The 60,948-nt window shown below is 41.2% G+C and overlaps 1 protein-coding gene and 1 long non-coding RNA gene across 2 annotated transcripts; one reads left to right on the top strand and one right to left on the bottom strand.

Annotated features, from left to right (window-relative positions):
• Positions 1-15,097: 15,097 nt before the first annotated feature.
• Positions 15,098-24,745, bottom strand: LOC110505527 (synapse differentiation-inducing gene protein 1-like). The gene is made up of 4 exons (XM_021584804.3): positions 24,158-24,745; positions 21,793-22,288; positions 16,856-16,993; positions 15,098-16,003 (listed from the first exon to the last, which is right to left on the bottom strand). The coding sequence occupies exons 2-4, from the start codon at positions 22,222-22,224 to the stop codon at positions 15,842-15,844; spliced, it is 732 nt and encodes a 243-aa protein (XP_021440479.2). The 5' UTR covers positions 22,225-22,288; positions 24,158-24,745; the 3' UTR covers positions 15,098-15,841.
• Positions 24,615-43,135, top strand: LOC149972098 (uncharacterized). Its single transcript, XR_016491533.1, has 2 exons — positions 24,615-24,746; positions 39,834-43,135. It is a non-coding gene; the product is annotated as an uncharacterized LOC149972098 (long non-coding RNA).
• Positions 43,136-60,948: the final 17,813 nt, after the last annotated feature.

Here is a 60,948-nt window from a genome sequence, read left to right as displayed (position 1 = left end):
ATGCTGAGCTGTCTTACATTCATTGGTTCATATTAGGTCAACATGATTTCAGTTTAGAATAGATTTGGATGCAAGACAGAATCCCACAGATTGCATGTTGATTAAGATTCACTCCGAATGATCTATTAAATGATCTATTACTGTATACTATTCTAAACCAGAGGTTTGAATAATTCAAGCCTTTTTGTATCTCTTGGGTGGATCTTTTAATACTTCCTTTATGAAATGAACCATTCCAAGCCATTCATAGCAAATATAGAACATTTCCATTGAGCAACAGGCAGATGAGTAGGCTGTCAGTAGGCATCATGACATTTGCACACTGGATGCTTCCCATATGCCCCCCCCCCCCAATTATTAACAAAATAGCTGATTTGATTGGTCAAGACCAACTAGTTAAAAAATATCAGAATTGGCTGCCTAAATGCAGTCATCATGTCACAGGAGAGGGAAAATATGGTGTACCGTATATAGTGACACTGTCATTAAATTTACACTGTAAATTCAACCCTAATTTACATCAATTTACTTAGCATCAGTGTAATCAATTCAATGACATCTGGTGTGATAATGCCTGGATTGTGTTAACAAAAATATGTTTTAGGAAACATCCCTTTCATTCATATGTGTCACTCTTGATTCAGTGGATCAGTTTATTAGAAATGCCAGAAACTTCAGATCACATCCAACAAATGGTATTTTATACACATCTAAACCTTTGGAATATTTGGAATCGTAACATCCACTCTGGTTTCTGTTTGCTGGATCTAAATGAAAACACTCAGAGAGATTAACAAAATGAAGTTGGCATCCTGCATTTTAAAACTAGGCAAAAAAGTGAATGCATAAAAGTTTCATCACTTTGTTTGTACATCTGCTGTGGAGCTGAGATTTACCATTAGCTATTTGAGAGGATATTTGTCTGTCAGAAATGTTATGTGAACAGCTTGTTGTTGAGGGTCCAGTTCACTATTTGCTATAAGGCTCTTCCAACAGTATTACAGGATTCTGAGGATCCACAACGTGTCATTGCACTGTTTTGTCCCTCTAAACTGTAAAGACAGTTTACAAAATAGTGCAATGACACGTTGTGGATCCTCAGAATCCTATAATACTGTTGGAAGAGCCGTATAGCAAATAGTGAACTGGACCCTTAGCCAGGATACATAAACTCACAAATTAAATGACTTGGGCTAAGAGATACGCAGAGTGAAGATTATTAATAGTGCAAAGCTATTTAATCCTTTGAAAGTGCAATGGATGCTTATGAGGGATCATGTTTGTTGACGAGAAAACTGTTTATATTAGATATGTCATTTATCATATTTCTCCTGATGGAAAGATAAAACTCCAGTTCTTTAAACTGTAAGATAAGAGGTTTTATGTAAAAATAGTCTTCTTAACACAACATTAAAAACACAATTTCTTCTGAGTGATTGTCTTTGTCAAGTACAAGAAAAAAAGTTGAGTTAATCAATGAGAAAAGGCTCATAAACCATGTTACAAATGGCACATCAGGGTTGAATGGAGATGAAACCAACATCATTTCCTATGGCAACAGCTCTGCACATAGCAGCTCAGAACAGCAGCATGTGAAAGTGACTGTTACAAAATCATTATATATGTCAATAACCCATTTCCAGTCCACCATCTCATTCCATCAGTTTGTTCATTTAGGAGATAAACTGCACTGCAAAGAGAGGGTTAAACATTCTGGACCCCTGTTCATCACAAGAGCAATTCAGACTTCACTATCTGTCTATCACTAGCCTTATAGTCAGCAGCTGGAACTTCAGAAAGCCCTTTTATGGTTGGTTGAAGTGAATTGACTTCATAAACTAATGTAAACTTCATAAAAATCATTGCTATATCTGTGAATTATATTTATATTATATTATATTATATGCAGTTTCTTGTGAGTTGACATAATGTGACCGCAGCCCTATATGCCAATGGAATTAAATGTAATGTTATTCTGCCCCCTGTTGGGTACTTTGGGGAAGGCATGCATCTAAACAGTGTTTCACTGATGGTGAGATGAAGGGTTTGGAGGACTACAGTTCTTATACTCTTATAATATATGTCTGTTTGTGGTCAATATGCTCCAGAGGGAGCAAAATAATCAAGTCCAGCAAAACATTCAACCTCATGCATATGTCCGGCTAGGTATGAATTCTACCTAAGCTTGCTGTTCTTTGTTTGCTTGTTGTTTTCAACACTGTTGAGATTAATCACACTTTTTAATGTATGATTGTTTTCCTCATATGTTACAATGCGGGGTGGCAGGTAGCCTAGTAGTTAGAGCATTGGACTTGTAACCGAAAGGTTGCAAGATGGAATCCCTGAGCTGACAAGGTAAACATCTGTCCTTCTGCCCCTGAAAAAGGCAGTTAACCCACTGTTCCTAGGAAATCATTGAAATAAGAATTTGTTCTTTACTGACTTGCCTAGTTTTAAAAAATGCTGTCCATCAGGTGGAAAGAGAAGCTTGAGAAAATGGATCCTAGAAAGGAAGGGTTAAATATGTGGCATTGACCACAAGGTGGTCATCTTGAGCTAAATATGACATTCAAAAAGGAAAATGGAATTAATTACATAAAACAGTAAACATTTGAGAGCCTGTCTTTGGAAATTATTCATGTAAATTGCATAATACATAAAAAGTATTTTATACTGAACAAAAACACAACATGCAACAATTTCACAAATTTTACCGAGTTGTAGTTCATATATGGAAATCAGTCAATTTAAATAAATGCATTAGGCCCTAATCTATTGATTTCACATGACTGTGAATACAGATCTGTTGGAAAAAGATACCTGAAATAAAAGGTAGGGGCATGGATCAGAAAACCAGTCAGTATCTGGTGTGATCCTCATTTGCTTCATGCAGCGCAACACATTTCCTTTGCATAGAGTTGATGTTGATCTCTGGCTGTTGACTGTGGCCTGTGGAATGTTGTCCCACTCCTTTTCAAGTTGCTGGATATTGGCAGGAACTGGAACACGCTGTCGTACACGTTGAGCCAAACATTCCAAACATGCTCAATGTCTGGTGAGTATGCTGGCATGGAAGAACTGGGACATTTTCAGCTTCCAGGAATTGTGTGCAGATCCTTGCAACATGGGGCTGTGCATTATCATGCTGAAACATGAGGCGATGGTGGCGGATGAATGGCACGACAATGGGCCTTACGATCTCGTCACGGTACCTCTGTGCATTCAAATTGCCATTGATAAAATTAAAATGTCCATCGATAATTTTTTTTATTGTGTTTGTTGTCTGTAGCTCATGCCTACCCATTCCATAACCCCACCGGTCACCATGGGGTACTCTGTTCACAACGTTTGGCATCAGCAAACCGGTCTGCAGTTGTGAGGCTGGTTGGACTTACTGCCAAATTCTCTAAAACCATGCTAGATGTGGCTTATGGTAGAGAATGTAACATTAAATTATCTTACAACAGCTCTGCTGGACATTCCTATAGTCAGCATGCCAATTGCATGCTCCCTCAAAACTTGAGACATCTGTGGCATTGTGTTGTGTGACAAAACTGCACATTTTAGAGTGGCTTTTTATTGTCCCCAGCACAAAGTGCACCTGTGTAATGATCACCCTATTGAATCAGCTTCTTGATATGCCACACATGTCAGGTGGATGGATTGTCTTGGCAAAGGAAAGAAGTTCACTAACAGGGATGTAAACAAATTTGTGCACAACATTTTAGAGAATTAAGCTTTTTGTGTGTTTGGAACATTTCTGGGATATTTTATTTCAGCTCATGAAACATGGAACCAACACTTTACATGTTGTGTTTATATGTTTGTTCTGTTTATTTACTTTGCCACACTGTAGGGTAAGGGTTGAGCCATACATTGATACTCATGTTCTAATGAATTAATGAACCAGGTACTCCATGAAGCTAGGGTTAAGGTTAGGATTAGGTTTAGAGTTATGGCTAAATTGAGTTGAGCATGGGTATGGGTGTGGACATAAGACTAGGGTTAGGGTTATGCTAGGGTTAGGGTTAGGGCTGAGCAGAGGTTTGGACATGATGCTAAGGTTAGGGCTGAGCTGGGATGTGGACATGAAGCTAGGGTTAGGGCTAGGTTTGAGCTGGGGTTTAGACATGAATCTAGGGTTAGGGCTGAGCTGGGAATTGGACATGAATCTAGGGTTAGGGCTGAGCTGGGAATTGGACATGAAGCTAGGGTTAGGGTTAGGGCTGAGCTGGGAATTGGACATGAAGCTAGGGTTAGGGTTAGGGCTGAGCTGGGGTGGGGACATGAAGCTAGGGTTAGGTTTGAGCTGGGGTGTGGACATGAAGCTAGGGTTAGGTTTGAGCTGGGGTGTGGACATGAAGCTAGGGTTAGGGTTAGGGCTGAGCTGGGGATTGGACATGAAGCTAGGATTAGGGTTGAGGTGTGGTTTGGACATGGAGCTAAGGTTAGGGCTGAGCTGGGGTGTGGACATGAAGCTAGGGTTAGGCTTGAGGTGTGGTTTGGACATGGAGCTAAGGTTAGGGCTGAACTGGGGTGGGGACATGAAGCTAGGGTTAGGCTTGAGGTGTGGTTTGGACATGGAGCTAAGGTTAGGGCTGAGCTGGGGTGTGGACATTAAGCTAGGGTTAGGCTTGAGGTGTGGTTTGGGCATGGAGCTAGGGTTAGGGCTGAGCTGGGGTGTGGACATGAAGCTAGGGTTAGGTTTGAGCTGGGGTTTAGACATGAAGCTAGGGTTAGGTTTGAGCTGAGGTGTGGACATGGAGCTAAGGTTAGGGCTGAGCTGGGGTGTGGACAGCTAGGGTTAGGTTTGAGCTGGGGTGTGGACATGAAGTTAGGGTTAGTGTTCCTCATGTCATAGAAGTCCGTAGAGGTCAGAGATCAGGGGGATAACTATTGAGTTGTCTGAGATCATGTGGATAACTATTGAGTTGTCTGAGATCAGGGCTGTCTTAATTTCCAGGGGTTATTTTACCAAGACATGGAGACAGGATCAGACAATGATATCTGAATAAGGACACTTTTTGTATTACAATCCACATTTTCCATACACTGAATTTAATATTCAGAGTTTGTTGTCAGCTTTAACACTTTAATTATTTTTTATATATTTTTTTCAACATTTAGCCTTTCAGTACTTTCGATTAGAGTCTATGACAGAGGTGACTGTTTATAAAAGGGGAAGGAACAGGGACATACAGTAATCAAACAAGTGAGTAACCCTAACTAGTGTCAAGAGACAGAGTGAAGGTTCACTTTAGTCTACTTATGTAGCCATAAGCTTCCCAGGCAGTGGTACTTGATGTTACCTTCTAATTGTCACACTATGGATGTGAGAATATGGTGAATGGATAAGATGACAGTAATCTAATCATGTTTGAATTGAAAGTAGGGCTTCTGTCCATGGATAACTTCCACCTCCACTACACAGCTCAGCTGGACACAAGTATTTATAATTCTTGCCTGGGCTGGCCACTACTTGAATCATGAAAATATATTGTACAGTTAGCATTGACAGCATGGCCTAGAAAGATTTATGATGTGTGGCAAGACACCAGCAGCCCTCCTTTCCCTCCCCCAGCAAAAACCCTCTGAGCTGGGTATTTTCAGCAGGCCATCTGTGGGCAGTTCTGAGAGCCAGTTTGTGTCATCTGCCAGACTAAAAGAGTGTTAGTTCCAGTTCACTTCAATAATACCTTATAAGAATAAATCACCCAAAACCTGATCCACCATGCCAGCCTCATTTTGACATGATGTGTGCTGCTAACTCAAACATAGTAATAGTAGCAGGTAATCAGAAACCTTCCCATCCCTCTGTCCCTCTTATCTCTCGGCTGCGTTAGACTCGCATCACTCCACAGCTGGGATAAGACAGCAGTTTGGGGGGACGCTCAGAGCACAAAAGTGTCCAGTCTCTGCTTATCATGGAAAAGATAAAAAGCTAAAAGAGATAGACAGAGTTTCCTTGTTGCCTGGGAGAGATAAGTAAAGCCCAAGATGTGCTGCTAGCCTGTTATCTGCCCAGAGAGTGTCCCGGCTAATGCTGTCGCCATGGAGAGGAACATGTTGCTGTGCGACAAAGGTGTGAGGGCAGATAAGCATGCACGTGAACATGTTCAAAGACGCACTGGACTCTGAAGTGAAGCTGTGGCTCTCACAAGAAGCGGGCTTTATTAGAGACTGATGCTGATAGCTGGGCTGCTGAATCTGCATGTCTTTGTTTCCTTCTTTCTAAAGAGGATGGAGTGTTTGGGGAGTACTGATTGGCTTCAAAACCAAAGAGAATTCTTGAGTTGTGTGTCTCACAAAGATAAAGCAAATACTAGGGCCACAGTACAGTGCCATGCAAATTTCCATTTTATTTAGATTTCTGTCATTAGGAGGCCAGCAATAGGAGCTGCCAAGGAGTTTCCAAGACCTAAACTAATTGAATAAATCCAAATGTGACATTTTATGAATTTTAAATCGTAACGTAAGAAAGAGGGTTACTTTTTCTTTGAGTCTGGCTGGTTGAAAATAGTTGGTTGACAACTAAACGCATTGGGGTGGTAAGGGTGTCATGTTGCTGGATTTATTAAGTCATAATTAGATTGATGTGTAGAGAATAGGGCTGCAGTAGTTTCTATTTTCAATATGCTGTCTATCCACCCATTTGACAATAGAACCTTCATTGTATCCTCAATGATAACATTATTTAAATATAGTATGACTGCTCTCCAAACCATGAACATGGATGCATGCTTTAACATTGCATACAATGCTTTAACATTGTATTTGGTCTGCTCAGCCCAGTTTATCTGTGGACATAATATCATAAAACAGTTCAATAATAATGTTGAATGTGTGAAGAAAACATCATATAATTGAACATTTTAATTCCAAAAACGCTAAACATACATTTTCAGAAATTGTGGTCAATTAGCTTTTACAGTTTAAAGAACTTATGAAAGAAATTGGTGTGTTTTTTCACAATCTAATCATGACATGGGGTTGTTTATGCATTTGGTTCAAATCTATCACTTGATGGTTTCTTTTCAGAGAGACAAATAATCATGTTTTGTTGCAGAAGGCTATATATTCACCTCACTCTCAGAGATATAAGTAGTACTGCTAAGTTTTACACAGTCAAATGTGACAAATAACAACACTGTTTCATGACGCATCAGTGACATGGCAGGAGATGTTTTGAAACAATTACTGCTTCTCATACAAGCCAGTGAATTATATGCGTTACAGCTGGATGAGTCAACATACCTGGCACAGCTCCTGGTATATGTCCGTTATGTTTATGGGGGGTCAATTATGGAAGACATCCTCTTCTGCAAACCACTGGAAACCACGACAACAGGAGAGGATATTTTTAAAGTACTGGACAGCTTTGTGACATCAAATGGACTTTGCTGGTCAAGATGTGTAGGTATCTGTACTGATGGTGCAAAAACCAAGACAGGGAGACATAGTGGAGTGGTAAAGCGCGTGCAAGCAGTATAAAGAACGGTACAAATTATTAATTTGTTTTACATTTTATTTATCAATATGAGATAAAGAGCAATATGAGATCTTTATGTAATATATTAACATTTTAAATGTTTGGCATTTTGCAGAATGCCTTAATCCAAAGCGATTTACAGTCAGTGCATTTATCCTAAGACAGCTACGTGAGACAACCCCATATCACATTAAAATATATAGGATACGGACATTCCATTCCAGCTAAACAATTGATAGTCACTGAGTGTACTCTTTCCATGACATAGACCGACCAGGTGAATCCAGGTGAACGCTATGATCCCTTATTGATGTCACTTGTTAAATCCACTTCAATCAGTGTAGATCAGGTATTCCCAAACTGGGGTATGGTGTACCCCTGCACTGCCAACTAAAATTACAATTTCACAAAATGTGTTGAATTTCTTTTTTCTCACAATTTCAAACAGTCCATTTATATTTTCCAACGGGGCTATACATTTGGGTGAGATTTTTTTCTCACCTGAGAAGCCTCATTTCACTGCCAAAAATAAAAAATGAAACAATCTAGTGTTCAGCGAAATAACAACACAATGTCAAATACAGGTAGCCTTGTCAAATAATTAACATCCAATCACATTTACCGTTACTCTCTCAGCGGGAATTTCAATAAAGGTCCGTATGTAGCCAAACGTAGCTGCTGCTCATTCCGTTTGCTCGAAAATGTATAAAGGGTTAAAAAAGTAAGGCCCGCGGTCATAGAGACACATACCAGCTCTACTGGTAGTACTGCTACTACCAACAGTACTACACCTGCACCTGTCGACGACACAAGCTGTTCTGTTTCCACGAACACATCCAATGCTAGCATCAGTAATTCTACATTTGTTGTTAGCCCAGCTAGCATGGACACTGACAGTTGTGAGTCTGATGCAGCCGAAGAGCTACTGCCCCCTTATCCGGGAAAGCACTGAATAACAGACAGGGACATTGGACCATTGAAGAGGCGCAAATATGATGAGAACTACATTGATTTGGGGTTCCCCTATATTGGGAGTAGTGCCTTTCCTCAGCCACAGTGTGTTATATGTGCAAAAGTACTATCTCACAACTCAATGAAACCTTCACTCTTGCGCAGACATTTAGAAACAAAACATGACCATTTGAAAAATAAGCCAAGGGAGTTTTTTGAGCGATAATAAAGACAACATTCAAGTAGTAAGACATGTATAAAAGCAACAGATACCATTAATAAGAAGGGTCTAAAAGCGTTTTATATGGTGAGCTAGAGTGGCTAGGACAGGCAAGCCCCATACTATTGTGGAGGACTTCATTCTTCCTGCTGCTACGGATGTGGCTGGGACAATGCTGGGGGAAAAGGCCAAAAAAACTATAGACAATGTCTTCATCAAACAACACTGTTTCATGACGCATCAGTGAAATGGCAGGAGATGTTTTGAAACAATTACTGCTTCTCATACAAGCCAGTGAATTATATGCGTTACAGCTGGATGAGTCAACATACCTGGCACAGCTCCTGGTATATGTCCGTTATGTTTATGGGGGGTCAATTATGGAAGACATCCTCTTCTGCAAACCACTGGAAACCACGACAACAGGAGAGGATATTTTTAAAGTACTGGACAGCTTTGTGACATCAAATGGACTTTGCTGGTCAAGATGTGTTGGTATCTGTACTGATGGTGCAAAAACCAAGACAGGGAGACATAGTGGAGTGGTAAAGCGCGTGCAAGCAGTTGCTCCCTACGCCACTTGGGTACACTGCAGCATCCACTGAGAGGCTCTTGCTGCCAAGGGAATACCTGACAGCTTGAAAGACATTTTTGACACTACAGTGAAAATGGTTAACTTTGTTAAAGCAAGGCCCCTGAACCCTGCATTTTCTGCACTATGCAATGATATGGGCAGCGACCATGTAACACTTTTACAACATACAGCAGCAAGCTAGTTATCAAGGAGCAAAGTATTGACACATTTTTTTTTTGAGAGACGAGCTTAAAGTTTTCTTTACTGACCATAATTTTCACTTGTCTGATCGCTCGCATGATGACGAGTTTCTCACATGACTGGCCTATGTGGTTGATGTTTTTTCACACCTGAATGATCTGAATCTAGGATTACAGAGACTCTCCGAAATTATATTCAATGTGCGAGACAAAATGGGGGCTATGATTAAGAAGTTGGAGCTCTTCTCTGTCTGCATTTAACAAGGACAACACACAGGTCTTTCCATCATTGTATGATTTTTTGTGTGCAAATTAACTCAAACTTATGGACAATGTCAAATGTGATATAGCGAAGCACCTGAGTGAGTTGGGTGCGCAATTATGCAGGTACTTTCCCAAAACGGATGACACAAACAACTGGATTCGTTATCCCTTTCATGCCCTGCCTCCAGTCCACTTACCGATATCTGAACAAGAGAGCCTCATCGAAGTTGCAACAAGCAGTTCTGTGAAAATTGAATTTAATCAGAAGCCACTGGCAGATTTCTGAATTGGGCTGCGCTCAGAGTATCCTGCCTTGGAAAATCACGCTGTTAAGACACTGATGCCCTTTGCAACCACGTACCTATGTGAGAGTGGATTCTCGGCCCTCACTAGCATCAAAACTAAATACAGGCACAGACTGTGTGTGGAAAATGATTTAAGACTGAGACTCTCTCCAATACAACCCAACATTGCAGAGTTATGTGGACCATTTCAAGCACACTCTTCTCATTAACCTGTGGTGAGTTATTCATAATTTTTGATGAACAAATACGGTTTTATTTGTTAAATAAAGAGCAAAATTATTGATTATTATTATATTATTATTTGTGCCCTGGTCCTATACGAGCTCTTTATCACTTCCCACAAACTTATTCTTATGTTTAATAAATGTATTGCATAGTGTGTGTGTGGCAGGCTGACAATGATGGCAAAAAACAACATTTGAGAGTGAGCTGACCCTGGTGCTAGAGGGAGTACGCAGCAAGAAGAGGTTGAATGTTTGAAGGGGTACGGGACTATACAAAGTTTGGGAACCACTGGTGTAGATGAATTGGAGGTTAAAGAAGGATTTTTAAGCCTTGAGACAATTGAGACATGGATTGTGTGTGTGCCATTCAGAGGGTGAAAGACAAAATATTTAAGTGCCTTTGAACAGGGTATGGGAGTATGTGCCAGGTACACCGATTTGTGTCAAGAACTGCAAAGCTACTGAGTTTTTCACGCTCAACAGTTTCCCGGGTGTATCAAGAATGGGCCACCACCCAAAGAACATCCAGCCAACTTGACACAACTGTGGGAAACATTGGAGTCAAAATGGGCCATCATCCCTGGGGAACACTTTCGACACCTTGTGGAGTCCATGCCCCGACGATTTGAGTCTGTTCTGAGGGCAAAAGGGGTGGGTGCCACTCAATACCATGAAGGTGTTCCTAATGTTTGGTATACTCAGTGTGTAGCCTGAAGCCACAGGGCTCTTCTCATGGGCTCTATTTCCTTATGTGGGAGCAATGCAAACTCTAGGTTGGGATTTTTGGCCTGGTTACATGTGCATTGAACAACACAGCAGCTTTTCTGTATTTCTGTGTAACTCAGAATTGACAGTGAAGTTGGCTCAATGGGGGTCAATGGGAAAGATTGCTTGTTTTCCCCAATTTGTGGTCGTGGTCGAGGGGAATTCCTTATTATTACTTGAATATCGACATTGGAGTAGCAGACTAATGTTAGTGGTTGTGTTGCAATGCTTGCAGTTAGCCACGGATTCTTTCCAAAAGATTCATTGTTGAATTTGCCATTTCCAACTTGTTGTGTAATCTTTATGTCCAATGGAGCACCGATACGTTTTATCTATAATTTCTCTTCATTATTTCTCTTCATATGACAAGGATTAAAAAGGATTTGCCAGTAGATTGTCGACTTGATTCATGATGAAGACTGCTAGCTAAGACTTTGAAAGTAAGATGTTGACATGATCAGTCCAATCAAAGCTACTGTACATATAACGTGATTTGACGTAATTTTATTTGTGGCCAATGACCTTGAGCCTCCTTGGAAGGGCACTTGTAATATAACTCTATGGCAGGACCCAAAGGGCTGAAATTTGGGTGTCTACCCTTACTAAGCACTTAAACTTGGCGACGAAGTACTGTTCCCATGAGTGACAGAACACTGAGCCTATAACGGCGTAATGCTCCTTTTTTCTGCTGGATCGACCCACCACCACATAAAGCACTGAGCTAGGTAGAAAAACCTGCATTTTGGAGCTGCCTTACTCAAACAAAAAAAGAGTGTCAATCTGTTTCACCTGTCCTTGTGATTGAATAGAATAGAAAGAGGAGTGGGAGGCCCTGGTGCACAACTGAGCAAGAGGACAAGTACATTAGAGTGTCTAGTTTGAGGAGCAGATGCCTCACAAGTCCTCAACTGGCAGCTTCATTAAACAGTACCCACAAAACACCAGTCTCAACGTCAACATTGAAGAGGCGACTCCGGGATTCTGGCCTTCTAGGCAGAGTTGCAAAGAAAAAGCCATATCTCAGACTGGCCAAAAAAAAAATGAAGATGGGCAAAAGAACACAGACGGAAGGCCAGCATCCCGGAGTCGCCTCCTCACTGTTGACATTGATACCGGTGTTTTGCGGGTACTTTTTAATGAAGCTGCCAGTTAACGACTTGTGAGGCATCTGTTTCTCAAACTAGACACACTAATGTACTTGTCCTCTTGCTCAGTTGTGCACCGGGCCTCCCACTCCTCTTTCTATTCTGGTTAGAGCCAGTTTGCTCTGTTTTGTGACCCCAAACTTTTGAACGGTAGTTTATATATATTTTTTTATAAATTTGCTTTTGCTAAAAATGTGGGGCTCAAAACAGGTGGGGCTCTGCCCTGAATGACGGGTCGCCACTGCAATGGACCTTGAATGTATCACTGTGTAACATTAATGCAATAATTAAATATACGTTAAATGACACACTAGCATAAAATAATCATCTCTGGATAAACATCAAACAGCATTACAGTGTCTGTAATCTATACAACTACATTTTCACAGAATAGCTTGTTGTGAAGTTTGCAGTTATCACACTAATAAGACAGTATTTCACAATTCACCCTTTTTTAGGAGGATGTTTTCACAAGATATCTGTCGTTATACTGTTGCCACAGAGATGAAGAGTTAGCTGCTACAGTTTGTTAATGATGAGGCTCATTAGGTTTTCCCAATGTTGCTGAAACCATCCTTGGTAATGTAATATGCCTCAGGCAATAAAAAATTGTGTCTGAAGAAAGAATTCCACAGAATGACCTATGCTTCTGTAATAGCTGATAAAACAGACGTGAGAACATTGAATCTCTCAGCCAACATTGCGAAGGTCAAAACTGCAGAATTCAGAGCTATACATGGCAATTATATAATTTAGATGAAAAAAATTAGACTCTTCCGTGAACTCAAAACCAATTAGCTTCACTGCAGGTGATATTTTAAGGCTTTTAGCACTGTGAAGAATAATACATGGTCAATCATGTAAATACATAGTGAAATTCATGAACACAGCTAACTATTGTGAGAGTAACTGATATCAGGAACATGCTAGCAACAGAGGATGGCATTTGCAGGCCAATGTTGTCCGCATGCAGGCAATTATGACAGGTATTCAATCACAGTCATGATACACAGGGTCCCGGATGTATGAACGGTCAACTATTAATGTACATAGTGGCTTTCTAATGACCTTTTGTCATTCCACTCCTATACAGTTGCTTATCCATTTTGTTCTCTTCCATTTATCACTCTGATTTTCTTCCCTCAGTCACATGTGGATATGCCCCATTCAATTTCCTCCCTGTCATTTTCTAGAGGGAAATGAAAGGTCTTTGGATGTTACACACTCATTTTCATGGAATCAAACAGTTAAGCAGCAGTGATAGGATTCTGTCTGAATCAAACAACTTCACAATGCCTTGGCTTGACATGTTTTAGACTAAATATGCAAAACAAAGTGCATACAAATACAGACACATCTATGATTTTTGAATAAATATGAGTTATATTCTACATATTTATTCTCCTCAAAACAAAGGAATTGACAAAATACATAAATGATTTCCCACAGTTCAGATAGATCCTGCAGTAATTTACAAAGTTTTATTCCCAGGGTGGTGGATGACTAATATGACTCCAGTTTGCTTCGGGTGTTCTGAGCTCAGCTGCGGATGCTGAGAGCGTGGGTGAACTTTCCTCCCTATTGAACAGACACAGGGAACACATGCTGCACTCACTCATTCTCACACACTTCACTACCCTATACAGCTTTCATTGATGAGCTCTTTCGCCCCCATCCTCCCCACTGGACCATTCCATCCATTAGAGGCCTAAAATACTGAAAAGGGAGGGGAGCTGAAAAGGGAACAGATGAGGTCACTGTAATACCAGCAACCTTCCCTTCCCTTAACCATATACCAGATCTGTGTCTACTTCTGACCTTGAGTAAAAGGTATACTGTATGCACACGTCATTTATATTCATCCTTGAGTTCAAAGATTATATAATTTCCTATGGTTCATGTTGTTATTCAAAAACACACGAGGGAACTCAAGGACATTGGTGTTAAGAGCTCACCATGAAAAGGCATAAACCGCGTCAAAGCAAGGGATTTCTACATAAATATATCCATATTTCTTACTCCAAGTATAGGAGTAGTGTAATTGAGAGTCGTTTTTAAATGTAACAATGTTAACTGTCTCTGTCCCTCTCTCTCTTTCGCCCTCTCCATGTATTTTGTAACAAGCAGCCATATTGTTGTCGGTCCGCTAGGGATCTGTTTCTAATGTATTAAGTCTGTATGTTTATCTTGTGTTACCATTTATTTAAGCTAGTAAATAAATTATTAAACCAATTTGTGTAGTACTGAATCATAAGTAAGGCTGGGTTTTTTGCAGATGCAGGACGTTACGACTGTTCAGAATGATGATATGATACAAGGTTATGATTAATAGATGCAATAGGTAAAGAACTTTAGAGTTTCATTCAGGAAATGGTAACTCTTTAAAGAACCGCTCTCGTGGTGCCCCAGATCCTAATGAGTTCATTGTTACAGGAGTCATTGTTACGGGTAACAATTAAACATAGTTAGTAATTAGATAAATAACAGTCTTCAGATTAATGTTAAACGTCAAGTCACGACAAACGTCTCCCTGTGTATTTGAGTCATTCTGCTGGCTTTGAGTGGTGCTGATGAGATGCCAGACAAAGAAGGGGTAGAGAGGGGGAGGGAGGGAGAGAGCGAGAGATGGACTTGATGGCTCTACAGTCTCGAGGTGAATGAAAGACTGCACTCGTTTCGTTCTGCCATCCTGACTCCAAAATGTATGCTTTGTTCCTGAGCTTTCAGCTTGCTGGCAGTTAAAGTCACCTCAAGGCGAGACCATGAGTGATGCCAAACACAGAGAACAGAGAAGCAGTGCCAGTGAGGGGAGAAGCCAGGAGGTGAGCAAATTGTCAATATAACTCACAGTGGCCAACAATGCATTCTGACATCCCTCTATTATACGGTCAGAAATGCCCCTCTCCACACTCCTCAAGGAAACAATGAATAAGTGAGAAAGACAGGCAACAGGAAAATTATTCATGCCAAATGTATTTATTCTGACAGGATATACAGTGCACAATAAACACATGTTCCTCTTGATCACTGCTCACCAGTTTTATCTACATTCTCCGATAGGTTTCTGTGTTGAGAGTCGATTGACTGATGATGGCAGATTAATTTCCCAGAACCTGGACTGGCGAGCAGTTTGATGAATAATCAGTAAAGTAAGCCTTCTTGATGTAGCATTTCAGACACAATGACTGGCTCACTATGACTCCCTGTGGCATGGAAATCAATAAGAACAAAAACATCATTTGCACATGAAGTATTTACACAGAACCGCAAAAATGATGGATGGGGGCCTCCATGATAATGATGAAGATCAGTGGAGGAGGTTAGCTCTGGAATTAGTATCATCACTTTAATTTTACTAGGAGCAGAACAGTCATTGGGGGAAAATAGCATTTTTCTCTTTCCATTGATGTTTTCCTCATTACTTTGTGAACCTCGAACATCATTATCAGGCTGATAAACCTAGAGAGAAGAGGCTGGGAAATAGACACGGGTGTAATCCAGATGGATACGTCTGTGGTTTACATTGTTTGGTCAGGGTAAACATTTCAAAACACTGACTCGGTTCCTTCCTCTCCTCCTCTATCCTCTCTGCTGCTCCTCAACCCAAACATCCAGACAGAGCCACATCTATAGGGGATGGTGCTTCAGGGTTGCCATAGAAGGGACAGCTTCCTAAGCACTCCCCTGTGGCCGTGGTTCTGCTGCTATACATGTCCTCCAGACGTGGACAGGTAGGCTACGAGGGCCACCACCACCCCCACGTACATCCCTGCCCCAATGGTGATGGAGAGAACAGCAAGGAACAGGGCTTTTCTGGAGCTACTGCTTGCCCTGGAGAAGTCTCCCTTAGCAATGGCCTTGCTAGTCTGAGAGACAAAAGATAGAGAAATGAGTCATGATTAAATATGACTGAGAAAAATGTGAGTAGGTGTACATTTACTGTAGAGCGAGAAAACAAGACATTAGTTGCTATGGCAATTATGTCACTACCGTTTTGAAAGTGACTAATGTGCTGTTTGGATGTTTTTGTATCCCTCCGAAAGGACCCTCACATAACCCATTTGTCCTTTTGACACATTTATTTGGGTCATTTTACAATGTAATTGTCTTTGCAATTAGTTTGAGAGATGTTGCGAACCACTGAGATAAATTGTAGTTGGATTAGGGGGCAGGGAGGGGACCTGCTGCATTCAGAACCTGCTCACTAAAGTGCTGCTATTTATAGATAGACCTGGGGTTCAGTATAATCACTGTAATGGTGAGACAGTCCTGGGGGCAGCAGCTATCCTGTCTATTCATTATCTACTGAAAAATACATGTAAATAGTATCAGCTAGATACTCCCTTGGGAAATGTATTGCTAACATAAAATAACATTTATTGTTGAGGTATTTGATTGGCTAAATGTGACCATAATTGAAAATAAAATATACTGAATATGAAGCAGCACAATCATCCTTTAGTTTGAGCTGTACTCAGTTTCCTTTGCTCTCTGCTGTATGGTTGCTTGTGATCACAAGAGTAAATAGGGGCGGGTACCTATACAGTTTAAGCAGTAAATGGTCTGTGATAATTGGTATGAGCCGATGGATGTAGAAAATGAGCTGCGTTACACTTGTGAGAGAGCACTTGTGCCTACTGAACTCGCAGAGTGTTCTGGGGGTAATTAGCATTAATAACAGGGTAGTAGGTGTAAAAGTGTACTGGTCCTGGACTCACCCTCTGGGAAAAGTAGAAGGCTGCGATCCCTAGGGGCCAAAAGCAGCAGAGCATGGAGAAGATGGCCAGGCCCAGGTGGTCCCTGGGGGGTAGCATGATGAAGTTGTCCTCACTCTCACTGTCACTGGAGCTGTCACTCTGGGAGGGAGGGAAGGGCACAGGAAAGAGCCAGTCAGTTGGGATAGTCACGGTTGGTGTACGTCTGAAAAACTACATTATGGTGACGCCAAATCAAATCAAATTTGATTGGTCACATACATATATTTAGCAGATGTTATTGCGGGTGTAGCGTAATGCTTGTGTTCCTAGCTCCAACAGTGCAGTAGTATCTAACAATTCACAACAATACACACAAATCTAAAAGTAAATGAATGGAATTAAGAAATGTATCCATTTTAGGATGAGCACTGACTAAAATACAGTATAATAGAATACTGTATATACATATGAGATGAGTAAAGCAGTATGTACACATTATTATAGTGACTAGTGTTCCATTATTAAAGTGATCAGTGATTCCATGTCTATGTACATACGACAGCAGCCTCTAGGTGCAGGGTTGAGTAACGGGGTGGTAGCCGGCTAAAGATGGTTATTTAACAGTCTGATGGCCTTGAGATAGAAGCTGTTTTTCAGTCTCTTGGTCCCAGCTTTGATGTACCCACACTGACCTCGCCTTCTGGATGATAGTGGAATGAACAGGCCATGGCTCGTATGGTTGATGTCCTTGATTAACTTTTTGCCTTCCTGTGACATCGAGTGCTGTAGGTGTCCAGGAGGGCAGGCAGTGTGCTTTTGGTGATGCGTTGGGCAGACTGCACCACCCTCCGGAGAGCCCTGCGGTTGCGGGCGGTGCAGTTGCTGTACTGGGCAGTGATACAGCCCAACAGGATGCTCTCAATTGTGCATCTGTAAAAGTGTGTGAGGGTTTTAGGTGCCAAGCCAAATTTCTTTAGCCTCCTGAGGTTGAAGAGGCACTGTTGCGCCTTCTCACCACACTGTCTGTGTGGGTGGACCGTCGATATGGATAGGGGTGTGCTCCCTCTGCTGTTTCATGAAGTCCATGATCAGGTCCTTCATTTTGTTGACGTTGAGGGAGAGGTTATTTTCCTGGCTCCACTAGGGGCCTCACCATCGCCAGGGCCCTCCCCATCCTCCCGCCAATAGCTAATTGTCGATGAGCTACTCATGCTAGATTATTTACTTACACATTTTAATGCATTTTTAAATCAATATGTGTACCTCAAAGCTGTTTCTAACACAAAAATCTGCAAGATTATAGGGTCAGATTCTACAACATGGACCTGAACTTGTCAGGCAAGTCACTCTGCACTGCAGACATAATGTGACACACTGTGACACACTGTGACATACTGTGACACACTGTGATAGTTGATGACAAACACCCCCAGGCATATCTGCCCTTGTTCTGCTTACATGTAGGACATGATGGGCTCAGCCAGGCAGAGAGGATTTGTATTTCTGTCAACACCCATACGCGACCTGACAGATACCGCTGGATTAACGGACTGTTTCATCATCACCAGGTGACAGCGGAAACGGGAAAAAGACAGTGTAATTTATGTGCTAAATTGCCTCTACGGCACGAGAAAGACCCCTCCCCCATCCTTCATGTGCACCTCCAGCACAGGAAGCTGCTGAGGGGAGGATGGCTCATAATGGGGCGGCAGGTAGCCTAATGGTTAGAGCATTGGGCCAGTAACCGAAATGTTGCTGGATCGAATCCCTGAGCTGACAAGGTACAAATCTGTTGTCCTGCCCCTGAACAACCTACTGTTCCCCGGTAGGCTGTCATTATAAATAAGAATTTGTTATTAACTCACTTGCCTAGTTAAATAAATAAAATAAATATATATATAATGGCTGGAATGGAGCAAATGGAATGGCACCAAACACATAGAAACCATGTATTTGATACTATTCTGCTCCAACCATTACCACAAGCCTGTCCTCCACAATTAAGGTGCCATCAACTCTCATCTGTTTGCTTGAGAGGCTGTGAATGTTCTGAGGGCTTGTGTGGTCTCTACTCATGCTGTGCCTTGATCCTCCTCAGAGGCCCCTGGGTAGCTGAGGGACTAATGAATGGAAAAGTCTGACGCTGCTGTGGGCACTCTGGTACGGGGACAAAAGTTGAGAGCCAAACACAAGGAGCCACATCTCTGGGATGACCTTTAAGAAGAGAAAGCCTCACCTTTGCAGTTCTCCCAGAGAGGGAGCTGCTGTTTGATTAAATGAATGGCCCTCCATCAGGACCGGATTCATTTGTTAGTCTTGTTACTCGCAGGGATCAAACAAACCTGGGCGACTGAGGGAAGAGAGGAAATGGAAATGGATGTTCAGGGCCGAAAATAAATGAGCCAATTTAAAGAGGACGAGAGGAGAGGCGGAGAGGCGGGCAGAGGGAGTGTCTGTCAAAGCTCTCCAGCCAATTATACAGCATGTAGACAAAGTGGACATAGCGGCAAAACCCTCATATCACCTTCTCACCCATTGGCAAACATGTTAGAGAGAGTGATAAACATATTGATGTGCCCTTGCATTGTGCATTAAATGCCACAAGTACTGTGCTTGTAGAGAGAACAAAGTAACAGAGGATCTAAAATCTATTACATAATACTTTACATCCATACGATTATATAGCTACAGAAGCTATGTCAATTTTGTATGAAGTTGCACACGGAGACCCACATGCATGACCAATGGCCAAGAGATTTTGGCCCACAATGGACTTGTGAAATAATTCCTGGTGGACACCTGTAGCACCAGGTGAGATTCTCTACATCCAACTACATTTCTAATGAATGCCCATGTCGCTGTGGATAGATTTCTAGACTTGGTATGGGAATATGGACAGACAGTGGTGCATTACACTAAAGCCAATCTGAGAGTTAGCCAGTCAGCCAGTAGCGGCAGGCATTTTGAGGCCAGTGTAATTGATGAGACTCCTCCACTGCACTGGTCTGTTAATTATCCTCAGACTGCACTCCCAGAGGGCTCGTTAATGACGGCAGGGGACACTGGGCACACCCACAGGTCACACAGACAGCCATGGCCCCAGTCACTAGGGAATGGCATATTCACCCACACCCAGGCCTGAGTCTTGTTTTACCCCTTACACACCAGCAGTATCCTGATTCCCCATCACATCTGGTGGGAAACGCTGGCAGAGGGACTAAACTGTTGGCATTTTGGAAAAACTAGCTTTTCATCTACAAATATGGATATTAAACATTGCACAGAGCTCACCAAAACAAAAATAAATACTGAGTAAAGAATTTAGATGGGTGTCATTGAGGACATGGTCCAGTCATGTGTTATTGTGTGGAACAGTTAATGCCATCATATGCCTACTGAGAACCATGTTGTCAGCTTACAGATGCAGGGTTTTCAACATAATCTTTTATCTTGGTTAACACAGAACTAATGTCTCAAGTAATTGGTCAGCTGAGCGATTAAGTTTCGGCTCCATACGTGTTAAGAGAAGAGATGAAGAGATGCTAGAGCAAAGAGCGGAACTGGAACGAGGAGCTCCACCCTCTCTCTGTGCAGTTACGGGCTGAATGTCCCGTCCCCTTCTGAAATTCGAAAGATGCTAACACCTGCAAAATCGTGATTTGTCCAAAAAGCCAGTGAGGAAAAACACAAACACTTGAACTACAGCTGCTCGTTTTCTTGTAGATCTGTCCAAGAGAAATTCCATAACTTATGATAAACACAACAACATGTATAGAAGAACTAACAGCAGATACTGACTTTGACGTGTAAGAATTATCGTCCAGCGTTTTCCCTCTTGTCTAAGTGTGTTGAGAGCATGTTCACTTTAAAAGCCTTCTACAGAGCTTTGATCTCCAGCTGTAGAGAGCTGTATCACATCAACACACACCTGGCTGGCACACTCACTTCATCTCCAATTCTTGGAACTACATCCAAGAATGAAATGATCTACCAACACACACACGCGCACTCACATACACACATGCACACAAATGCTAGACAGAGGGTTAACCTAGAGAACCAGCTCTCAAGTTCCAACTGGAAGCCCAACTTTCATCTCCTGGGTGTTAATCAGATTAATTTGTTCTTTGAATCTACCTGGAATAATTGATCTGCTGGCCATTTTGTGTCGGGCCATGCTTCAGCCGAGTCTCTAATACTCTCAAAGCACTGCATTAGCTATGGCATTAATGGCCGTCTCTGCTGTGAATCTATCCATCTGCTGAGCTCCTAGTGACAGGAGCTGGACTGATCGTAAGTCCAGTTAGGGATCTATGCACTCCCCCCGCTGCCAACTCACGACAATGGGTATTTTACAACCCTTGCTGCATGAAATGAGATTGTTCCACTTTTCAAAAGAAGGTGCTCTCCCACTGTCACCGTTTTAGTTTGGAGTGCTTAGTCACAGTTTTGTCCTAACATAACAAAAGGACTGGAGTGATATGATCAAAGATGAACAGGGAGATTTGCCAACAATTATGGAAGAGAAAAACAGTACAATTACCCCTGTATTTGATTTTGTAAGATTGCTATAAAATACACCAAATTGGCCATTTAGTGAGCAGACAGTTAGGTGGAATAAATAGGCATGAATCATGCTGGCTGCTTTAGCAGCCTATTAGAAAGAGGTAGGGAGATTTGTTGGAAATGAAATAGTTATCATGAAAAGCATTGAGTGCCGTGACCCATTATTCTGTGATTGATTTCTGCAACTCACTATTACAATCCACACAATTTGAGGTACATGTAACCTTTTTATTTTAATCGTCGTATTAATTGATGTCCAACTGCTCTCTACTAATAAAAAATAACCTTTTGATTTGAACAATGCTCATTGTTTAGCCTGTATGAGCATCAACACATCCCAAATCCAAAGTTGTAGTTGGTCATTTATAGTTGCCCTCTGTGTGATCTCTCACCTCATACTCGTGTCCTTCCTCCTCCACCTCATAGGACACAGTTTGGATCGTCACATCCTTCTCTCCCATTAGTTTGTCCTGAGGGTCCTCTATGGGGGCTCCCTCCACTCCCAACACACTGTCCTTGTTCTCTGTGAACGTGGTCTCGGAGCTCTCACTCTTAGAGTCCTTGCTCTGGAGGCTGACATTGTCCTTATACAGGATAAAGTTGGGCCTATAGAAGGCCTCCACTGCTAAGTGCAGAGAGGTAGCATCCAGGAACTGCTGGGCCTGAGTCTTGCCGTTGCTGCCTGTGACAAAGTAACCAATGATGTTCTCCTGGTACTGGTGGTTGGGGTAGTCACTCTGGTACGCCTGGTAGTCGTTGTGGACCACGTGTTTACTGCTGGTCTTATCTAGAAGAGGGTTCTGCAGCTCACTCAGACTCTCCATGGTGGGAGACAGAGAGGGACCTCAGGGAGATCAGAGTGGATAGACAGCAAACACTGATAACGAGCTGGAAGGGAAAAGACAGGTAGAGTTACGGAAAGTGGGATGAGGTATGATATGTAATGACATTAATTTGTATGAAACTCTTGCCAATGCAATGACAATAGAATCTGCTATATTCTTCACACGGTATTAAACTAATGGCATTCACCCACACCTAAACCACCAAATCACCATCTGTCACTGTTGCACATTTCATGCCCCTAAATTCATATAAAAACGGTGGTAAAAAGTCATTCATCATTTTCCAAGCTCTCTCCAACCAAGTAAGATGAAGACAAATGTTTAAGGATTTTGCAATGCATACTGATCAGAGTGCTGAGCTACACTCATCACTGAAGAGGGGGAAAGCCTCTCATAGGTCATGAATAAGCTCCAGTGATGTTGACTGTAGTCACTTTAGCTCTATGAAATCAAGCAAAACAAAGCACCAAAAGCAAATAGCAAAGGTATTTTCATGCTACGGTAAGTGTATTCTCAAGAGGCTATTTCAATAATGACAATAACACCATCAGGGGAGCGTGTCACCAGGGTAACATGTTTTCCTGTGAGCTAGTTTGTTGTTTTAAGCAGTATGATTCACATGCTCTGAAGAGCTGGCAAAACTCACCACAATTCCCTCTATCACTATCAGACAGGGAAATTAGCATAAATAAAACTCGTAGCCAATGGAAGCGGACCAGGTCAGTCCCAGAGGAAGTTTATGAAAAGACCTTCTTAATCTTTCCACCCAAGCCTACTCACTGAGGTTCTGATGAAAGGAGAACCTATCAGCTTAATCCTGGTACGTGATGGGATATTTTCTGTCTCGCATGGCATGCAATGAAAAAACCCAGTGAGTTGCCTATATCCTGCATCCTATAGCATAGTCATAGCATTCTATAGGTCTACTATGGAATGATGGCATTAAGGTGGCTATGTCAGATTAGTCGTCATGTAGAGGTTTATGTGTGGAAGAAGGCATAGTGGGACGGAATTCTGAGTAATAGTTTATCCTTCCTTCTAGGAATATGTTTTTGGGGATTCACCCAGGAGCAATATCACATAATATGTACAGTAAGAAGCTTATCTAAGGGCTGTAGCAATACTTGTTAATTCAGCGTGGACCTTTAACTCTATGAAAAATCATGTCCATTTGGGAAGATTCCCACAGCAGACAAGTTCCTTCTCCTCTACACATCAAAGCAAAGTATCAATTAAGATTTGCATTCCCTTTATATAAGTATCTCCAGAGGATATTTATATGGAATTACAAAGTAATTCTCATATGCCTTTGAGGATGCATCTTTGCTGCTTTTCAGAATAGAGGAAATTCCATTTCACAGTACATTACACAACAAAAAGCACATTTCATCTCCACTAATAATTTATCAGACAGACAGTGACATGCACTTATGTTTGTATGAGTCTGTGGTTAGAGAGCACAGTTTGGTGTGTATATGAGGAGGGCTCATGAGCTGTTCTCTCTCTCTGTCTCTGTCTCTCTCTTGCTCTCTCTCTGATTAATATCATATAATACATTTTTGAGAGGTGACAACTATCTGAAATGATAAATCACTTCTAACAATATTTTACAGTGCTTAGTCCATTTTGGAATAAAACTATGGCTAATTGAATGGCCAATTCGGAAATGTCACATTCCTATTCCACATATTCATCAATAGCAGTCTGTCTCTATACATTTTACATTCATTATTTATATCTAATGGCATTTACACTTAATGTTTAAACAGAATCTCAAGATATTACATTTACAAATCATGAATTATAGGGAAACTTAGATGAACAATCAATGACATACAAAGTGAAAATACATGACAGTATGCACTGCAAATCAAAACAATTCAAGGTAATCAATTGAGTCCATCGATCTTACCTTTGTATAAGATCCTGCCACAGACTGCCTCAATAGCATTCCCTTTACAGTTGTCCAAGAGTCGATGGAAAGCGAATTGGGCTCACAATCATACCCCTGTACCTCATATAAGTTCACATCATAAATTTTGAAAAATTGATAAAACAAAACGAGGACCAATTTGCAGGTCACTTTCGTTCTCTGTTGAAACATGAACTGACGGCCCGCTCTATGTTGTGTGCCGCTAGCTGAGAAGACAGACCGCTGCGTATTGAACCCAGTCTGGAGAGAAGGTGTAGATTTTACGCACACTCACCGCTTGGGTTCACTTCCTCAATCACTCTCTAAATGACTATCAGTAATAGCTATAGCTCATATAAAGTACATCGAAGATATGTCTTCCATCCACTTTGCGACACAAAGTCTGTTGTAGCCTAGTCTACAGAGCGTGCTTGATGGTAGAATTACCACCGCTCATCTATGTTACACGGCGAGGTGCGGAGGACTATGCCGTCGGGGTCCAGCGTCATCGTATACACTCCTCTTGAAGAAGATAGATCTTGATGTCCTACAGACTGACACAGCCTTCCATGTTCTTATCCCTGGTCTGGTGAGCATGACGTTTGTAGGATCAGTACTCATTTTACTTCTGTGTATAACGTCCCTTTACCCTTTTTAGTTCTTAACAATGACGTGACATTATTATTTACCATTTTCACTATAGAATTTGTGGAGTCTTTTCAATTGTCTCTGTTTTTATTACTGTGACTTTCATGAGCTACTATTCAAAATGGTCTATGTCTGAGTCTGAGCTCGATCAAACCTAGAATAAATCAACCCTACTATTCAGGTGCCGCATCACATCAGAAACGAATTAACATTGTTAATATCCTTGCATTTACATTTGGTTAATATTTCAGATGAAGCTCATGAATTTATTATAAGTCTGCCAGTTTGGTTGACCTTAATGCCCTCCTAAGCTGCTTAAGATTTCATGCCTTCAATTTATCATTGTAAATAGTGTTTACATAACATTAATATAGATGCGATTTTAATGCAAGCACAGCAAAATAGTGACTGTGACAAATTCCACACACTGGAATTAAGCTTTGATACTTTTGACATGTCACCAGGAGAATCTATTAGGCAATGACTTAACCATTTACAGGATGCAAATCGCTAAATCCAACCACATCAGCACCAACAGTTGTTTAGTGCCAGTAAATACAATTCTGAATGTCACCACACAACGACATGTAATAATTGGCCCCACACAGAAGCCAAGGTGGAGCTATCAACATATTGACGGGTTTCTTTTAGACCTTCATTTTTTAATTTTTAATTTCTCCTTCGTTTAACCAGGTTGGCCAGTTGAAAACAAGTTCTCATTTACAACTGCGACCTGGCCGAGATAAAGCAAAGCAGTGCGACACAAACAACAACACAGAGTTACACATGGAATAAACAAACGTACAGTCAATAACACAATAGGAAAAACATCTATATACAGTGTGTGCAAATGAGGTAAGATTAGGGAGGTAAGGCAATAAATAGGCCGTAGTGGCGAAGTAATTACAATTTAGTAATTAAACACTGGAGTGATAGATATGCAGAAGATGAATGTGCAAGTAGAGATAACGGGGTGAAAAGGAGCAAAATTAAATAACAATATGGGGATGAGGTAGTTTGGTGGGCTATTTACAGATGGGCTATGTACAGCTGCAGTGATCTGTGAGCTGCTCTGACAGCTGATGCTTAAAGTTAGTGAGGGAGATATGAGTCTCCAGCTTTAGTGATTTTTGCAATTCGTTCCAGTCATTGGCAGCAGAGAACTGGAAGAAAATGCGGCCAAAGGAGGAATAGGCTTTAGGGGTGACCAGTGAAATATACCTGCTGGAGCGCGTGCTATGGGTGGGTGCTGCTATGGTGACCAGTGAGCTGAGATAAGGCGGGGCTTTACCTAGCAAAGATTTATAGATGACCTGGGGCCAGTGGGTTAGGCGACGAATATGAAGCGAGGGCCAGCCAACGAGAGCATACAGGTCGCAGTGGTGGGTAGTATATGGGGCTTTGGTGACAAAACAGATGGCTCTGTGATAGACTGCATCCAATTTTCTGAGTAGAGTGTTGGAGGCTATTTTATAAATGACATCGCCAAAGTCAAGGATCGGTAGGATAGTCAGTTTTACAAGGGTATGTTTGGCAGCATGAGTGAAGGATGCTTTGTTGCGAAATAGGAAGCCGATTCTAGATTTAATTTTGGATTGAAGATGCTTAATGTGAGTCTGGAAGGAGAGTTTACAGTCTAACCAGACACCTAGGTACTTGTAATTGTCCACATATTCTAAGTCAGAACCGTCCAGTGATGCTGGACGGGCGGGCAGGTGCGGGCAGCAATCGGTTGAAGAGCAGGCATTTAGTTTTACTTGCATTTAAGAGCAGTTGGAGGCCATGGAAGGATGTTGTATAGTTGTATGGCATTGAAGCTCATCTGGAGGTTAGTTAATACAGTGTCCAAAGAAGGGCCAGAAGTATACAGAATGTTGTCGTCTGCGTAAAGGTGGATCAGAGAATCACCAGCAGCAAGAGCTCTGTATACAGAGAAAAGAGTCGGCCCGAGAACTGAACCCTGTGGCACCCCCATAGAGACTGCCGGAGGTCCGGACAACAGACCCTCCGATTTGACACACTGAACTTTGTCTGAGAAGTAGCTGGTGAACCAAGCGAGGCAGTAATTTGAGAAACCAAGGCTGTTGAGTCTGCCAATAAAAGAGACCTCCCCAGCCACCTCACAAAGTGGCTGGGGAGGTAGGAGCTCGTGGTTGTTTTCAGGTCAAGGCTTTAGTCTCTCTTTAGTAGTTTATTTTCCATAGAAAAACAGACACATTTTTTGTTGTGTGCAGTGTCTCTATGTCTGCCTCTCCTCTGTCAGATGCATTGGGTGAAGCATTAACCTGCTGAAGGGGACTTTATGAGGGAAACACGAGGCTGCGTTTAGAAGCATGTGGCCTCATGAGCTGTCTGATGAGCTGCGTCTGTCACAGAGTCACCTTGTGTTTAGATGAGCGAGGCGATGGGGTAGAACCGGACATGTCTACCTACGATGGACACAAATGCTTTTGGAAAAAAGTATATTATAGCACAGAGGCAGAGGGAACAGGCTCTCTCTCTCTCCATCGATTTAATCAGTTCACAATAGAAAGCCCATTGCAGTAACACTTTGAAGCACACTTAACACACATGGCACTATTGGTCCATTCATCCACTTATCCATAATGTACTGTTGACTAGTCCAATCTTTGCCATCTGGGTATAGCTGGACACTGTCTTATTTGTGAATATGTATAGTGTTTATCATGGCCTCCGTTCTATTGCCTAGTCTATATTTAGGTCCTCTGTCACCAAATGGCTGATGCAATATTTGTCAACCATAAGTTTATGGTCCTATTCTATTTCATAGTCTTCAAGGTAGAAAAAGGGAGTTTCATTGGAACAGTCTTTTAGTGTAGGCCTTACATGCTTTATACATTTCTTTAATAGAAAAGTAAAGAATATTTCAATGAAGTTGGGAGGCTTAGGACCTACAGTAAGTAGTGTTTGTTTAATAGTGTTACACCTCTCTCACTGAGGCTTTTGACCACCTCTCTTTGATTTACCAGCCAACACTGAAACCCTGGGCTGGAAGGCCTCCCTAATGCCCATTAACCAGATTTAATCATTTAAACACTTTTGGGTATTAGTCGGCTTAATCCTCTTTGCAGAGGAAGTATGAAACCACTTAATTTGATCTGTTCTTGCTTTTGTCAAGAAAGAAGGCGTTTAAGCTGCTTTCCCCAAGGATCATTCTAGGCATTATTTCCTCTGATTAAGCACTCTGACAAAGCACACCAACACCACCTCTGACCACTGAACCCACCTCAGGGATGGATAAAACAATCCACAATATTGAAAAGCTGCTGCTAGGTTCTGTTTAAAGGCAGGAATCAAGATTTGGGTATAAAGTCCCGCCCCAGAATTTTGGGCAATCAATCGTAGCATTCCATTTGTAACTTTGAAACACATGAAAGCAGTGAGCACAGTGGGAAAATACTTTTCTTCAAAAAGTATTTCTTTAAATAGCTAAATAATTGAACAGTGCACCAGGGGTACTTGTGAATGTGATTCACAGAATGCAGAGACTGTATTTTTAGAATCCGAAATGATACCTTTGTTACATTTTGCTAGCTCAGCTGGTTAGCCAGCTCTCAGTCTCATTGACCACCAAATGTTGCTAATGCAAGCTAGCTAGCCATTTAATTTAACTTGTTTTCTCAAAATGTCTGTTAGGTAGCTAAGTTAGCCATGTTATTAATGCAACTTCTATTTGCTGTCGACATCAGGATATGATTTGAGGGCACTAGTTTGCTCCAAAACTGGTTGTAGCTTTGACTGCATGCTGACAATGATCAGAGCCTTACAGTGGCTAGCCACACTACAAACATTATTTTAACAGGTTCCCATGAAGAGTTTCCTGATTAGCAAGGGCTAGTCTGTGTTTAAATTAATTGAGTATTAAAAACACAGTTTTAGATCATAGTGAGAGGATTTCACCAATGGTTAGAAGAGGGAATTTGGCTTCCCGGGAAAATGTTGTCCAAGGTTTGAACAGTAACCAAGGGGGGCTTAGCGAAGCGTCAATTGGGAGGGCTGATTCCTCTGCTAAATACTCAATATTAGCTTATAGCTTATTAGTGGTACAATACATCTGCTACTGCATCATCTAGTCTAGAAACACCCTCAACTCATCTTCAAATATTTTTCTTCTGCTGCTCACTGTGAACATCAGACATTGTCTGAGAATTTCAGCCACAGGAGTAGAGGTCAGTCAGCCATGAGAGGAGGTGGTGATCACACTCATGCCCCAGCTGCCCCTGCTGCAAGTCCGCAGACGTTTGACAAATGAGAAGGCGTTTTTTGGCAGGAACAAATGTGATCTCTCCTTCCAGAACTGGAGGCACAAATATAATCACGCCCCCTAAAAAACACTTTCTGGTGTAAACTATGTCATGGCCAAGTGCATCCTCAGATAGAGGACCAGGAAGTGTTCTTTGTTTTCTGTCCAGACATGAGCAGTAGAGGTAGTGGGCAGATGGTTATTAGAGGAGGTGATGAATCAGTAAGAATCATGGGTTGTCCAATAAATAACACTTCTAGCTGTTTTATGGCCAAAGACTTAATCTTCCTCTCGCAGACAGTGGCAATTTTTGTAATTGAGCAAGAAATCTTGTTTGGCCGTCGGAGCTGACAAACTCCTCACTAACAAACAATTGGTTTGTTTATCATCAAAATAAACTCCTCCCTGTTTCTTATTTGGATGCATTTCTAAATGAAGGATAAACCTTTTCATACTTGTTATGGTGTGATAGTAAAGCCAACCTGTCTGTGATGGAGCTGCATTATGAAGCATTTAGATATATGGATTTATGGGCCTTATGAACATTGCAGGGAAATGAGTGTGACTCTCCAGCTGTCATAATATGAATGTACAAGTCAAAGAATGCCCACATTTATGAGAAGCAATTTCATTTAGCGTCTGAAAGTTGCACACTCTTCAAGGTCTTCTCTGAAAATTAAATGAAGCATTTAAGGTAGCTTTGGATGTGGGCCCAGGCAAGCACTTGAAAAGCACTTTTAAGTGATAATGCTCGAGAAGCCGTTGTTTGGAGGTTAATATATCCAATATATCCTCCAAACACCGGCTTCACTTTTATGCAACGGGTTACCAACATATTCAAATAATGATTTACATATTTTCATATTTTTATTATTAATTTATTCATACTATTCCATCCTTCCACGAGTTATAGTCTTGACACAAATCTGAGGTCACTACCCAAGCCAGTTGGACATTCGTTCTATCGGTTCGGTTGCCAGAGATGCAACCAAGTTGTTAAGTCTTTTTGTTCTGTATCTATGGATGCGGCCTAATCGTTCTTTCTGAATGTTCCACTGCCATACTGGCTGGCAATGTTCTTATCCATCGCTTGCTAGCTAGCCAACTACAGCTAACTTACAGTCACGTCAAACAGTGCTGCCAGAATAACAGAAAAGTTGTTGCATTTGCATTTGTTTAAGCTGTTATCCAGTGACATTTATTTGGATACATTCATAACAATGAGCTAATGATGCAATTTCACCTGGCATAGAAAATGTGCTCTCTCAGGACACTGTTGTTCACAGCTAACCCAATCACTTCAAACTGAAGCTGGAAAGACCGTAAACTAGCTGCATTTTGTTTAGTTTTACCTGTTTTCTGTTGATATTTCTATGTATATATCCATAAAAATTATGGCAGCTGATTCATGATTTCGACTGGCTGAGAAAAGCTGTATGCCTGTCTGTCTCATCCTGACTCCCAACACGTTCAATACTATGAGACAGCTGGAGATTGAATTTAAATATTGAAACAATGTTGTAAATGTAGGAGAGACAGACAGCAAGGTTTATACAAATTTCAACTGTTGAAACCAAATGCTAGTCTAAAAGAAATGGAAGATAATGTATAGATGCTTTTTTTAGTGGAGTTCAAGTTTATAAATTGCCAGGCTGGGCTGATGAGACAGTGGATTGCGCAGTGAGATGGAACAGAGTAAATAGGCATTTTAACGGCATGGATTTAGCCGGAAGTAACTTATGGAATAGACACCGGCTGGAATGCGGTTTTAACCAATCAGCATCCAGGATTAGACCCACCTGTTGTATAAAAGGGATATAATGTATGGGGTGCAGAGAAGCAGAGGCCTTTGGCAATATAATTATCCCCCACACAAATCTATTAAGTGTCCTGCAAGTTGAAAGCACTCAGATGCGAGGAGGAATGTTGAAGTTTGTTATCCTGGATTTCAGAGAGGAGGACTGCTCACTAGCTCCTCTCATACAGTACCCGAAGCACATCCATATTGAAAGATGAGTCCAGACTAAAAAGCGCTAAGTATGCATCAAGGAATAAATCCTCAGCCTGAAACTAATCTGAGTTCATCGAGGAAACACTCTTCATTTAGGTTTTTATGGACTTTGCGGAATTATTAGTCCAGTAAATGTAATAATGCCGTGGTACAGTATAAGTCCTGCCCTGGAGAATAGGATGGCCACATATTAATTATATCCTCTGTAGTGAGAGTTGAATAGTTTAATTAAAGGTGTGCCAGTGAGAATTTATTTAGACGGCAGAGCTTTTCGGCATGAAAATTGTAGGGCCCATGGATCATCAGCATGATACATTCCTCCAAATGCAGTAGCTAATGTCTTGCCAGCAATGCACTGGAAACCTCTTGGGAAATATGAATAACAATAACACAAATTCACGTAAAATGTTGTCACTTCATCATTAATCATGAACGAATTATCATTAATCTATCTATCTATCTGACTTGTAACTATAGCATTTTATTCCATCTAATAAAACACTTATTGGAGTATGTGAATATGTTAATGAAAGCAACTAAAGCCAGGTGTTTGACAGGGCTGTGCACTCTCTCAGTCCAGGTTTAACATCTGGGTGATCCAAACTAAATCCTGATAGAATATTTCCACAGTGTGTATTCTGGGTCTGGTGAGTCAGACAGACAGACGGGACCAACTATGTCCCCCTCGCTGCCACCTGGATCTTGGTTTTATTCACACACATACTCATCAGCCTCAATAAAATGGGAAGTTGAAGGTGCTCAGCCTTGTCAAAGCTGCTCTTCCTGATATGTCATGGGTCCAGATTGCATATATAAAAGCTTGCAGACATTACTTATGGATGCAACATATTGTCATGTGTAATTCTGTGTGAGATGGCTCTCAAAATATGTTTTTCACATACTGGACAATGGACTAAACTTATTGCACTGGAAACATTTTTAGTATAAAAGGTTGACCTTTTGAAAGAGGGTCACAGTTAGCTTGTATAAAATTCATTTAAGATTAGGGAAAGCTGAATTTAGTGTAGAGTATTATTTGAGGTCCAATGGGTTATGGCTTTCTCTAATCAGATTGGTGCACAAGAGCCCAGGTACATTGAAAAGGCTGGCTTGTCGTCAGAAAGGATTACTGGTGGCCGTAGAATAGCTGGGATGGCTCATAAATAAGTAAGCGTTGGGAGGGGGCGCTCTGGATCAGGCACATAGAGAAACTCTCTGCAAGGGTGACTCATCACCCTGTCTGTTTGAATCATGTCAACTATCTGGTTCTCTGCGGTCACTGTGTTCACCTGCCTGCCTGCCCACCACATCTCTCTCTCTGCCTGTGGGGTCTGCATCAGTCCCTGTCCACCTTGGTGCTGGGTCTAGGGCATATTGTTCAGACACCGTCTAACCCACTCACTCTCCTGGGAACTGAGTCCAGGACACATCATGTTTTTCAGAGTCTAAGCACTGCTGGTAGTTAAGCTATGCTACTAGTAAAAAAAAATTAAAGAGAGGGGCTTTTTGGTGATCAAGTTCCTAAATGTTCAAGATAATATTTTTCGACTCTGGGAGTAGAGATTGGTAAAACTGTGTGTTAATGTGACGGGAGCAGAATTCATGACCTGGTGCCATCTTCCTACTATACTATACACTGAGTATACAAAACATAAAGAACACTTGCTCTTTCCATGACATAGACTGGCCAGGTAAATCCAGCTATGATCCCTTATTGATGTCACTTGTTAAATTCACTTCAATCAGTGTATATGAAGGGGAGGAGGCAGGTTAAAGAAGGATTTTTAAGCCTTGTATTGTGTATGTGTGCCATTCAGAGGGTGAATGGGCAAGAGAAAGAACTGCAACGTCGCTGGGTTTTTCACACACAACAGTTGCTGAAATTTAATTTATTCACCATAGGTTTCTGTGAAGTTGTAAACCACGAGAAAACAGCCTTTTCAGCTGAAAGGGAAAGTGCTCAGTCTTTGCTGTAGGTTTAGTTAGATAGTACCCCAGTCTCTTGCAGTTTTAGCACTTAATAAAGAGCCTTTAAAGTGATTGCAGTTTATTTTTGGCAGTCTAATGCATTTGTGAATTCTGCAGATGTGGCTCTAGACCTGGCCCTGAGATTCTTTACTCTTATCAGCAGCTTTGACTTGAAAACAATTACATTTATGAAGCTAATGCAAAGTCAATTGTGGAAACATTTCATTTGTCTGTTTTTCTCTCCTTTATTGATCAATACGCTTAGCTTCCTCCTGTTCCTCCACCGTGTCTTCTACTCTGTTGCCTTATACTGGAGAATATTGCTCTCTCCCCTGCAGGAGGAGATGCAGAGAGTGCCATTACTTGACCAGCTGTTTTAGATCAAGACTGCCACTGTAGATTATGCTGTGACTAATAAAGAGGGGTTCAACAATTAAGGTTCACCAACTACTCAATATTGCTCATTCTCCATGCCCCATGATACGATCCATTAGTCCCAGAAACCTACAACGGGCCATCGAAGGTTTACCCAGTTTCCATGGAGATGCTCCATTCCCTCCATAATTGTTCACAGCAAAAAACATGCTTCCTGTCACATGACCATCAACTGGGTCAATACCAGCTCCATCTCCCAGCCAACCACTAAACAGGACCTGTGTTTATTTGCTGAGGCTTTTTTGAAAATCGATGGCCTCATATGCATCAAATTGACCCCCAGAGAGAGATCTAATCACAGAGAAAGGGGGATACCTAGTCAGTTGTACAACTGAATGCATTCAACTGAAATGTGTCTTTTGAATTTAACCCAACTCCTCTGCATCAGAGAGGTGCAGGGGGCTGCCATAATCAACATCCACGTCTTCAACGCCCGGGGAGCAGTGGGTTAACTGCCTTGCTCAGGGGCAGAATTACATATTTTTTACTAGGCTACCTGGGGTTCCTGGTTAAAGCTGGAGACAGAGGAATGACATTCTTAACTGCTCATCCATTTGAACAGGCTGGTCAAAGTCCTGTAAATTACAACTCATGTCACATGTTCATCTGTCTCCAGACAGCAAACACTCAGAATAGAATGACATTCACACTACGGTTGGCATAATACAAGGGTTACCGTCTTCTGGGTGTAAAATACGTATATATACAGTCTTGGATGGAGAATCTTTAATGGAGATAGCCAGCTGAGTGCTTCAGAGACTCTCTAAGACCAACATAATAGGGGAAAATATCTATGGAATTTGGCAAAATGTTAGGTATCAGTGCATGTATCAGTTCTCAAGAGACTGATTACTGGAAGCGTCTACATGGTCTGAACAGGGATGATGCTTGACAACATGTTAGCGCTGTATTCCTTCTGACAGACTGAATAATACATTAATTCTATGCATAATTCATTAGCCAAGGAATGTTTGCCTATAAATGAATGTTTTATGTCTGTACACTCATTTGCCAGTTTATAAGGTACACCACCCTGTTCACGAAAATTATCGTCGGTGCTAGACATGCCGGTTCCAGGATCTCAGAAATGGCCGACCTACTGGGCTGTTCATGCTCGACAGTGTCTAAGTCTAGACAAGCAAAAAACATCCAGTCAGCAGCAGTTCTGTGTGCGAAAACAGAAGGGCAAGAATCGTGCAAGCTAACAGGCGGGCCACAAACAGGAAAATAACGGCGCATTACAACAGTGGTGTGCAGAACTGCATCTCGGAATGCACAACCCGTCGATCCTTGTCACGGATGGGCTAATGCAGCAGACAACCACACCAGGTTCTACTTCTATCAATTAAAAACAAGAAGAAGCAGCTCCAGTGGACACGCGATCACCAACACTAGACAATTGAGGAGTGGAAAAACATTGCCTGGTCTGATGAATCCCGGTTCCTCTTCACATTCCAATATTTCATGGATTGAACTTGAATATGCCAACTTTTAGAATGAATCAAACCACTGTATTTTTTATTCATCAATATATTTAGTGTTTTTTATGATTCATACATACTTTCCTAACCCAAAAATGTGCCCAAACAGTCTACAAGATCAGAGTATTTTTTACATCTACTAGCTGGTGCTGAAACTGAGATGAATATGCATGTACAGTATTTAGTTGGCTTTCTTTCTTTGATCCCTATATTATGAACCCTTTCTCTAATTAATTATAGTGTCTGTCGACAAAATTCTATAAATACACTACCGTTCATAAGTTTGGGGTCACTTAGAAATGTCCTTGTTTTTGAAAGATAAGCAAAAAATTTTGCCCATTAAAATAACATCAAATTGATCAGAAAGACAGTGTAGACATTGTTATTGTTCTAAATGACTATTGTAGCTGGAAAAGGCTGATTTTTTATGGAATATCTACATAGGCGTACAGAGGCCCATTATCAGCAACCATCACTCCTGTGTTCCAATGGCACGTTGTGTTAGCTAATCCAAGTGCATCATTTTAAAAGACTACTATGATTATTAGAAAACCCTTTTGCAATTATGTTAGCACAGCTGAAAAATGTTGTTCTGATTAAAGAAGCAATACAACTGGCCTTATTTAGACTAGTTGAGTATCTGGAGCATCAGCATTTGTGGGTTCGATTACAGGCTCAAAATGGCCAGAAACAAATAACTTTCTTCTGAAACTCATCAGTCTATTCTTGTTCTTAGAAATTAAGGCTATTTCATGCGAGAAATTGCCAAGAAACTGAAGATCTTGTACAACGCTGTGCACTACTCCCTTCACAGAACAGCGCAAACTGTCTCTAACCAGAATAGAAAGAGGAGTGGGAGGCCCCGATGCACAACTGAGCAAGAGGACAAGTACATTAGAGTGTCTAGTTTGAGAAACAGGCGCCAAGTCCTCAACTGGAAGCTTCATTAAATATTACACGAAAAACACCAGTCTCAACGTTAACATTGAAGAGGCGACACCAGGATGATGGCCTTCTAGGCAGGCAGGATGGTCTCAGATTCAGAGGGTGTGGCAGCGGAACTGTACAGGCGGGAAAGGATGTCTGGCTTCACATTTTTGGACCCTGGGCTACAAATCATTCCCTAAGTTCTAGAACCTCTGCTGAATCTGGTAATGAATGTTGTGGCTGTTGAACAAGTTGAGGAGACTAAATTACTTGGTGTTACCTTAGATTGAACCTATATCTATATGACAGTTTACAATGGTTGTAAAGATGGGGAAAGGTCTGTCCATAAAGAGATGCTCTGATTTGTTGACACCACACTCCAAAAAGCAAGTCCTGCAGGCTGTAGTTTTGTCTTATCTTGATTATTGTTCAGTCGAGTGCTGCAAGGAAAGACCTAGTTTAGCTGCAGCTGGCCCAGAACAGAGTGGCATGTCTTGATCTTCATTGTAGTCAGAGGGCGGATATAAATGTCAGTCTCTCTTGGCTAAGATTGAGGAGAGACTGACTGCATCACTTCTTCTTTTTATAAGAAACATTGATGTGTTGAAATTCCCAAATTGTTTGCATAGTCAACTTACACACAGCTCTGACACACACACTTAACCCACCAGACATGCCACCATAGGTTTTTTTCACAGTCCCCAAATCCAGAACAAATTCAAGAAAGCGTACAGTATTATATAGGGACATTATTGCATGGAACTCCGTTTCATCTCAAAATTCCTCAAAAGAGCAGCACACCTGGTTTTAAAAAATAGATAAAGCAACACCTCACGGCACAACGCCTCTCTGCTGTTTTTGCAGCAGCTAATGGGATCCTAATAAAATGTCTACCTATCATATGTTGGAAGACGTGTGCTGAAAGTTTGGTAGAAATAAGATACAAATGTGATTGTTTTTGCAAGCCCCAATTTACACCTCTTCTATAGAAGAGACTGGTCATTTGGCATTCTGTTTTCTGGAGTTTAACGGTTGAGTTGGCAAAGTATCACTATTGATTGTTTATCTTCCACACGAGCAGAGCTACTGTCTGTTGTCTGCCTGTGCGAGTGTTTTAATGAGCTCACCACTTCATTTCATTGTTGTGCATCCCAAATGACACCCTATTCCTTATGTACACTCAGAAAAAAAGGGTTCCAAAACAGGCTCTTCCCATAGCACATTTTTGGATCCAGGTAGAACCCTTTTTGGTTCCAGGAATAACTCTTTTGGGTTCCATCTAGAACCCTCTGTGGAAGGGGTTCTACATGGAACCCAAAAATGTTCTACCTGGAACCAAAAAGGGTTCTCCTATGGGGAGAGCCAAAGAACCCTTAGGTTCTAGATGGCACCATTTTTTCTAAGGTCCCTGGTCAAAAGTAGGTCACCATTAAGGGAAAAGGGTGCCATAAGGTAGAGGCAATACATCACCGCCCAATCACAAATGGAATGGATTTTCATTTCAGTAGAGAGAAGTGAAATGAATACCTGTAACCAGAAACACTAGGGCAGCGTTTACCAAACTCTGTCCTCGAGACCCTAAGAGGTGCACCTTTTGTTTTTTCCTAACACTACACAGCTCATTCAAATGATCAAAGGATGATAATTAGTTTATTATTTGAAACGTGCACCCCTTGGGGTCCCGCGGACTGATTTAGAGAAATCCTGCACTAGGGAATAATTTTATTAGGCTGATCGGGGTTTAAAAATGTAAATAACTTTGGAGTCCCAGCTAATCTGTAAAGATATAAGACATTTCAGTCAAGTCCAGTCCAGTAACACATGGACTGGTGAAAGTATGCATATTTTATTTGCCGAATACATATTTATTTTAAGCTATTCAGCTATTTTTTAAATCTCTCACTTACTGCATAATGGCGCCCTATTTCCCCCTTGACATTGACTTCTGCAGATTGAAATCCTATTATACTGTGGCCTCACAAATGTAAGAACAGTTTAAAAAAATCTCCCTATTGACCCTGCAGTTTGCACCCTGTCACCGGTAATAAAAACTGCTGTAGTACCAGAGTACATTTATGTATCATTATGGCAAGACCTCTCACCATAGGGCTGTAGGGTAGTGTGTACACTTATTACTATGAAGTTATTAACGGGGCACCAGAACAGTTATTGGACAAAATTATCTCTAAGAAGACCTGACTTATGAGGGATCTTTTTGTAATAAGATTAAACCAAAAGTAATTATTAACTTATCTGAAGGTATGAATTATGTTGAGAATCAAATGGCATTCTTTACCAGAATAACAAGACAAACATTTATATAATCAACATTTAATTGCTCATCAAAATATTAACAAACATAATGAAAATGGAAATTAAATAGGAAATAGAATGAAAGACAAGAAGTGCAGACCTGGAGATCCTGAACATTGAATGACTTTATACTCAGTCTGTGATCAAAGTCTGTTGTGACATCTTGATTGATTAGGCCACATGGAGGAGAACAAAGGCTGTGTCCTTTCTGGTTAAGTTGGGTGGTTCCTCCTTCAGGTTGCTCCTTTGGTCCTGGGTTGGTGTCCTTATGCTTGTTGCGCATCTCTGTTGGCTCCTTGCTTGAGTTGCTTGAGGCTGTGCTCTAAATGTCTTCTTTTTCATTCCTTGAAGAAGGTGAGCTTAAGTGTACCGTTCAGGCTACACTAGCTCTTTGAAGTCTTATGCCTTCTTCTGAGAGTAAGTCTTCTTCTTAGCCTGTTTAGTACATGGGCATTGCTGTCCCAATTTCTGTAGTGAATTACAGGTACTATTCCCTAAAAGGTACATTTCCACAAATTTATCAAAGACCAGTTCTGGCCATTAAAAGGCTCCAGAGTGGCACAGCGGTCTAAGGCACTGCATCTCAGTGCTAGAGGCTTCACTACAGAACCTGGATCGATTCCAGGCTGTGTCACATCCGGCCGTGATTGGAAGTCCCATAGGGCGGGGCACTATTGGCCCAGCGTCGTCTGGGTTAGGGTTTGGCCGGTGTAGGCCGCCATTGTAAATGAGAATTTGTTCTTAACTGACTTGCCTAGTTATTTTTGTTTGTTCTTTCAGTTGTATTATTTTTGTGTTACTTTTATAAAAAATAATCGATGATGTGTGATTAAAGACAGTCTTGCATGATTATGTTGTGGATAGGGGGATATGTTAGGTCAGTTTCAACATTATGGACATGTGTTTGTGGTCCATTTGGCCTCTCCCAGAGCTTCCTTCAATGATAGATTATGGATGGCCCTATCGATGAACTTCTGACCAATGCTTGACTGTATATTGTTGATTGATGTGAGTCCAGATATGCTGTGGCTGTAATGATTACTGATACATATTGGTAGTTTGTAGGCCATTTTTATTGCTGTGTTTTGGATTATCTGTAGCCGATTCATCTGCTGTAGTGAAGCTGTTATCCAGGCTTGTAGGGCATATTCAAACAGAGATTGGATGATATAGAGCTGATATAGACTTTCAACACTGTCTGAGGGTGAGGCTCCGGATTTTCTTCTGCACAGTGTTTTTAAGTGTTTGATTCCTTCTCATCCCCCTCTCTCTATGTTCGCTATATGTGTAGTCCAGTGCATGTTCTTCTGAAAGGTGATTCCAAGGAATTTTCTACTTTTATTATTTCACCGTAAAGCTTGAGTTCTATGGGTTTCTTCGTTTTTTTGATGGTGCTTCTTATAAAGAGGACACATTGAGTCTTTTGTGGGTTCAGCTTTACCCGCAACATGTTAGACCATGTCTCGATCTCTTCAATAGCTTCAAGTTCCTTGGCGTACACATCACTGACAAACAGAAATGGACCACCCACACAGACAGTGTGAGAAAGAAGGCACAACAGTCTACAATCTCAGGAGGCTAAAGAAATGTGGCTTGTCACCTAAAACCCTCACATTTATTTTTTTACAGATGCACAATTGAAAGCATCCTGTTGGGCTGTATCACCACATGGTACAGCAACTGCACCACCCGCAACCGCAAGACTCTCCAGAGGGTGGTGCGGTCTGCCCAGTGCATTAGCGGGGGCAAGCTACCTGCCCTCCAGACACCTACAGCACCGATGTCACAGGAAGGCCAAAAAGATCATCAAGGACATTAACCACCCAATCCACTGTCTGTTCACCCCGCTATCATCCAGAAGACGAGGTCAGTACAGGTGCATCAAAGTTTGGACCGAGAGACTGAAAAAAAGCTTCTATCTCAAGGCCATCAGACTGTTAAACAGCCGTCACTACCACATTAGAGGCTGCTGCCTATAGTCATAGACTAGGAATCACTAGTCACTTTAATAATGTTTACATAACTCGCATTAGTCATATATATACACTGTATTCTATACTATTCTACTGTATCTTAGTCACTTGATAATGTTTACATATCTTGCATTACTCATATGTATATACTGTTTTCTATACTATTCTACGGTATCTCATTCACTTAATAATTCTTACATATCTTGCATTACTGATCTCATATGTACAGTGTGGCAAAAAAGTATTTAGTCAGCCACCAATTGTGCAAGTTCTCCCACTTAAAAAGATGAGAGAGGCCTGTAATTTTCATCATGGGTACACTTCAACTATGACAGACAAAATGAGAAAAGAAAATCCAGAAAATCACATTGTAGGATTTTTTATGAATTTATTTGCAAATTATGGTGGAAAATAAGTATTTGGTCAATAACAAAAGTTTATCTCAATACTTTGTTATATACCCTTTGTTGGCAATGACAGAGGTCAAACGTTTTCTGTAAGTCTTCACAAGGTTTTCACACACTGTTGATGGTATTTTGGCCCATTCCTCCATGCAGATCTCCTCTAGAGCAGTGATGTTTTGGGGCTGTTGCCGGGCAACACAGACTTTCAACTCCCTCCAAAGATTTTCTATGGGGTTGAGATCTGGAGACTGGCTAGGCCACTCCAGGACCTTGAAATGCTTCTTACGAAGCCACTCCTTCATTGCCCGGGCGGTGTGTTTGGGATCATTGTCATGCTGAAAGACCCAGCCACGTTTCATCTTCAATGCCCTTGCTGATGGAAGTAGGTTTTCACTCAAAATCTCACGATACATGGCCCCATTCATTCTTTCCTTTACACGGATCAGTCGTCCTGGTCCCTTTGCAGAAAAACAGCACCAAAGCATGATGTTTACACCCACATGCTTCACAGTAGGTATGGTGTTCTTTGGATGCAACTCAGCATTCTTTGTCCTCCAAACACGACGAGTTGAGTTTTTACCAAAAAGTTATATTTTGGTTTCATCTGACCATATGACATTCTCCCAATCTTCTTCTGGATCATCCAAATGCTCTCTAGCAAACTTCAGACGGGCCTGGACATGTACTGGCTTAAGCAGGGGGACACGTCTGGCACTGCAGGATTTGAGTCCCTGGCGGCATAGTGTGTTACTGATGGTAGGCTTTGTTACTTTGGTCCCAGCTCTCTGCAGGTCATTCACTAGGTGGTTCTGGGATTTTTGCTCACCGTTCTTGTGATCATTTTGACCCCACGGGGTGAGATCTTGCGTGGAGCCCCAGATCGAGGGAGATTATCAGTGGTCTTGTATGTCTTCCATTTCCTAATAATTGCTTACCTATTGCAGATTCAGTCTTCCCAGCCTGGTGCAGGTCTACAATTTTGTTTCTGGTGTCCTTTGACAGCTCTTTGGTCTTGGCCACAGTGGAGTTTGGAGTGTGACTTTTTGAGGTTGTGGACAGGTGTCTTTTATACTGATAACAAGTTCAAACAGGTGCCATTAATACAGGTAACGAGTGGAGGACAGAGGAGCCTCTTAAAGAAGAAGTTACAGGTCTGTGAGAGCCAGAAATCTTGCATGTTTGTAGGTGACCAAATACTTATTTTCCACCATAATTTGCAAATAAATTCCTTAAAAATCCTACAATGTGATTTTCTGGATTTTCTTTTCTCATTTTGTCTGTCATAGTTGAAGTGTACCTATGATGAAAATTACAGGCCTCTCTCATCTTTTTAAGTGGGAGAACTTGCACAATTGGTGGCTGACTAAATACTTTTTTGCCCCACTGTATATACGGGTTTTCTATACTATTCTACTGTATCTTAGTCACTTGATAATGTTTACATATCTTGCATTACTCATCTCATATGTATATACTGTTTTCTATACTATTCTACGTTATGTCAATCACTTAATAATGCTTACATATCTTGCATTACTGATCAAATATGTGTATACTGTTTTTCTATGCTATTCTACTGTATCTCAGTCCGTTCCGCTCTGACATCGCTCTTCCATATGTACATAGTCTTAATTCATTCCTACTTAGATATGTGTGTATTGGGTATATGTTGTGCAATTTGTTAGATATTACTTGTTAGATATTACTGCACTGTCAGAGCTAGAAATACAAGCATTTAACTACACCCGCAATAACATCTGCTAATCACGTGGATGTGACCAATAAAATTTGATTTGATTTTAGACTGTTCATTTTAGACTGTTGCAGCAAGTTGAGGACATTCGGAGCTGGACCAGTAGCAAAGGTCATCGGCAAACTGTGAGACTTGATCTATGGAGGGTAATAGATGTTTGATATGTATAGTAGAAAAAGTAATGGGCTTAGAGAGTGAGGGGGAGACAGCAGAGTCCTTTTGTAGTCCTGTGAAGTCACATAGTATCGCACGTAGGTATGAAGGGCCACTTTTATGACCCTTTGTCTTAGAGAGAGAGCTTGGAGGAGCTCAGTAGTCCATAACAGTTCAGCATTATAGAGAGACAGTTTTTTTTTTTACCTTTATTTAACTAGGCAAGTCAGTTAAGAACAAATGATTATTTACAAAGACGGCCTACAACAGCCAAACCCAGACGACGTTGGGTCAATTGGGCGCCGCCCTATGGGACTACCAATCACAGCTGGTTAAGATACAGCCTGGATTCAAACCAGGGTGTCTGTAGTGCCCTTAGACGGCTGTGTCACTCGGGAGTCCCAAGTGTGTTTAATGTCAACATATGACATTAAAAAGACACATCGCTACATGGCACTGAGGTCAACAGTTTTTATCCTCTCAGTCATTCTGTTCATCTAACTACAGTGGAGGAAACATGTTGTTGCAAGGTTTTTATGTTAAAATGGGTTTTTTCACAATGTTAAAGAAATGTAAATCTGATTTGGGATTATAGACCTACTGCACAAATTGTACAAACCAATCATTTGCAATAAACTAAATGACTGGTCACTTTTCCTGGTGTTAATATCAGTTACATAGTCACTGTAATAGAGCAGCACCAAAACACATTTCCTACTGCAGCTGAATTTGTGTGGTGAACTGTGCACTCATTTATGGGATGAAATAGTTTCTTAAAATAGTATGACAGTCCGTGGTTGTGGTTTCCATGGTTACCCAGTCTGTGGGAGAGGCAACTGAAGCAACAGTAGACCAAGCCTCACCAGTAGAGACTGGCCATCTGAATTATTATGACATAACTACAATGCAGGAGACATAATTATTCTGGCTGTGTTGACCTCTGTCTGCTAAGACTAATACATGATGTTAAAATATTCTCACAAGTTTTATCAATAAACCATACAAACCAACTAATCCAAATATGGCATCAGTTTTCTGTTTCCAAAAAATGTTGAGCAACATTCTGTGTGTTTTGTATACCCCTCATGCTGACTATTTTGGGCATTGGAGAGTTTGTGACATGCTAGGTGAGAGGTTTCCAGCAGTGTGCTCTATAAATTAAGAGCTGTGACTGCTCAGAGATTCAGATTCAGTCTTTAATTGTCACATGTACATGTACCCAGAGCTGTCAACTCACATCACCTGTAGTTATCCTTCTCCTCAAACGCTCTTAGCACTTCAGTTTGCAGGGGGAAGGTCATGATTGGCTCAGGCATTCATTTAACTGACAACCTTAATAAACATATTGTAACATTTATGACTGTGACTCAGACTCTTCCAATAATGATTCCATGTTCTATGTACCCACTGCCACTGTTAAAAGTGGGAAAATGGTGTAGTAAGGGTATGATGGGAATGGTTTATTAGCATGAAAATTCAGCCTCTTACCCCATGTCTCTGTGATGTTACTGCTGCCGGTATCATGAGATCTATGCAGAGGGAGGCATCATGCCAAATTAAGGAGAACAGTTGGCATCTCCCTATGGGTTAGTGGCTCACATATGGTGCAGAGTTGTGTGTTGTGTTTTAACTCCTTACTACTTGCCCCAAATTAACTTCAGTCGAGCAAGTTGGTAACTCCAGGGATATTTTTGACATTCCTCAAAGATAAAGGTAAAGAAGTGAGAGCTGGAAGATGTTTTTTATGTCAGCATGTCCCGCTGAGTTATTTAAAAATATATATATATTTAACCTTTATTTAACTAGGCAAGTCAATTAAGAACAAATTCTTATTTACAATAATGGCCTACCAACAGGCAAAAGGCCTCCTGCGGGGACTGGGGCTGGGATTGAAAAAATAATTATAAACGCAATATAAATATAGGACAAAACACAGATCACAACAAGAGAGACAACACTACATAAAGAGAGACCTAAGACAACAACATAGCAAGACAGCAACACATGACAACACAGCATGGTAGCAACACAACATGGTAGCAGCACAAAACATGGTACAAACATTATTGGACACAGTCAACAGCGCAAAGGTCAAGAAGGTAGAGACAACAATACATCACACAAAGCAGCCACAACTCTCAGTAAGAGTGTCCATGATTGAATCTTTGAATGAAGAGATTGAGATAAAACTGTCCAGTTTGAGTGTGTTGCAGCTCATTCCAGTCGCTAGCTGCAGGGAACTGAAAAGAGGAGCGACCAAGGGATGTGTGTCCTTTGGGGACCTTTAACAGAATGTGAGTGGCAGAACGGGTGTTGTATGTGGAGGATGAGGGCTGCAGTATATATCTCAGCTAGGGGGAGTGAGGGTTTTATAAATCAATATAAATCAACCAGTGGGTCTTGCGACGGGTATACAGAGATGACCAGTTTACAGAGGAGTATAGAGTGCAGTGATGTGTCCTATAAGGAGCATTGGTGGCAAATCTGATGGCCGAATGGTAAAGAACATCTAGCCGATCGAGAGCACCCTTACCTGCCGATCTATATATTATGTCTCCGTAATCTAGCATGGGTAGGATAGTCATCTGGATCAGGGTTAGTTTGGCAGCTGGGGTGAAAGAGGAGCGATTACGATAGAGGAAACCAAGTCTAGATTTAACTTTAGCCTGCAGCTTTGATATGTGCTGAGAGAAAGATAGTGCACCATCTAGCCATACTCCCAAGTACTTGTATGAGGTCAGCCATGTGCTTCTTCTCAGTAACAACCACATCATCAACATTAAGGGACATAGGAAGCTGTGAGAAGGAGGGTTTATTCTCCAGGTCTTTAACCATTTTCCAGAACTTCTTGGGGTTAGACCCACAGAGAGTGAACTGCTCCTTAAAGTAACTAACTTTGGATAGCCTGAGTGCACTTATTTCTCATTTTCCTGAACGACAGTAAGTCAGCTTGAGTATGCGTGTGCCGAGCCTTTCGCCAAATGTAATTCCTGACATGGAGTAACTCTACAGGATCACGGTCAAACCAGGGGCTGAACCCGTTTTTAATTTAAAAAAATTGAAAATACCAAAAAAGAAGGTCCAAGCATCTTCGACAGAGATTCTATACCAGTTTATTAAGGAAGGCTTGTTCATTAAAGTTTTTTAGCAAGAGTATATGACAAATCAAGACAGGTTGTTTCACTGAGCAGCCTTTACGAACACAGGCTGTAAAACAGTGATCACTAAGGTCATTACAGAAAACACCAGACTGATCACTATCAGGATTATTTGTGAGGATGACATCGAGGAGAGTAGCCTTTTCTGGGTGTTTGGAGTCATACCTTGTGGGATTGGTGATAATCTGAGAAAGATTTAGGGAGTGCCATTGCTTTAGGACTTGGTCAGGTTGTTTAAGCATGTCCCAGTTTAGGTCACATAGCAGGACAAATTCAGACTTAAAAAAAAAAGAAGTTTTAATTTTTTCTCACCTTTATTTAACCAGGTAGGCTAGTTGAGAACAAGTTCTCATTTGCAACTGCGACCTGGCCAAGATAAAGCATAGTAATTTGACACATACAACAACACAGAGTTACACATGGAATAAACAAAACATAGTCAATAATACAGTAGAACAAAAGAAAACAAAAAGTCTATAGACAGTGAGTGCAAATGAGGTAAGATAAGGGAGTTAAGGCAATAAATAGGCCATAGTGGCAAAGTAATTACAATATAGCAATTAAACACTGGAATGGTAGATGTGCAGAAGATGAATGTGAAAGTAGAGATACTGGGGTGCAAAGGAGCAAAATAAATAAATAAATACAGTATGGGGATGAGCTAGGTAGATAGATGGGCTGTTTACAGATGGGCTATGTACAGGTGCAGTGATCTGTGAGCTGCTCTGACAGCTGGTGCTTAAAGCTAGTGAGGGAGATGTGTGTCTCCAGCTTCAGAGGTTTTTGCAGTTCGTTCCAGTCATTGGCAGCAGAGAACTGGAAGGAAAGATGACCAAAGGAGGAATAGGCTTTGGGGGTGACCAGTGAGATATACCTGCTGGAGCGCGTGCTACGAGTGGGTGCTGCTATGGTGACCAGTGAGCTGAGATAAGGCGGGGATTTACCTAGCAGAGACTTGTAGATAACCTGTAGCCAGTGGGTTTGGCAACGAGTATGAAGCGAGGGCCAACCAACGAGAGCGTACAGGTCTCAATGGTGGGTAGTGTATGGGGTTTTGGTGACAAAATGGATGGCACTGTGATAGACTGCATCCAGTTTGTTGAGTAGAGTGTTGGATGCTATTTTATAGATGACATCACCGAAGTCGAGGATCGGTAGGATAGTCAGTTTTACAAGGGTATATTTGGCAGCATGAGTGAAGGATGCTTTGTTGCGATACAGGAAGCCGATTCAAGATTTAATTTTGGATTGGAGATGCTTAATGTGAGTCTGGAAGGAGAGTTTACAATCTAACCAGACACCTAGCTATTTGTAGTTGTCCACGTATTCTAAGTCAGAGCCGTCCAGAGTAGTGATGCTGGATGGGCGAGCAGGTGCGAGCAGTGATCGGTTGAATACCATGCACCTGGCTACCTCTACCCTGGTCAACTGGCAATCCGCCAAAGCCCCCACTAAAGGATAGCTGATGACCGCTAGCAGTGGAGAGCCACACCACATTGGGTGAGGCGGGTTGCAGGAGGGTATTTTGAAGTTGAAGTTTAGGAAAAATATGAAAAAGAACGCGAAGAAAAATGGGACGAGACAAGACAAAGACAAAGACAAAGACGCCATCTTGGATAGAAGTGTGTAAGGGGCCAGGAGAGAGCTTAGGGCAGTGAAGCAGATATCAAAGCACAAGTCAGAATTGGGGCTAGCAACTGTAGATGGTCCAGGGTGTACATGCACATTTCCAGATATCATCAACAGTAATACAATCAAGGTACAGGGAGAACTGTGCATCAGATGGCAACAAGATAATATCGTACAGCAATTTCATCAGGAAACATGAATACTAAGCCGGCGAGAGGTGGTTAGAATAGGATGTTAGGCCAAAAGTCTGTATAACCAATAGAGAGTCAGAGTCCCGAGTGTGGGAACAAACACACTCGTCATGAGTCATGAGGCAAAATTGCAAAATGCACAAGAAAAAAAAAAAAATATAACATTGTTGCCATCTGATGCACATTCAGATGTCAGAGTCACTCGGCCTCAACAGTGTGTGCTGGAGGCGAGCGAAAGCTCAGGAGAAAGGGGTGAGTGTGGTGGAGGTACCTGTACCAGACAGGGGGAGACAGGCCAGGGCAGATGGTGAACAGATCGCCAGGTAGAATCCAAGCAGCAGTGCAGCAGGCAGTGTCACACCCACTTAGGAGAAGCTTTTATTTCTGGAGTTAGATTTCTTGTAGAAAACACCAGTGAATGGTCTGAACAGCAGGAGGGAGCTTCAGAGGACCATCAAAGACTCCTTGTTGGGCCCAAAGGCCTTTTACTTCACACCTTAGTGATAATTGTTTTATTTTATTTTACCTTTAAGTCAGTTAAGAACAAATTCTTGTTTTCAATGACGGCCTAGGAACAGTGAGTTAACTCAACTGCCTGTCCAGGAGCAGAACAACAGATTTGTACCTTGTCAGCTCGGGGATTTGAACTTGCAACCTTCCAGTTACTAGTCCAACGCTCTAACCACTAGGCTACCCTGCCGCCCCAACCTGGCTCAGTTCCAGGTTGGAATGGTGTCCTCAGGTCTCTGCTGTTTGTTGGCTAGAGCACCCTCCTTTCAAGATATGCCAACAGATATACCATGTTTTAGGTGGGTCCATCCACTCTTGTAACTTCAACCCCACATTCCTCAATGACGAAGGTATACTTTCCCTGTGCCTGTACAAATGTGTGGTAATGTCCTCTCCTGAGCAGTGATGGCCCAGTCCCAGTTTGACAGTAACCCAGAGGAATGCTTGGCTTATGTTCCACTGTGGGCTGCAGTATTACTGCTGTCACTGTGTATCGCCTTCCCTATAAATCCAGCCCTTTGAAATCCCCCATGAGTAATTGTGTTGGACTGAAGGAGAAAATGGCGTCTTTATTTGGCTGGGATTTGTCTGAGACTAGAAGGCCATATTCAAATACTATTTTGGTGCTTTGGGTGTAAGTCTGAGGTGGAGTATCTCATGATAAGCTGTAGACCACACTATTTACCAAGAGAGTAGCTGTCTATTTACTTCTACACCCAAGCCATAAGACTCCTGAACAGCTAGTCAAATGGCTACCCAGACTATTTGCATTGTCCCCCCCCCCCCTCTTTTATGCTGCTGTTACTCTCTGTTTATTATCTATGCATAGTCACTTTAACTCTACCTACACATTGACTCTGTACCGGTACCCACTTTATCTAGCCTTGCTACTGTTATTTTACTGCTGCTGTTTAATTATTTGTCATTTTATTTATCTATATTTTACTTAACACTCATTTTTCTTTAAACTGCACTGTTAAGGGCATGTAAGTAAGCATTTCACTGTAAGGTCTACACCAGTTGTATTCGGCGCATGTGACAAATACAAATTATTTTTTAATTTGATTTGATAAGTCACTTCACTTAGACTTACATCCACACCAGCGCAACGCCAGTGTTTGATGTTAATGTAAACTCTAGTGTTATTGTCTTTCCATCAGGACTAAAGACTTGTGAGAAGCATAATGAACAACCTCTGCATCATTCAAGACTGTTGCCTTGTGAGAAGGTGTTAAAGTTCCCAGTTAGACATTGTTATGTACTGTAAATGCCAGCTGAAAAGTACCCAGGGCCTTGTCTTGGCTCAGAGGAGGTCTCCCGGAGCCATGGCCCAGTGAGACATGGGTGCCCACCCGCGTAGAAGATAACAGAAAAGTCTGAGCTTTTTGTGTAAAACACTAGGGTATATCCTCAGTGGAAATAAGCCCAAAATACAGTTTGCTAGAGAAGATACTGTGGGCTTGAGCCTCTACAGAGCACTGGATTACACATGCTGAGGGGAATGAAAGTGAAGGTACAGTAGAACACATAAGCCCATTAACACTCCTCTGTAGGACCAGATATCATATCCTTGATTCTACAACTCTGGGCAGCAATGCTGAATATGAGTGCTTTACCTTATTACTGTGTACGGTGTGTTCAATCACCGTACCTTATAGCCTGACATGACCCCCTCCTTAGGACCATCTGGCAGAATGCCCAGAATTTCTTCTATAAGTTAAGATAGGAGACAGTTAAGATAGGAGACAGTTAAGATAGGAGACAGTTAAGATAGGAGACAGTTAAGATAGGAGACAAGTTAAGATAGGAGACAGTTAAGATAGGAGACAGTTAAGATAGGAGACAGACACCTGTGTCTTTTGACACTACATAAACGAGTCATCCCGCAGTGTTTGTGATTATACCCTGATGAAGACAGCTTGGCTGTCGAAACGTTGTTAATGACATTTTTGCATCGGAGCTCCTAGAGTGTGCGGCTCTCTTTAATTTTCAAGTTTTCTACTCCGCTAGCCAGCACCTCGCCTAAATAGGTGTGCGTTTCTTTTTCTTCTAGATAGGAGACGGTGCCAGACACATACAGGGACCAACCTTATTTAACTTGTCTGTGTAATCAATAAATAAGAGATCTAACGGGACTGCTCCGAGAGAGCTCACTTCAGACCGGTACTTTATGCATCTAAGTTTGACAGTGACCTCTCAAGCTTACTGACAATAAAGAGTGATTAATTTAATGATTAACTTAATATTGACTTATTGACTTAGAGTGTCCCTGTGTTGAATTTCCACTACCATTTGACGTCAACGAACAGGATGATTTATTCTGCCTGCGGAGCTTTCCAGTGTTGGACTACGAGGAAAACCTGTGGCACATTTTATGAAGTGTGAGTGAGGGAAATTGCCATCTGACCAAAAGATGACGAGGACCTGCCCAGACCATTAATGTGAGCTGCCCGACAAACTGAATTTCAGAAAGTCCATTTAAATGCATCTGTATAAAAATAAATAATAAAACCAATAAAACTGAACAATAAAAAGGTACCCATAGTCTTATGAGAAGGCTATTCACTAGTCTTATGTGAGAAGACTAGAGCGAGGGCAAAGTAACGGTACCATGGAAATCCCCGCTGACAGCTGTTTGTAGGCATTTATTGAAGAAGTATCTACATGGTCTGCAGTCACTACTAATAGTACGTGGTGTTATTATATATGAATAGGAAGTAACGACAACAAAATTGTTGAAGATGCACAGCGAGAGTAATAAGGGAAGTTACTGAGAGTTTTTGGGAATAGTACTAAGTGAATGTGGATGTGAGTGTAAAAGAGGTGCGTGTGTGAATGAATAACCAAACCAGTTCTGTGAGCTGATCTTTAACGTTATCTAGGGGTTGCGTCCACCACCGCCCATCATAGTCGGGGACTACTAGCACGAGGTGTTATTGAGCACGGGGTGTTTTATTTGTATAGGAAGTAGCGCCAAGAACCATTGAAGATATATATGGTGCATAGGATGCAATGATAGAAAAGTTTACGTGGTCTGAGAACCACTGATAATAGCATGAGGTGTTATTGTAGGCATTTAGGAATCGTTGAAGATACATAAAAAAATTATAATAATATACAACTTACACACCAACACATAGACTATTAAGATAAATTAATAGTAGAATTGGTTACTAGATTTGATAAAGTGACAATATATGAATGTATAATTGGTAACTTTTTAAAATTGTATTTATTTATTTATTTTATATATTTTTCCTTTAACGAGCCCGACGTGAATGATATACTGCTTCCCCGGAAACAGGCCCAGATCCCGCCATTTGCGTGAAGAGAAGGCGGAGAAAAAGGGGCCAGAGGGCGGGCTGCCTTCTGAGAATTCGTAGGCGATTGAATAAACCTCCACTCCTTCCAGTCTGCTAGCAAACATGAAAACTTTGGAAAATAAAATTGATGACCTACGCAGAAGATTAAACTACCAACGGGACATTCAAAACTGTAATATCTTATGCTTCATGGAGTTGTGGCTGAACGACAACATTATCAACATACAGCTGGCTGGTTATACGCTGTATCGGCAAGACAGAACAGTGGCTTCTGGTAAGACAAGGGGTGGACTACATATTTTTGTAAATAACAGCTGGTGCACTAAGGAAGTCTCAAGGTTTTGCTCGCCTGAGGTAGAGTATCTCATGATAAGCTGTAGACAACACTATCTACCTAGAGAGTTTTCATCTGTATTTTTTCGTAGTTGTCTACATACCAGCACAGACTGATGCTGGCACTAAGACTGCACTGAATGACCTGTATTCCGCCATAAGCAAACAGGAAAATGCTCACCCAGAGGTGGCGCTCCTAGTAGACAGGGACTTTAATGCAGGGAAACTTAAATCCGTCTTAGCAAATTTCTATCAGCATGTTAAATGTGCAACCAGAGTGAAAAAACTCTGGACCACATTTACTCCACACACAGAGATGCATACAAAGCTCTCCCTCTCCCATTTGGCAAATCTGACCATAATTCTATCCTCCTGATTCCTGCTTGCAAACAAAAATGAAAGTAGGAAGCACCAGTGACTCGACCAATAAAAAAAGTAGTCAGATGAAGCAGATGCTAAGCTACAGGACTGTTTTGCTAGCACAGATTGAAATATGTTCCGGGATTCCTCCGATGGCATTGAGGAGTACACCACATCAGTCATTGGCTTCATCAATAGGTGCATCGATGACATCGTCCCCACAGTGACCGCACGTACATACCCCAACCAGAAGCCATGGATTACAGGCAAGACCCGCACTAAGCTAAAGGCTAGAGCTGCTGCTTTCAAGCAGCGGGACTTTAACCCGGAAGCATATAAGAAATCCCGCTATGGCCTCCGACGAACCATTAAACAGGCAAGGCGTCAATACAGGATTAAGATCAAATAGTACTACCCCGGCTCTGACGCTTGTCGGATGTGGCAGGGCTGGCAAACCATTACAGACTACAAAGGGAAGCACAGTCGATAGCTGCCCAGTGACACGAGCCTACCAGACGAGCGAAACTACTTATATTCTCACTTCAAGGCAAATAACACTGAAACATGAATGAGAGCACCAGCTGATCCAGAAGACTGTGTGATCATGCTCTCCGCAGCCGATGTGAGTAAGACCTTTAAACAGGTCAACATTCACAAGGGTGCCGTGCCAGACGGATTACCAGGACATGTACTGCGAGCATGCACCGACCAACTGGCAAGTGTCTTCACTGACATTTTTAACCTCTAACTATTCGAGTCTGTAATACCAATATGTTTTAAGCAGACCACCATAATCCCCGTGCCCAAGAAAACTAAGGTAACCTGCTTAAATTACTACCGACCCGTAGTACTCACGTCTGTAGCCACGAAGTGCTTTGAAAAGCTGGTCACGGCTCATATCAACACCATTATCCTAGAAACCCTAGACCCACTCCAATTTGCATGCTGCCCTAACAGATCCTAACAGATCCACACCGCCCTTTTCCAACTGGACAAAAGGAACACCTATGTGAGAATGCTATTCATTGACTACAGCTCAGCATTCAACACGATGCAAAGCTCATCAATAAGATAAAGATCCTGGCACTAAACACCTCCCTCTGCAACTGGATCCTGGACTTCCTGACGGGCTGCCCCCAGGTGGTAAGGGTAGGTAACAACACATCCACCACGCTGATCCTCAACACAGGGGCCCCTCAGGGGTGCATGCCCCTCCTGTACTCCCTGATCACTCATGACTGCACGGCCAGGCATGACTCCAACACCATCATTATTGCCAATGACACAACAGTGGTAGGCCTAATCACGAGACATCCTATTGGGAGGAGGTCAGAGACCTGGCCATGTGGTGCCAGGACAACAACCTCTCCCTCAACTTGATCAAGACAAAGGAGATGATTGTGGACTACAGGAAACATATTAAATTAGAGGCCGTCATTTGTTGTTTGGGTTAGAGATAAACTTCCTGTGGAAAATAAGTAGTACTCACTGAACTCAAACAGGCTGTAAGGGTCACAGTGGGACATTTGGGACAGAGGTATGAGTAATTGAATAAGAGACGTTTTTGACAATTTCCAATTATTATTATTACTCAATTCTATAGTTTGGGTAGTGCCAGTGATTTAAGTAAGAAGATAATGTAATCTAAAACAATACTCTGTTTCCATTACGTGGAACTGTGGCCAAAATTGAAGTAGATTCAAGTGAATGTTTTTAGTACCAAATATAGAACTGATAAGCCAGCACCAACTTTTTGAAGGTCCTAGCAGATTTGTTAAACAACAGGTTTCATTTTTTTACTAGTTGATGTCACAGGAACATAAGCCAATGCAGCAGGTCAAAATTATAAGATTGTAAGAGAGGGGCTTTGGGATTGGTTACTTTAGAAGGTGCCTATTCTGCTTAACGGGACACTGTATCATCTGATGTGTCTGAAGTATAATTCTGTGTATGCATGTTTTTCCTGCCCAAGATACAGTAAACTTGATTAAGATTAATAATTTTTAGGACTGATTAAGCTGTTTTTTTTTCTTTCCTCCAGGACTCATGGAATGTCCACTACCAAGTTTTCTGATAAGTTTACCAATGATTCGGTATCTCTCCCTTTGAAAGGCTTCCTGAGACAGGTGCCTTATGAGAACAGTTATTGAAACTGTGTACTATACAGTATAAAGGTACCCAGATCTGGCTGTTAAGGGATCTTCGAAATTAAGAAAGGCCATTTTGTTTGTTTTTACGCTACGTTTTACCACACACACGCTAGCACCCACACACAACCCACCGGTTATGAATATTTGTTAGTGGTGTTAATATTGTGTTTGATTTATTGTGTGGGGTCTTTTCATTTTGGTGTTAGTGGGTTTTTCACGAGTTAGAAGGATGCATCTTAAAGAGTACACAAATTAAATTTTCTGAAGTATCTATTGTCCGAGTTTTGGTTGCACACATCTAAATTCTCTTGATAAGAAATGTACTGAAAAACCTCATGTAAACCTCGTGCACAAAATGTTTTAAATGTTTGAAATATCTTTAAATAATGGTTCTGAGGTACAGGAAAAGAAAAGGTAAAGAACACTCTCTTAACTTCACTAGGGTAGGGGGCAGCATTTGGAATTTTGGATGAAAAGCATGCCCAAATTAAACTGCCTGCTACTCAGGCCCAGAAAATAGGATATGCATATACAGTGCCTTGCGAAAGTATTCGGCCCCCTTGAACTTTGCGACCTTTTGCCACATTTCAGGCTTCAAACATAAAGATATAAAACTGTATTTTTTTGTGAAGAATCAACAACAAGTGGGACACAATCATGAAGTGGAACGACATTTATTGGATATTTCAAACTTTTTTAACAAATCAAAAACTGAAAAATTGGGCGTGCAAAATTATTCAGCCCCTTTACTTTCAGTGTAGCAAACTCTCTCCAGAAGTTCAGTGAGGATCTCTGAATGATCCAATGTTGACCTAAATGACTAATGATGATAAATACAATCCACCTGTGTGTAATCAAGTCTCCATATAAATGCACCTGCACTGTGATAGTCTCAGAGGTCCGTTAAAAGCGCAGAGAGCATCATGAAGAACAAGGAACACACTAGGCAGGTCCGAGATACTGTTGTGAAGAAGTTTAAAGCCGGATTTGGATACAAAAATATTTCCCAAGCTTTAAACATCCCAAGGAGCACTGTGCAAGCGATAATATTGAAATGGAAGGAGTATCAGACCACTGCAAATCTACCAAGACCTGGCCGTCCCTCTAAACTTTCAGCTCATACTAGGAGAAGACTGATCAGAGATGCAGCCAAGAGGCCCATTATCACTCTGGATGAACTGCAGAGATCTACAGCTGAGGTGGGAGACTCTGTCCATAGGACAACAATCAGTCGTATATTGCACAAATCTGGCCTTTATGGAAGAAAGCCATTTCTTAAAGATATCCATATCTTTATATCTATATCCATAAAAAGTGTTGTTTAGTTTGCCACCAGCCACCTGGGAGACACACCAAACATGTGGAAGAAGGTGCTCTGGTCAGATGAAACCAAAATTGAACTTTTTGGGAACAATGCAAAACGTTATGTTTGGCGTAAAAGCAACACAGCTGAACACACCATCCCCACTGTCAAACATGGTGGTGGCAGCATCATGGTTTGGGCCTGCTTTTCTTCAGCAGGGACAGGGAAGATGGTTCAAATTGATGGGAAGATGGATGGAGCCAAATACAGGACTATTCTGGAAGAAAACCTGATGAAGTCTGCAAAAGACCTGAGACTGGGACAGAGATTTGTCTTCCAACAAGACAATGATCCAAAACATAAAGCAAAATCTACAATGGAATGGTTAAAAAATAAACATATCCAGGTGTTAGAATGGCCAAGTCAAAGTCCAGGCCTGAATCCAATCGAGAATCTGTGGGAAGAACTGAAAACTGCTGTTCACAAATGCTCTCCATCCAACCTCACTGAGCTCGAGCTGTTTTGCAAGGAGGAATGTGAAAAAATTTCAGTCTCTCGATGTGCAAAACTGATAGAGACATACCCCAAGCGACTTACAGCTGTAATCGCAGCAAAAGGTGGCGCTACAAAGTATTAACTTAAGGGGGCTGAATAATTTTGCACGCCCAATTGTTCAGTTTTTGATTTGTTAAAGTTTGAAATATCCAATAAATGTCGTTCCACTTCATGATTGTGTCCCACTTGTTGTTGATTCTTCACAAAAAAATACAGTTTTATATCTTTATGTTTGAAGCCTGAAATGTGGCAAAAAGTCGCAAAGTTCAAGGGGGTCGAATACTTTCGCAAGGCACTGTAATTAGTACATTTGGATAGAAAACACACTAAAGTTTCCAAAAATGTCTGTGAGTATAACAGAACTGATATGGCAGGCTAAAACCAGAGGAAAATCCAACCAGGAAGTACTATTATTTTGAAAGGCTGTTTTTCCACTGAAAGCCTATCCACCATACAAAGACTTAGGACCCAGTTCACGGTCTCTATTGCTTCCTCTACATGTGGCCAGTCTTTGATATTGTTTCAGGCTTTTACTCTGAAAAATGAGGGAGATACAGCACTTTCAATCAGTGGCCAGTGGAAATTTCCATTCATCAGCCATGCGCCTGATCGGGAACACGCCTTTCTTGTTTCTCCTTTCCTATTGACGAAGCTTTTGTCTGGTTGAAATATTATTTATTATTTATGACAAAAAAACGGAGGGTTGATTTTAAACATCGTTTGGCATGTTTCTACTAACTTTTATTGTACTTTTTAAAAACTTTTCGTCTGGACTTAGTGCACTTGAGCATTCGGATTACTGGACGAAACGCGCAAACAAAAAGGAAGTATTGGTCATAAAGAGGGACATTATCGAACAAAACAAACATTTATTGTCTAACATGGAGACCTGGGAGCGCCACCAGATGAAGATCATCAAAGGTAAGTGATTATTTGTAATGCTATTTCTGACTTTTGTGACACAATACATCTCCTTGGCTGGAAAATGTGTTTCTGTGGCTAGGTGCAGACCTAACATAATTGCAAAGTGTGCTTTCTCCGTAAAGCCTTTTTGAAATCTGACACAGTGGTTGCATTTCGGAGAAGTTTATCTTTATTCGTATGTTTAACAATTGTATCGTTTATCAATGTTTATGATGAGTATTTCTGTAATTTGACGTGGCTCTCTGCACTTTCACCGGATGTTTGTTTGAGACAACGCATTTCTGACCATAACGCGCCCATGTCAACTGAGATTTTTGGATATAAATATGAACTTTATCGAACAAAACATACATGTATTGTGTCGTGTCTTTGGCTATGCCGGATTAAGTGATATGATATGCTATTCCATAAAATAATTTCTCCATAATGAATATTACCTGATTGAGCTAATCATGTAAATGTAATTAACTAGAGAGTCGGGGCACCACAAAATAATATTTATAGAGCTGTTATCTTCCGAATAAATTCTTAAAGACCTAGTAATATTTTACATCAATAGCAGTCAATATTAATCGTCATCTTAATTCAGTCTCATCTGAAAGTTGTAAATTCTTGGTTATCTGCACGAACCCTGGCTAACAAATTGAATCAGCAATACAAAATTGGGTTTAATTATTTATTTACTAAATACCTAACTAATCACACAGAATTACACACACACATAATTAAATCATAACTTGATAACAAATTACGTCATAAAGGAAAACGTCCATGGCGGGCGGAACAGATATGACAGCTTGTTACACAAAAGAAAAGGGGCTGGGTTTGAGTGAAAGAGCGGGAAGACTGAGGAACAAAGGGCGAAGCTGTGCTATCGTAAATACAGTATCTTACTCATTCTAAATTACCGCCCATTTGGAAAAGGAAAATGCAATAAATATTTACCCTGAGCTGTGCTTCGGTAGGTTGGTGGTAGATGGAAGGCCGTGTTGCCCAACCGAGTCCTTTGAAGAATGTCTTATGGTTGTCAATTGGATACGTTATAGTAACGTCGTTGTGTGATAGACGGGATACTCTGTCTGTTCCTTCCTAACCCTCGTTTGCAGCGGCTGTTGTTACCTCAACGGCTAGGAGGTATCACTTCTGTAGTGAATAAGAGTTCAAAGTTCATACCATTCGCAAACAAAGCTCACGCTGATGTTGGCTTCGTTCTGTAGTTATTATCTGAACCATTCTGACATCGGACCGTCGTCCTCACATCGTCAAGGCTTTTTATAGGAAGGAAGAGGAGAGTGTGTTTGAAAAGTTTTATAGCCCATGCCCCTTGACAGGGGCGGGCCTCTGATTGAGCATATGAAAACCCAAATCTCACATTTTAGAAACTAAAATCACATTGCATACCATCACAAATAATTTCATATTCAAACATTTAAATTGAACAAGAATTCCATGTGAATCCGATAACTCTGATGTGTAGACTTTTCACTGTAGAGTTTATGTCATCTTATCATTGATGAGAATGTCTCAGATGACAACCGAACTGACATCATATTCATTAAGTACCACCACATATGTTCAATTGGTCGGATTACCAGAGTATAGTTCATTTCCCGCCACCTTCTGATGTTCCCAGAATCTCTATGTTAACCAAGGGTTTTGCAAATGTAACATCAGTAGGGTAGAGAGAGGAAAAAGGGGGGAAGAGGTATTAATGACTGTCATAAACCTACCCCCAGGTCAACGTCATGACAATTGTGTAACATGAAGTCCTATGAGTGCCATCTGATGAAGATCATCAAAGGTTAGTGATTCATTTTATCTCTATTTCTGCTTTTTGTGACTCCTCTCTTTGGCTGGAAAAATGTCTGTATGGTTTTCTGTGACTAGGTGCTGACCTAACATAATTGCATGGTGTGCATTCGCAGTAATGCCTTTTTGAAATCGGACACTGTGGTTGGATTTACAAGAAGTTTATCTTTAAAATGGTTGATAATACTTGTATGTTTGAGGAATTTTAATTGTGGGATTTCTGTTTTGAATTTGGCGCCCTGCAATTTCACTGGCTGTTGTCGAGGTGGGACACTTGTACCAGAGAGGTTAATGGGGTGGAATGACCTCTGAACTCTGCTCTGACTTTCTGGTGAGGCCTGATCCCCCTCACTAGAAAAACTAGAGACATTGGGTGAGATTTAAATATAATATGTAAACACTGATAATTAGGTAGAAGTTTATAATTTATCAGCAGTCCTATGTGTGATTCGGACCACAAGAAGGAGAGAGAGAGAGAGAGCTGCCCCTGAATGAAGAACACCGTTTCTCGAGTCTATTTTACTATTCCTTGAATTTTGTTATTTTGATTTAACCGGCAGTGTTTCGTTTTTTTGGGGGGGACGCATGAACGCCCAGAATATGTTCTATAAATTAAGATTGGAGATGGTGCCAGACACATTCAGGAACCAACCCTATGTAACTTGTCTGCCTAATCAGTATATAAAAGATCAAACGGGACTGCCCCAAGACAGCTCACTTCAGACCGATACTTTAAGTTTAAGTTTCACTGTGACCTCTCCAGCTTGCTGACAATAAAGAGTGATTCATTTAATATTGACATTGAGTGTCCCTGTGTTGAATTTCCACGACAATCTAGACTAGATACTACCATAAATGTCAAAGTGAAAAGAAGATTCTACACATTTTTACTAATTAATACAAATTAATTAACTCAAATATTGTCAATGCATAAGTATCACCCCTTTTGTTTAGCAAGCGCAAATTATCTCAGAAGTAAAATTTGGCTTACAAAAACACAAAATAAGTTATATGGACTCTGCGTGAAATAATAGAGGTTGACATGATTTTTGAATGACTAGCCCTTCCTTTGTATAATAAATCACACATTGCATATATCTTTAAGCACGGTCAATTTAATAATTGTGCTGTGGATGATGTATTAAACCACATAGACACATCAAATATGCAGTTGTCATTCTGAACTGAGCTGCAGAACAGGACATAAACTGCTTAGGGATGTCACCATGAGGTTATTGGTGATTTTAAAACAGCTGCAGAGTTCAATGGCTGTGATGGAAGAAAACTGAGGATGTATCAACAACATTGTAGTGACTCCAAGATAATGACATAAATGACAAAGTGAAAAAAATAATATAAATATACAGCATGAAAAATATTCCAAAACATGCATATTCATGCATCAAGAAACTAATGTAATACAGCAAAAAACACAGCAAAATAATACACTTTTTGGCCTAAATGCAAAGCCTTATGTTTGGGGCAAATCCAGCACAACACATCTCTGAGGAAATGCCTCCTTATTTTCAAGCATGGTGGTGGCTGCATCATGGTATGGGTATGCTTGACATCAGCAAAGACAGGAGTTTTTCAGGATGAAAAGAAACAGGATGGAGCTAGGCACAGGCAAAATCCTAGAGTAAAACTTTCTTCAGTCTGCTTTACACCAGACACTGGGAGAAGAATTATAGCATTTTAAAAATAATAATAGGCAAATATTGCACAATACAGGTGTGCAAAGCAATTATGACACTTACCCAAGAAGACTGCAACTTTGTGTGTGGAGTACATTCAAATAACTTATCCACATAAACACATAGTCAGGTATTCAATGAGTCTTTTGAGTTCTCCTTTTTATTCACTTCTAAAGGACCAGGAGGCAATAAGAGTGTGAGGGGGCTCTCTTGCTATGGGAAACATGCTGATTGATTTGGCCAAATTACAGTCATACTGAGATACACCATATTCATATTTAAAATGTATGCTATTTAAGTAAATGTGGTTCAGCTACTCAAGCACAATTGGTCTTATGCAGCTGAACAAACCATGTGAATGTGCTGATATGATATATTCATGCAGAATACCCATTTGAAGCCCACAGTCTCAGTTTTTATAAGAGAAAACTGAGGTTTGGATACTTATACACAACAGCAAGCCCATTTTCAGGCATGTAATGTTATGGAATTATTGGATGACACCTGGCGTACCTCTGTTTT

Source organism: Oncorhynchus mykiss, chromosome 25 (assembly GCF_057628025.1).
Source record: "Oncorhynchus mykiss isolate SJ-2025 chromosome 25, ASM5762802v1, whole genome shotgun sequence".
NCBI classification, from domain to species: Eukaryota; Metazoa; Chordata; class Actinopteri; order Salmoniformes; family Salmonidae; genus Oncorhynchus; species Oncorhynchus mykiss.
Note: the sequence above shows the minus strand (reverse complement) of the source record. Positions and strands in the feature narration are given on the sequence as shown.

Excerpts from the sequence above, each read along its gene's own strand:
- LOC110505527 (XM_021584804.3), bottom strand. The coding sequence starts at position 22,224 with ATGGAGAGTCTGAGTGAGCTGCAGAACCCTCTTCTAGATAAGACCAGC. Across the intron at positions 16,994-21,792 it reads AGGAAGGACACGAGTATGAG|AGTGACAGCTCCAGTGACAG; the intron begins GTGAGAGATCAC and ends CCTCCCTCCCAG. Across the intron at positions 16,004-16,855 it reads CCTTCTACTTTTCCCAGAGG|ACTAGCAAGGCCATTGCTAA; the intron begins GTGAGTCCAGGA and ends TTTGTCTCTCAG.